A 72089-nucleotide genomic window follows, 5' to 3' on the forward strand; every position below is an offset into this window, starting at 1 on the left:
CCTTGTTGTAACAAACCCTTCTCTAGCCCCAGCATTCTCTATATCAACAGAGTTTGCATCACAATGAAAACTGGTCAGACTGAGTACGTTGTGTACAGACCAGAAACCAGACGTCACATATGTGGACATCGGAGGCATGGATATCCAGAAGCAGGAAGTGCGGGAAGCGGTGGAGCTGCCACTCACTCACTTCGATCTCTACAAACAGGTGCCACTTCCAAGCATTGGATTGTTGCACCAAAGCCATTTTTGGCATCACAAGATGACACCAGAACGACATTCGGTAGACAGCATACCTCCGCCAGGCTGAACAGTTTATGTTTTGTATCCCACTGATAGGCCGGATCTGCATCCAGACCTGAACCAAAATATAATCGGGTTGTTCTTGTCACCTCGCTAAATCATCCACCAGGTTTCGCCTGAATCCATCCACAACTTTTTGAAATATCTGGCTACATATCGTTTTTGGCCCCAGCTCTCAAAGGTGAAGAATTACGGTCCTTTAAAAATTATTGTATCTCGATCCAGATCTTCACCAAAATCAAATCAATTCGTCCTTGTCACACACCCAACCTGTCCACCAAATTTCGGCCCAATCCTTCGACAACTTTTTGAGATCCCATGTTCACAGATAAACAGGCAGGGGTGAAAACATAACCTACTTCCACCTTCGGTGGCGGAGGTAATAAAGCAGGTCGCCCCCAACAACCAGAATGTACAAATGAAGGGATGGAGCAGGATTTCTAAAGTAAAAGGCTGATTTCAGAAATGTAAGTGTTTTCAAAAAAAAAAAAACTTTCGTTTTTCAACTTTCTTTCTTGAAATGGAAAGCGAATTCCACAATTACGCAGTAAAGGCAACTTCAATTAATTTTCCAGTGACTATTTTCTTTCTCATGATATAATCAAGAGATCTCTGCAATGTTTAGTTTAATTGGTTTACTTGATAACCACCAGTGCTGAAACTGGTTTGCTTCTGTTACTTGGTTCTTCATTTATACACAATTCCTGTCTGTATTTGCTGTATCTGCAACACTTTTTACAACATTGCATTGCTCAACATGAACTAGGTATATCAGCCGCAACCAGCGTGAGCATCCGTCAACGGAAGGTGATTTTTGCCTCAACAATGATGTAGTGTACGTAACACTTGTGTGAACACCACTTTAGAGTGGCAATACCCTGGACTTTAGTTCCTGGTATTGTTCCCACTCCCCTTCCCATCATGGATTTTCTTTCTGAACCCGAATGGAAATCGCACTAAGGAATTGCTCCTTGCTTGCCAGATTGGAATTGATCCACCCCGTGGGGTGCTCATGTATGGCCCACCAGGGTGTGGTAAGACGATGCTGGCAAAGGCTGTTGCTCACCATACTACAGGTAATATCTGCACGCTGTGCTCCACCAATGGAGTACCTGTTTGGTCTCGTTTTGTCTGTGTTAAACCAATGAAAGTAACTTTATTTGAATTTGAAACATTTGTTCAAAATTTGTTCTTGTCTTTTTCTTTCCTAAAGTGTCAAGTCATTTTCATGTGATTATGATGTTATCATGTTGGGGTTTTTTTTTCCTTTATTTTGGAGTTAGGTCAATGCTTGTGGAAGAGCAAGAACGTTGAATGGGTCAGGACGTAACACGGAAAAAAGGAACAGTAAGAAGGAGTGGGGAAACACTAACGGCAGGGTTGAAAGATAAAATAGCGATAGACTTGGACAGATAAGAGGGTCGGGGAGGATGCACTGGGAAGACAAGAAGGATACAGAAGCAAACTCTTCGGAAGAAATAACTGGAAATTTGGAAGGAAGTGGGTTTGGGGAGTGGGGGGAGGGTAATGAAGTCGAAAGGATAATGGTTTTGGATTGCTGGTGATCTGAGATGGTGGTGACCAGCTGTCTTGAAGACGTGGAAGGAAGGATGGGATTGAAGAGAATGTGGATGTGTGATTGTAATAATTGAAAGGGGAAACATTTTGTAAAAACGCTTCGCTTTAGAAAGAAAAGCAAATGTTAAAACGTGTCTGCATTTCGATCATTGTCTGACATTTTTATTTGTCCATTGGATCATAATGAATATAGACCATAATGTGTGTTTACTTTTCTGGTTTGTATCTTGCGCACCCAGCGGCTTTCATTCGAGTCGTCGGCTCGGAGTTTGTGCAGAAGTACTTGGGCGAAGGTCCGCGCATGGTACGCGATGTTTTCCGCCTCGCCAAAGAGAATGCACCGGCCATCATCTTCATTGATGAGATAGACGCCATTGCCACCAAGCGCTTCGATGCACAGACCGGAGGCAAGCGCCGCGAGTCAATACTTTCATCGCTTGTGCTGAGTGGCTGTTGGTCCGTGCGTGCGTTGTCGATGATTGTGCAAACCCATTGTGGTGAGGGTTTTGTGTTGTCTTTTTTTTTTCTTTTTTTTTCAGCGGATCGAGAGGTTCAGCGCATTCTGCTTGAGCTCCTCAACCAGATGGATGGATTTGATCAGACGGTGAATGTAAAGGTATGATAAACAGTACGGGACACTTCATATAAGCTTGGGCTTTTAATATTTTTATGATTATCAAACATTTCATCTTTTTCATCGTCTCGCTGCCTTTTTATAAAGTTTTCAACATCTTATATGCACCTTCTTTTCTTCCACATATCTCGCTCTCAAATAGGTGGTTCATTGAACCTTTGTGATGACAAACCCGTTCGGTCCGAATGAAACTTGTAGCTGTCATAGGCAATGTGTATTGCCACAGTGCAGTGCATATTCAAGCTCGTTTTGGAGTCCTGACCTTGTAAGGAAAAATTGAAAAGTCACTCGCACGTCCTGTCTGTCTGTCCCAAGGTGATAATGGCTACAAACAGAGCTGACACATTGGATCCAGCTCTGCTACGACCAGGACGCTTGGACCGCAAGATAGAGTTTCCTCTGCCAGACCGACGGCAGAAACGCCTCATCTTTTCTACAATCACGTCCATAATGAACCTTTCCGACGAAGTTGATCTTGAGGATTGTATCCTGCCTGCGTGTTCACGCTTAAGGTCAATTGTGTGCAACTCATTTTTTGGAGTGGGCGGGGAGTGAAGCAAACGAGGATTGGCTGGGGAGTGAAGCAAACGAGGAGTGGGTGGGGAGTGAAGCAAACGAGGAGTGGGTGGGGAGTGAAGCAAACGAGGATTGGGTGGGGAGTGAAGCAAACGAGGAGTGCGTGGGGAGTGAAGCGAACGAGGAGTGGGTGGGGAGTGAAGCGAACGAGGAGTGGGTGGGGAGTGAAGCGAACGAGGAGTGGGTCGGGAGTGAAGCGAACGAGGAGTGGGTGGGGAGTGAAGCGAACGAGGAGTGGGTGGGGAGTGAAGCGAACGAGGAGTGGGTGGGGAGTGAAGCAAACGAGGAGTCGGTGGGGAGTGATTGTGAAGGAAACGAGGAATGAAGCAAACGAGGAGTGGGCGGGGAGTGAAGGAAACGGGGAGTGGGCAGGGAGTCAAGTAAAGCAAAGAGGATGTGATTTTTAAATGTTCAAGTGTAATTGGGCATAAAAGCTGTCCATGTTTTTATTTTCCGCTACTTGACCTACCCGCGAATCATATGTGTTCACATGTTGCTATGCTGTTGGTGTCATGATCATTCATGTTTTCACATTATTGCCCAGGATTTTCTCCGGTGTGGCCAATGTAATCTGTGCATTCATGATATTGGATCTGCTTGCCTACCTTGGCGTGCCATGATGATGTCACATTGCTGACAAACGCATTATATAGATCGTGGCTTTGACATTTGCACACACCTACGATGGGGTTCAATTCAAAGGAAACCATTCACCATGAATTGTTTACTGTGTAGTTCAACCTTGACCAGCTCTTGTAGATGTGGCCCGACCTGATCGCATATCTGGAGCTGACATCAACTCAATCTGTCAAGAGGTGAGTGGGGTTCAGGAGGTGTGATGGGGTGGGTACGTGTTGTTGTTTTTTTGTTGTTGTTGTTCACTTCCACTTTGGTGTTTCATGATATGTATATTGACGTTCCAGAGTTAAAAAAAAATAAAATATATATATATATATAGTAATGCAAATCAGCTGATATTTCTTATTTAAATACAATGCTACTCGATGAACAATGCTGTGGTTGATAAATTAAGTGAAACTCTGACAATTTAATTGTGGATGTTTTGAGGCTCGAGAAGCATCTTGCGTTGTTCTTCCTCTTCCTTCTCTCTTTGAAAGGCCGGTATGCTGGCAGTGCGGGAAAACCGCTACATCGTGCTGGGCAAGGACTTTGAAAAGGCTTATAAGAACAACATCAAAAAGGATGAACAAGAGCACGAGTTCTACAAGTAGTGAAAGGGTGACCTGGTTGTTCGTTGGTAGGGTGACAGGATTAAGATGATTGACAATTTGTGATTGCAGAACTTCGTTTGTGGAGGTGTAAGTCCTTTAAGAGGGCCAGGGTTGACTCGGTTTGAATAGCAACACGAGTCGTTACTCGCACCATGTTCACCTTGTGTTTTTATTTTGAGGTTTATGACACAGCTGTCACACGTTTCTATGCGAAATGCATCCTTGTGTTGGGGCTTTGGGTGCTCTGTGGCCAAAACCTTTTTCCAGACTAGTCCGAGGGTACAATCACAACAATGGATGACTGTGGCGGCAGTAACAGCACACTTTGACCACGTACTTAAAGAGGCAGCGCTCTTGTCCCTCATGCAATAAAGTTTGTTTGAAATCTGTGCAAGAGGTTCTTAACTTTTAATGTGTGGGGTTTCATGTTCAAAAATCTCGGTGCTTGGAAGGATAACATAGTGACAATGGGGTGGTGGGGAAATACCAGACACGGACCAGCAAGTGGGTCAGTGAGTGGAAGGATAGTTGGTGTGCACATGTGGGGTGAGTTAACATACATGGGTAGAAAATCTAATGGGTCAGGATGGAAGATGACATGAGATGGTAGTGAACCGTCTTTGTATCATCATTTTGTATGCAACCTGTGTGGCTACTGGTTGCATCATTACTGCGAGTGCAGCTGTGCCGCTGATGCAGGTGCCCCCTGTTACAAGTAAGCTGGTACTCATTTTGCTGACCTTGGAAGAATGACAGGCTGTGTCATTCCACCTGGTGTTATTTAACAGAGGACAGGTGGTCGAACTTAACATCCCAAGATCTTAAGCCAGTCAACTTAACCGTAAAGCAACACCAGGCTTAACTGCCTTGTTGAAGCTGTATTATTATAATAATAATCATTATCATCTCCTTGTAGAACACATTTTGATCTTTTTAATATATATTTTTTCTACAGCATTTCAGGCTTGTGGAGGAACTTTGATGTATGATTTGGGTTGGTGCAACATTGTAGTCATAATCTGTCAATGTTGAGACAATCAAGTTCAACAGTTTCAAATCTTCCTCAATTCATATGAATGGTTCATGATTTGTTGCTTTGTCAACCCCTTCATATATCACATGAAGGCGAAAGATTTTGGGAGACATCTGTGTACTTGAAACGTGAAGCAATCACAAGGACACTGAACACTACTACCACAAATGAGCATGCCCAGTTAAGGGATGGAGTGACCCTCACTTGCGGTGTTGACACTTTTGCACGTCGTTCTCTTGGGGACAGGGGCAACGTGAGCAAGGACAGTGGATTATGGATAAATGGACATGGTGAATGTATTTTCCACTAGAGATCCCAGTGACATGAGCTATGGCTTCAGATGGGAACGCCACGCCATCCATGAAAGATGATTATTCTTGAGGAAAGGTTTGTCTCCGGGAGGTATTTATATTATAAATGTTTGTCTCCCAGACACGTGTTTGGAATGAGTTTGGATTATTAATCCTTGAAGTTACTTTCTCATCTCGTCTCGCATTGAGAGGACGGTGAAATATAACTTTGTTACGACACTTGTAAACTGTACATTGCTTCACATCAGTAGGTAGCTGCTGGGCTTGCATCCTCTAGGCTGGAGGGCACACTTTGTTGAGAATGACATTTGATAAGCACGAGGTAAACCTTTATTGTTTATCATAAACCAATGAACCACAAGGAACTTTTTATAAGTGTATTTTATTACATTTGTCTCACTCCAGTTGATAGTTTTCACAAATCTGGTCCCAAACTAGTAAGATGATGTGAAATAATAATTTGGAGGCATAATTGAGCCAACAACCAGGTCATGGCTGCAACAACGACCCTTTTCCTCCACCACCACTTCTCCCACCGACACAGGACCCAGAAGAGAATTAATTTATTGGTTATAGATTGGGATATCTTCCACGGCAGACTGTGCGAAAGCTGCTCACAGTCATTAGACGGGGTTACAAGAACCCTAAGTTGCTGCAATAGATGGAGGATGAAATCCCATCTCGCAGTCGTACAATCCAGGGCTGCAAGCCGTGTGGTCATCTTTACTTGGGCAAACTCCCTGGACTTTACCTTTTTGTGAGTGGTTAATCAGATCGATCAAAAGCAAAGTTGCTGGGAAGACCTTTCCCATAGGAAGTGTCGAAAGTTCCAGAGGGCCATGCCGTTTGGAAGAACAAGGAGAGCCGGTAAGCTACATGAGCAGGATCTGCAGACCACGGATACTGTGGATGTCTTCGCAAGGTTGGTGGTGTACGACGACCTTGATATCGCAGATGATGCAGTCATCTTTGCGGACACTTTAGATATCCTTTTGGGGGCCCTCGAGCTGCTGAATGAGGAGTCGGAGCCACTGGGATTACGGGTTTCCTGGGTCAAAACTAAGATCCAGGCTTTCAATGACATCTTGGATGCTGCTGTCCTGCCTGTGCCTGTTTGTCTTGAGGATGTTGAGGCCATGGAGCGATTCACTTACCTTGGCAGTGATATGTCTCTGCTGGCTGTGAGCCAGAGAACAACAGACGTTTGGGTCAGGCCTGGGGAGTCATGGATTCACTGGATAATGGAGTGTGGCACTGCTGCTGCCTATGCGGGAGGACGAAAGTCCAAGTCTTCAGGTCCTTGGTGCTTCCAGTCTTGCTCTATGGATGTGAGACTTGGACTCTGACAAGGGATCTGAAACGGAGACTTAATTCCTTTGGTACCAGGTCTCTTCGGAAAATGCTTGGCTATCGCTGGTCGGACTTTGTATCCAACAAGCGGTTGCTGAGAGAGACTCGGATGAGATTTGTTTCCTGCATAGTCCATGAGCGTCAGTTGCGGCTGTATGGACATGTGGCTCGTTTTCCTGATACTGATCCTGCTCACCAGATTCTCTCAGTGAGGGAGTCTCGTTAGTGGAGGAGGCCAATGGGCCGACCACGTGCCCCGTGGTTGCAGCAGGTTGATCGGTATCTCAAGGAGATGGGGATGGGTCTGGCATCTGCCTGGGGGATGGCCAGACGTGGGCCCCTGGAGTACCGGTGGAAAGTGGACGCAGTGACTCACTGCTCTTGCGCCTGCTCCCATACCTGACCTGACCTGACCTGACCTGACACCACCATGTCCATTTGTCTGTTCCACCCTGAAACACAGAAAACGCTCCTTGGAGAGAAAGTAAAGTGAAAGTTGCTTCAAATGTTTCCACCTCTGGGAAAAATTATAATTGTTTCAGACAAGAACAAAAATTTCATTCGGGCGGTGTATAGGCATCATATCTCTGCCTTAATCGCTTCCGAATATATATATATATATATATTTTCTTTGCTATTAAGAAATATATAACCTCCAATTTTTGAGCACCTCCAAGCAACGCAAGAATAAACAGCTTCTTTTTTTATATTGTGGTGCGTCCTGTATTTTTCCTGCGGACTTCAAATTTTTATTGTTCCCCCAAACAAAGCAAGCATGAAGATGACGTCGTTCACGTGACTTGGCCAGTAGTGATTGGCTGCTGGCAAGTGACGTCGACGTCGATCACGCGGCTTGGCAAGTGACGTCAGACAATGACGCGCATACAGGAAATTATCTTCTTTCGTTTCCCGTTCTTAGAATTGCAAAATTAACGAATTATAGCTCCAAACAACGCAAACAGTCTGGTTAGTAATTGTTGGAATAATAGTTTTCATAAAAAAACACTGCAACCTTGTACGGATGGGAAAAAGTCAGCTATACAGGCGTAGCTATAAACTCGGAGGCGGAGTTATACAGTCGGAGGCGGAGTTATACAGTCGGAGGCGGAGCTATACAGTCGGAGGCGGAGTTATACAGTCGGAGGCGGAGCTCTACAGTCGGAGGCGGAGCTATACAGTCGGAGGCGGAGCGACATAGTCGGAGGCGGAGCTAATTCAGTCGGAGGCGGAGCTAATTCAGTCGGAGGCGGAGCTAATTCAGTCGGAGGCGGAGCTAATTCAGTCGGAGGCGGAGCTAATTCAGTCGGAGGCGGAGCTATGAAATTAGAGGCGGAACAGATGCTGATATGCAGAATAGGCTGAGGCCTCGGCCCGGTCCCTGAAGCACGTGTGTTCTTTTCTCCCCGGAAGTCCTTGGCAACCGTTTGCGAGTTCACTCCCGCCTTGACCTCTCTGTGAGGGGAAACCGACCGGGTTGGAGGAGCGCCGTGGTTGGGAGATTGTCCGCATTACGGACATGAAGCCGTGAGTGAAATCCGAGCGAGGCCTGATATATTTCCCGCTCTTTTATGAAGCGACACGGCGGTTACCGGAGGCGTACAGTCGTCAGTGTGTTGTTTTTTTAATCCCCCTAATGGATACTGTATCGTTTTTTTTTACTATCTGAACGATTCCAACGGCAGGTCCTCGCGAATATCGCTGACGTATCGACGCGTTCAGTTCTATTCTCCTCTGCTTTTGAAGGCCCAACGTTGTTCAGGGCATTGAATTGGTCAAAAAACAAGACCAAAGTCGAGGCCACGATGGACTGAAAATTGGGATTTTGAGCTGAATATTAAATTATTTTTAAAAACTGGTTAATGGGGTTTAAATTTATATCAACGGTAATTTAGGCCAAGTTGAAGTGGAAACACGTGATGATTATTATCATTATTATTATTATTATTATTATTTTTCCCCCTTTCCAAACGATGAGAGACAAGGGGGATTGGAGGGAGAGGTCGTGAGAATGACCTTTGACAGTTTATAGGGGTGGGAGAGGTGGTTAAAGTGGACCTTGACTGGCGGGGGGTGGGGGGCGGTTAGAGTGAACCTGGACAGGCCAAGGGGTGGTTTGAGTGAACCTTGACGGAACCAGGGGGCGGTTTGTGTGCACCTTGATGGAACCAGGGGGCGGTTTGTGTGCACCTTGACGGAACCAGAGGGCGGTTTGTGTGCACCTTTACGGAACCAGGGGGCGGTTTGAGTGGACCTTGACAGGCCAGGGGGCGGTTAGAGCGGACCTTGACGGAACCAGGGGGCGGTTTGAGTGCACCTTGACAAGCCAGGGGCGGTTAGAGTGGACCTTGACAGGCCAGGGGGCGGTTAGAGTGGACCTTGACAGGCCAGGGGGCGGTTAGAGTGGACCTTGACAGGCCAGGGGGCGGTTAGAGTGGACCTTGACAGGCCAGGGGGCGGTTAGAGTGGACCTTGACAGGCCAGGGGGCGGTTAGAGTGGACCTTGACAGGCCAGGGGCGGTTAGAGTGGACCTTGACAGGCCAGGGGCGGTTAGAGTGGACCTTGACAGGCCAGGGGCGGTTAGAGTGGACCTTGACAGGCCAGGGGCGGTTAGAGTGGACCTTGACAGGCCAGGGGCGGTTAGAGTGGACCTTGACAGGCCAGGGGCGGTTAGAGTGGACCTTGACAGGCCAGGGGGCGGTTAGAGTGGACCTTGACAGGCCAGGGGCGGTTAGAGTGGACCTTGACAGGCCAGGGGCGGTTAGAGTGGACCTTGACAGGCCAGGGGCGGTTAGAGTGGACCTTGACAGGCCAGGGGCGGTTAGAGTGGACCTTGACAGGCCAGGGGCGGTTAGAGTGGACCTTGACAGGCCAGGGGCGGTTAGAGTGGACCTTGACAGGCCAGGGGCGGTTAGAGTGGACCTTGACAGGCCAGGGGGCGGTTAGAGTGGACCTTGACAGGCCAGGGGCGGTTAGAGTGGACCTTGACAGGCCAGGGGCGGTTAGAGTGGACCTTGACAGGCCAGGGGGCGGTTAGAGTGGACCTTGACAGGCCAGGGGCGGTTAGAGTGGACCTTGACAGGCCAGGGGCGGTTAGAGTGGACCTTGACAGGCCAGGGGCGGTTAGAGTGGACCTTGACAGGCCAGGGGCGGTTAGAGTGGACCTTGACAGGCCAGGGGCGGTTAGAGTGGACCTTGACAGGCCAGGGGCGGTTAGAGTGGACCTTGACAGGCCAGGGGCGGTTAGAGTGGACCTTGACAGGCCAGGGGGCGGTTAGAGTGGACCTTGACAGGCCAGGGGGCGGTTAGAGTGGACCTTGACAGGCCAGGGGGCGGTTAGAGTGGACCTTGACAGGCCAGGGGGCGGTTAGAGTGGACCTTGACAGGCCAGGGGGCGGTTAGAGTGGACCTTGACAGGCCAGGGGGCGGTTAGAGTGGACCTTGACAGGCCAGGGGGCGGTTAGAGTGGACCATGACAGGCCAGGGGCGGTTAGAGTGGACCTTGACAGGCCAGGGGCGGTTAGAGTGGACCTTGACAGGCCAGGGGGCGGTTAGAGTGGACCTTGACAGGCCAGGGGGCGGTTAGAGTGGACCTTGACAGGCCAGGGGGCGGTTAGAGTGGACCTTGACAGGCCAGGGGGCGGTTAGAGTGGACCTTGACAGGCCAGGGGGCGGTTAGAGTGGACCTTGACAGGCCAGGGGCGGTTAGAGTGGACCTTGACAGGCCAGGGGCGGTTAGAGTGGACCTTGACAGGCCAGGGGCGGTTAGAGTGGACCTTGACAGGCCAGGGGCGGTTAGAGTGGACCTTGACAGGCCAGGGGCGGTTAGAGTGGACCTTGACAGGCCAGGGGCGGTTAGAGTGGACCTTGACAGGCCAGGGGGCGGTTAGAGTGGACCTTGACAGGCCAGGGGGCGGTTAGAGTGGACCTTGACAGGCCAGGGGGCGGTTAGAGTGGACCTTGACAGGCCAGGGGGCGGTTAGAGTGGACCTTGACAGGCCAGGGGGCGGTTAGAGTGGACCTTTACAGGCCAGGGGGCGGTTAGAATTAACTTTGACAGAGTAAGGGGCGGTTAGGGTGGTATGTAAGAGATGAGGTTTGGTGGGGGTGGTGGTTAAAATGACTGTTGATTGACTCGGGGGTGGTTGGAGTAACACAGCAGAGGGCAGAGCAAACTGCATAACTCGTGGCAGAGTCGTGCAGCTGCAGTCTGTGTTGTTGTTTTGTATCCATCCTGTAGCAGCTGGTTGTGTCATTTTTTTTGGAAGCGTGGCTGTGCCGCTGTTGCATTGCCACCTGTTACCAATAAGCTGGTCCTCATTTTGCCAAACTCGGAAGGATGACCTGCTGAGTCAACCCACCTATTATTATGTGAACCTGCGACCGGGGTTGTGGATCAGTCGTTTGGAGAGGTTCTCGGTTGAAAGGATCAAAAACTTGATGGAAAACGGTGTCCAGCTGATGATCCAGGCAGTTGGGACATCAGTCGATTGCTTTTAAGTTCAGGTGATAACTTCAAGTAAAATAACGTGTGTGTGTGTGTGTGTGTGTGTGTGTGTGTGTGTGTGTGTGTGTGTGTGTGTGTGTGTGTGTGTGTGTGTGTGTGTGTGTGTGTCTTTATTTGTTGTTATGTCTGGCTTTCTTCTTCGGACTACGTTGTAGTAATTTGTCCGTTTTGATTATGTCAATGGCACGACGGGCTCAAACTGAAGACCCTAACATCTTAAGGCAGCCATGTTAACTGTTAAGTGAACACTTTATTTGCTGCAGTCTCCCTGTAAGCAGGATGGTCTAGTGGATGACATGATGTGGAGCCTTGTGTAAAATACAAGGAGCATTAAACGTCATTGAGATGAGGAATGAGATTGGGTCCGAAACACAGTCTTGGGGCTCTCTACCCTCTACTGGGAGAGGAGAGAAGGTTTCCATTGATAGCAATGAATTCACTGCATGAGTGAAGGGAGTCGGCCGAGTATGAAGGTGACCCTGTTTGTATGCCACAGGTAGCAAGCAGAGCAGGATGGTAGACTGCCAAATGCCTGATGAAATCTTCCATTCCAGAGAGATGGTTTTGATCCTTTATTTATTTTGATGCATGTGGTTGCTACTGAGAAAGCATGCCGAGTGTTGTGATTGGCCATAATCTAAACATGTCGTCAATATGTGAGCAAAGACTTTAAATCTGTAGCAATGGTGCATTCCATGATTTTGCTCAAACATTGAAGTGATGTTGTGGGTTTGTAGCTAAGAGGATCTTTTTGAGCCTGACTTGTTGGCTTCTCGGCAGACGGGAGGCGGCCAAAGGACGTGCTGAACAGTGCAGATTGGGTGGGGGGGGGGGCAATTGCAGCCGAGTCTGCAGAGATGCCATTTGAGATGAGTGACAGGATGCTTGGGGAGCACACATCAGATACGATGTTGACGAGGGGCCACCACAACTTTGAGGAAGTACACTGGTTGGAGAGTTCAGCCTTGATATTTGCAAGATGATGTTTCCTGTCTTGGCTCAGGCCCGACGCACACTCGTTGTGTGAGCCTTACGGAATGAGCTGAAGTTGCACTCAGTCGGGTTAGATTTCCACGTTGAGAATTTCCATGTAGCAGCAACTGCCTCAGTAGGATTCGATGTTCTCGGCCGAGAGGATGGATCGAAATAGCTGCAGACTGGATGGGATAAATCGTTGCATGAGAGAAAGTAGGCTGTTGTGACAGTATTCGCACACACAACCAACACCAGGTGCTATGGAGATGTACATTGCAATCCTTGCCACTTGGCCTGCGTGATCAGCCATATTCTGTGCGGTTGAGGTTACTCCACTGCAATAGCCATATAGACGTGGGCTTTGAAAACTACATAGTCAGAGGGGTGGAGAATGAAGAGAATAGGTTGGAATACGGAATGGAAAGTTGGTCATTTGTCGTTGCAGGAGGAAGTACGTACCAGTTTGAAAGTTGCACATTGGGTCAGACCCACAGAGTCACAGAAAGCCTTGGCTGCAGTGCCATGGTGGTGGTTGTGGAGCTGATATCCAGCCTGCTAGCATTGGAGATGGTGTGGAGGGGAGTTGGGGGTTGGTGGGGGTGGGGGGGGGGTACTTGAAACCACCACAGATGAGGATTGATCCATGTTTGGAAATAGAGCTATATAAAGTCCTATTCATTCAGTGGAGAGGTCCTCACATCAACTAACATTTGTGGTTGTGGAGAGATGAATGGAACCAGAGAGGTTATGAGGGGTTAATGCCAACATCGAGGAAGATGGATGTGTTGACATTGACAGCAACAAAACCAAAACCGACAGAGGTGTACGAAGAGGGAGAGAGAGTTATCGAAGATCGTGTGAGGGAATGTTTCCATGCAGTGATAATGTCTGCAGAGGGCTTGGAGAGGGGTGGTAGAAAAGATCATGGGTGTGGATGGAGGATGATGTGAGACGGTGGTGAACAGCTGTCTTGAAACCCTGGAGGGAAGATTGAGATTGAACAGACGATGGAAGTTGGTTCCACAGGTGAGAGGAAAGAGTAATTGATGAGTGGAGGTGAGCAGTGAGCCTGGATTTTTGTGGGTTTCACCAGAAGAGGGTTATTGGCAGACCGTGCAGAGCCAGGAATTTTCCGGAATTGTGGAAGACGGATGGATTTCGTCACTTGAAATGAGGGGGCATGGGAGGGGTGTGCAAACAGAATGTCACAAATTGCAGCAAAAAAGGTTCAACATTCTTATGGTTTGCACGCAAACCTGTGACATTTCAATTAAAAGTCTGAAAAATAACGAACACCTGTACTTTTTTTTTTGTATACCTTGTCGAGGCTCGTATGAGAGCTAACACAACACACAGCAAGGTGGGCATGAGACGAGGGGTGGGAGTGTGAAGGGCAAAACTGTGGGGAACAGAGACATTCGGAGATCTGTGGAATGGAGAGGGATGGGGTGGGTAACATGGGGAATACAAGATGGACATTACAGGGACGTTCAGGAAGGAAAGCAGGGAATTTGAAGGTGGGCCTGGGTGGATTATGGGGGATGATAAGTAGGGGTGGTGAACAGCTCTTTTGAAGGCCTGGACGGAAGAATGGGATTGAATAGAGTGAGGGAGTTTATTCCAAAGGTGGGGAAAAAAGAGGAATGAAAGAGGGAAGGTGAGCAGCGATTTTGTGATTTTGGTAGTTTTACCAGAAGGGGGTTGTTGGTGGACCTTGAGCCCCCTGTGGAAATGTGGTGGGGACAAATCGTAGAGAGAGAGTGGGGGTGGGAGGACGTGCTGAACTGGAGAGGAGACTGTTGAAGACAGAAAGAACACCGACGAGCCTACAGTGAGAGAGTGAGAGGCCCAAAGACTCGGCCTCATCGTGGGAGATACCAATGATCCGAAATGCCTTGGTTTCCACAATGTGAAGCCGAGAATGGTGGGAGGCAGGAGCACCAGCCCAGAGGGGAGTGCAGTACTCCATCAGGCTGTGGACGAAAGCTTTGTAAGTAGTCAGGAGCTCAGGTGGCCCGAGGAAGGACTTTGCATTACTGAGGATTCCCAGTCGGCGACTAGCTTTGGAGGCGAGGTTTGAAATGTGGCTTTCCCAGGAAAGGTCATGGCAGATGGTGAGACCCAGAAGCTTGACTGAAAGGACTTCTTCCAGAGGATTGTTGAGAAAGTGGATGGAGGGGGTTTTCTAAACGGTCCTTTCGGAGAGACATAGTGAGAGTGTGAGATTTGTCCGGATTGAAAACTGCCAGTTCTTTTGAGAAAATAGTTATTTTTGGAGTTGGTCGGCACACGGGTGAGCGGCTGGACTCCGCGGGAAGGGTAAACGGTCATGTTGCTACGCACTGAAGGTGCGAGCCTCGAATCTCGACGTCGTGTGTGTCTGCCTCATTGAGTGATGCACTTGTTTGTTTGTTTTTAATTGGCTTTGCAAATAAAACAAACTAAATTAGAGAGTTCATTGAACACCGTGCAGTCTCGAGAAACAAGGATTTTGGGTGTGGTCTGCGAGCAGCAAAGCTTCATCTTTATTTATTTTATTTTATTTTAAATGGTGAAAAAACATTGCATGTGGGGGAGGGGGAGGGGGAGGGTGCAAGACCGGTAGAAGATGGAGAGATTACCGATCTGTCTGTGATGTGAAAGTGACAAGCCCATAGACTTGGCTTCATTGCGGGAGATTCCAATGATCTTGAAGGTGTTATTTTCCACGGCGTCGAGCTGAGCAAGATGTGAGGCAGGGGAGCCAGCCCAGACGGGAGAGCGGCACCCCATCAAGCTGCGGATGAAAGCCTTGCAGGTGGATAGGAGTTCAGGTCTGCCATGGAAGGATTTTGTACGACGCAGGGTGCCCAGTCGTCGGCTGGCTGTGGAGGTCAAGTTTGAAATGCCCAAGAAAGATCATAGCTGATGGTGAGACCCAGAAGTTTGAGTGACTGAACTTATTTAAGTATGTTAAGGAAGTAGATGGAAGTGTTTGCCGGACAGTGACTTGGTATTTAATTCTTTATGAATAACAGCGTTTGGCTCTGTGTTAATTTTTTGCTAATTTTTACCAATTTGATTAATCTCCAATTGAGTTGATTTAATCACTCGATGTTTGCTTCGTAATTCAAACTATAAGCGTTAAAAAATGTAAGGACTTTATCATCAAGTTTTTTGATCTGCTGCATCTGCTCAGGCAGCTGTGTGTACTCCAACCGAAATGCTCCTTCCTTTTGGCTTTCACACATGATACAATGCGGTTTACAGCTGAACCCTGACTTGTTTTGATGCATCTCATTCTCGTGTGTGTGTGTGTGTGTGTGTGTGTGTGTGTGTGTGTGTGTGTGTGTGTGTGTGTGTGTGTGTGTGTGTGTGTGTGTGTGTGTGTGTGTGTGTGTGTGTGTGTCGGACACACTTTATCTCCGTAGGTTCCACGTGGAGCTCGGGGAGGTGACTCCGCACAACATCAAGCAGCTTAAAAGGCTCAACCAGGTTATCTTCCCAGTGTCTTACAACGACAAGTTCTACAACGATGTCCTGGAGGTCGGAGAACTAGCAAGGCTCGGTGCGTCTTTGTAACGGAATGACTGAAGGGAGGGACGGATTGAAAAGAGAATGAAATTTGCCTTCACAAAATGGGTTGTTTTATTGTTTTGCTCGTTTGTACGAAAAGTCAATCGCAGCTGCTTTGGATAAGCATGGCTGTGATTCTCTTGCTGGCACCAAATGGTGAATAAAATTCCATCCAACAATCTGTGGAGAGCCCATTCCACGTGAAATGAGATTTAGGAATACCCCACTTTCTCAAAAAGAAAAATGCGGTGAAAATACAATCGCCGGTGAAAAACCATGTGCATTCGCGCAACTTTAGAGGAATGCGAAATACGGATGAGATTTCCTCAAATCTATCCTGTAAAATTAGCCGACCGTCCGTTCATGCATCCGGTTTCCACCGATTGGATGGACAGTTCGCCTGACTTCACCCACAATTTCTATACTACGGCCGCCATTTTGGTGCTTACTCTGATGTGAAGTCCAAGACCTCTTCGAAGCTCTCGCATTCACCAGTGCCATGCCCTCCCTATAAGTTTTCCCTTCAGTGTAAAATGAGCAAATCGACAGTTAACAGGATTTTGAGCCTCGAGGCGTCATGGGCCTTGTGACTGCCTCAGTGATCGAGGCAGCGTTCTATTGTTTATACACCGCCAAATAGCTGTGCGACCGTCTCAAGTAGCAATTTTGCTGCAGAGGTAATGCAGGTCTTTGCGATTATTTCCAACTGGTTTCTCTTAAAATTGTGAGTTGGACAGGCGACCGCGATGGGTTTCTGTGAAGTCTGTAATGGTATGATCGAAGAGTGGAAAGTGTTAAATATTCTGCTGTTTCGATGTGGGAATGTCTTTGCTTTTATGAGCAGGAGGATGATGAAGAGGAGGAGGAAGACCTTATGTATAGAAATACATTATTTTATTTTTTATCTTGCTACTTTCATAATTGCACTGTTTGAAGGCCTGGTGTTGGCTTAACGGTTCAGGTGCTTGGCTTCAGATACTATGGTCTTGAGTTCAAGCCCCTGTCTATCCGTTGAATTAACACCAGGTAGGGTTCACTCAGCCTGTCATCCTTCTGAGGCTGGCAAAATGAGTACCAGCGTACTGGTAACAGGAGCACTGCATCAGCAGCACAGCTGCACCCCCAGAAAATGATGCAGCCAAGCAGCCACAGGCTACATTCGAATGAATTAAAAAAAACTGTGGGAATTCAGTCTGGAGAATCGCGCGCACACAAACATTGTATTATTTCCATTGCAAATGCACAAACTAGAAAGCATCCCAAAATGTCCGCGTCTGCTTTTGTACTCGAAATATACTTGACCGAAACAACAGCTAAAAAATATTGTCTGCTCTGGATAACTCCGAGAGGACGGCATGTCTTCGAGAGACCACGGACGCTGTTTGCAACTCTCAACTCTGGCTGGATTTTCATGTCCAAGGTTGGTTTACCATGTCTGTGAGTTGAGTTAAGCAAAAGGGGAACTGTGCTGGTAGTTGCGTAACAGACCTTCGTCGGTCAGCTGAGCGGAACCAATGTTGCATTGAACCGCATCTGAGATGGAACTTTGATAACAAATCCGTGCTGGCCAAATGCCTCAGCAATCTTATGCTGCCATCAGAACAGACAGAATCAGTCAGGACACCGTTTCTTGAGGAAATGGCTTTTAGAGATAGTCGTGAAAATGCAAGTATTTACAGTGGCAGGCAAGCAAGTATTTACAAAGAGAGAAAACTATGAAATGGCATATATGTACACAATTGATCACAGCACGTACGTATGCTTTCCCAAGTTGACTCCTACGTGACAGACCCGCCTTTGGAACATTATCAGTTACTCAACATGCCACAGTACAGTATGCCGGCATCATGCATCCGATGTGGAAGGGAGAGTTGAGTGGTGGGGAAAGGATCCCTCCATGAGATGGGGAAAGGCTCCACACCCCTCCTGCTCCTCATACAGCTACAGCACTGGTGTTTCCCAGTGAACCGGTGGCATCGTTTGCCCCACGTATTTAACGCGTTTCTTGGCAGGACGCCCGGGTGCTGTAGATTAGGCAGAGGGTCCAGCGGTGCAGCTAGCGGATGTGGACACGTGAAGATGAAGGTGTATAAGGGTGGAAGGTGAAGAAAATGAGGAAGAGAGCGAAAGGACAGAGACAGGAGATGCAGGAAAGGATGAACAATGAATTCGATAAAGTGTGAGGGAGAGTGAAAGAAGGAAACTTGAGCAAGCAAAGCGAAAGGAATGACAGAGGTGAGGAGAGGAGGACCCTTACGTTCATGCAAATCCTTAACTACAATTCATGGACCAGTGTTTGTTTGTCACGCTACTTCTCCTACCGTGCTGGGTTGATTACATCCAGACTTGCAATATAGGATCAGCATGACCCCAATTAATGTATCGGGGTGTTTTTATCTTTGCTGGTGATCTGGTTGGGTGGGGGAAGAGGGGGTCAAGGGGGACGCAAATAAATGTGTGTTGTGTAGTTCCACCTCGAGGTGGGAGAGGATATTACAAGTCTCCACCATTTCCAGTACAGTATTCCTGTCCCCACTTTTTCCAGTGCTGCGAGGTGTTTTGAATCGGAAGCAGTCTGTATGTTTCTGCTTCATGCGCATAACTGGGTAATAATTTTTGCCGACACAGAGCTCTCAGTTGCCTGTACATTACACAATTGAAAGAATGCATCAGAAGAACGTGTTGCATGCTTGGCACAAGATTGTCCTTGGGGTGGGTACTCTGCCAGAAATAATAATCGAGCCTCCAACACAGTCCGAAAAACTTTCTCGAGGTTCGAATCTCCGAGTCTCATCTTCCCAGTCTTTCTGCTCCCTTTCTTGTAATAGCCTCTCCGCACAGTCTTTTATAGAGCATCAAAACCCTTCTTCGCTGGACCTTGCCCCCCCCCTTGTTTTTTGGAGGAGCCACGTTTGTTTAGGTTGAGTATCGAAACTACATCAACATTATGTCATGAAAGATGTTTATAAAGATTTTTTTCCCCGCAATTTTTGTTGTTTCACCTTTTTTATCCCCCGCCGCGTGGCGGAAGGGGGATATTGTTGTCACCCGGGTCGTCCGTCCGTCCGTCCAGCTGGCTGGGTGTCAACATTTATTTCAGTGTTGGGGGATTCCCCATCTCTGATGGATATATTTGTAGTTGTTGTGTGGTCAGATGAGTGATAAACCACATGATCTTTTTCACTGCTGTCACTTTTAGCTTCTAGGGTGTAACTCTGGATTGCCTGGGACCCATTTATTTATTTATTTTCATCAACCTTCCAGCATTTCCACAAGTGTTTTACCAACTATAAGCTGCCTCTTAACTTGAAGAGGAAGACCTGGAAGTATGCAGAGCAGCCGATGACTGATGAGGTTGTGGTTGACAAGTTGTGTCGGGTTGTGGGTGAAGCCATTGTGGGTTTGTGTTGTGTAGTAGGTTTTTCTGCTGAACATTTATGACCATAACATTGCAGTGGTGACCAATAATTACTGTAGCCGTTGACATTGCAGCATACTTCAACGACATCGTGGTTGGGGCTGTGTGTTGCCGGGTCGACATGGCAGACGGACAGAAGCGCCTCTACATCATGACGTTGGGCTGTCTGGCACGATATCGACGCCTCGGTATTGGTACGTCCTCTTTCGTTATTTGGCCAAAAGTGTGGAATTTTTAAGCTTTTTATTCTTATTTTTTTTAGTTTAAACTGCAATTATCTTTGAGATGTTATGCCATGCACTATATTGTTGTGGTTGAGGAAATTCGCAAACCACCATTCAGGTCCCGTAGGTGAGATATCTCTGTAAGTACATGTGTAGTTAGCCCCAAACCCGTTGTTTAGAGGGAATTAATGTGATTCATTCGGGCTGCGACCCTTTAAGATAGCCGTTTTTCTTTATTTTGAACCAACCACGTCTCAACCGCCATCACACAACAACCACCAACCGCAACTCCGCTTCACAACAACAACGCCAACAGCCACGACCTTTACCTTCACAACTCGCTCCCGCAAACATCGCATCACTGCCATTCCAAACGTCGCCATGGCCATGGACCAGCACTTTAAACCCTCCACCACCTTCGCCTCTCCTTCTGCGGCCATTCCCGCACCGCTTGTGGGCACCGAGCGTCAGGCTGTCTTGGACTCGTACAGGGCGCGCGCCGAGCCGCGGGTACAAAGTGCGGCCTTTCCGAGGAGAAGTTGGATCAGGAATGATACACGCCCACTTCTGATCCGTCCAATCAGCAAGCGCGGGGCGATTTGGCCCCGCCTCCAGGCATGTCGGAGTAGAATCGATATATGCAAATTCGAGGATCAGGGGAGATTCACGCCCCTTTTTCTCCGTCCAATGGGCGAGCATGGCTCCACCCCCGAGCTCGTTCTGATCCAGAAATTTGCATATGGGTTCTCCTGCCGTACTATAAAGCGCCAAGCGCGGGGCGAATTCAGTCAGTTTTGGGCTCGGGCGAGTTGGAGAAGTGTGGCAGCGGCAGAGTTTTTCGGTCAAGGGAGTTGGAGAAGAGTCAAGGCGAGTTGGAGAAGAGTGGCAGCGGCAGAGTGTGGCAGCAGCGGTCAAGTCGGGTCTGGAGGAGAGTCAATCTGTCGGGGTTCGGAGTCTGTCGGGGAGCTGCAGAGAGGGGAAGCCGGGAGCGCGGTCGAGGTCGCAGTGGAGTCGCTCGTCGTGGGACCCAAGTAAGCCAGCTATCCTCTTTCCCCAGAGCATCAACAATTCCCCCCTTTTCCCCCCCGCGCTGAGATAGTGCGAAAAGGGGGCCCCGTTCCCACCCCACTCCAAGCAGTGCCAACGAAACCCGCGAAGGAGCGCGGAGTCGGGGCACCGCCGCCACATTTGCGGCTCATCACAAGACGGGTAGGCTCCACCCGGTCTCGCGGCCCACAGGCCCGTCTGTCCCCTTGTATTTGAGGGTTGCCCTTTTCTTTTGCTTTTGAGTATATGTGTTGTCGGCGCCGTCTTTAAAGTAAAACTGTGTAAGTGTTGCCGTGTGCTCGCGTTGTCGGTAGTATCTCTGCATTGTTGTGTTTCTTTCGGTGCATAATTGTTGTAATTGTATATGTGTGCTTTCCGTGTGCCGCGGAATAAATGTGACTTATGTTGAACTGTTTTCCCGTTTCGCTTTGTCTTTTCTTTAATTGAATCTCCATCTTGCTTCACGTAAAGGGTTGGTAGTGGGCTTAATACGCCCAATAATTAATCGGAACCGTCGAGGTCGACGATAACACCGCTCGGTTATCCCGATAGTACGGAACGGGTTGCTTAAGTGGCCCGTGTCCGGAGTCTACCTGCGGCGAGGTGCGATCGCCCGGTCTACCCTCCGTGTGGGTACTTAGGTAGGTCGAATTATTTGGCGAACAACCCTATCCCACACGGGGGGCCGATTGGCACGATCGTGGTCAGGCCGAAAGGCCCACCCGTGACTCGTTCCCGGCGTTAGTCCGAGAGGGTCACGACAGAATTGTCCGTCCGGTGGGCGACGTGCCGCGATTCGAGTTACGTGGCCGCTCGCACGCCGGCGGGCGCGAATTCGCAACACTGGTGTCAGGTCGTGGGACACAAACCCATCCCCCTCCTCACGGCACTGGTGTTGGAGAGCGGGAAAATGGGCTCTCCTGTCTCCAGCTAAATTCACGGGAATCGGTCCAGGGGTGAGAGGAGCGACCCCCGATTCCCTCCAAATTACGAGTGATTCAAATTAACCCCTTACGAGAAATAAGATGGCGTCTCAAGCCGAGCAGGAGCCGGGGGTATTAGAAATGGATTTATAATGTGTAGAATCCATGGCACAGGATGAAATCCCCGCGCAGGAAATGTTGGTTGTACAGGACGAACTCGCCCAACTGAACCCAGAGCCCGAAATAGGTGTGGCGGCGGCCGCGGTGTATGACACCTCCCCTCCCCCTCTCCACCAAAACCCTTCCCCGATCCCTGCCGAAACGGCTCACCGAAGCGCACCCGACATGGCCCAGCTATTCGCCATGCTGGCAAAGATGAATGTGGATGCGCAACAAATGAATGCGAACATAAACAGCAAAACAAATGACATGAAAAATGAAATAAAAGGCATGAACGAAAAGATGGATACAAACACAAATGAGATGAAAAACGAAATAAAAGGCATGAACAAGCAAATGGATACAAACACGAACGAAATGAAAACGAATATGGAAACAAATGCACTCAAAATGAAGGAAGAAATGAGAAATGCGGGGTGAGACGCAGAACATGGGCCGAAGCCTGCAGGCGGGCATGAAGGCAGTAACCGGGGAGCTTAAAATGGCGACGCCACGTGTGGGGGCGAACGAGCTGGGAGGGGGTGCAACGGCTCTCCGGCCTGCGATGAAGACGGGCGAGGTCATGACGAGCGACGTCGTAATTAATGGGGAGACTGAAACATGCAAAACAGAGACGACAAAGGAAATGGAGGTATTGCCAGAGACGCGAGAGATGGACCAGGTCAAGAGTGAATTAAAAACGGAGGAAACAGAGACGAAGGTCCAGGGAGAAACAAATGAACGCGAGAGAACGGCAGGAATAAAATATGTAGAAACGCAGGAGGTCGTCGTGGAGGAAATGATAATAGAGACAACGGCAGAATTAATCATGGAGATGAAAAAGACAAAAGAGGAAACAGAAGAGACGAAAAGCGAGGAAGAAACGGAGGTAATGGACGACGTGACGGGATTGACGGAGACGCAGGTATTGAAAGAAATAACAGAGACGCGGGAGATGGGAATGATAGAGGAGAGACTACACGATGAAGACGGGGTTAGAGACGCACACACACACACGGAGGTAGTGGAGGACCATGAGGGGGAGCTGGCGGACTGGGTAGAGACCCGGTGCGAGCAGCTGGATGGCCTCCTTCGGGCACAAGGGGAGGGAGTATGCCCCCTTGAAGTGAGTCACGACCAGGTGGGTTCGGTCGTGCTTTGCGAGGTTGAGGGGACGGGTGCTGTGGACGGGTGCACGGAGAGCTTGGGTATAGAGGCCCCAGAGACCCTTGTGTGGATGAGACCCCAGGTGTGAGTGCGCCCCCGTGTGTGGAAGCGACCCCGTGTGTGAGTGGTGTGGTGGTAAGTGGCAGAAGGGCATGCTTCCCAGCACGCCGTGTGTGGATGAGACACCGCGGGCGAGTTCCCCCGCGTGTGTGAGTGGAGCCGCGTGTGCGCCAGAAACGGCACGCGTGTGCGAGGCACGGTGTGTGAGGGAAATGGCACGAGTGAGTGGAGCACCACGTGTGAGTGAAACCACGGGTGCGAGGGAGGTGGCATGCGTCAGTGAGCGGCCGAGTGCAAGGGAGACCGTGTGTGTGAGAGCGGTATGTGAGGGAGATGTCGGTCGGCATGCGTGAGCATGCAGCTGCGTCTCCCGGTGTGAATGTGTTGGAGTGGAGTGTGAGCGTTGTAACATGCAGGTGTGCGTGGTTGGAATGGAGACGACGATGGCGACAGAGGAAAGAAAGCCGGGTGGCAGACGTAGATGTTTTGAGCACCGTGCCGGGTTCACCCAGCAGCGAGCGCGAGGTCCATGCTGTTCAACGCACGAGGCCGCCACGTGCTCGCTTGCGGGAGTGATGTCCCGGTCCGGAAACGCACGCGGTGGATTTGCCGATCCCGCGGACGGACAAAGTTTAGGCAGGATTACGAATTTGGACCGGACGGGTTCTCCACGCGATTGTGTGTGTTAAGCTCCAACGGGCAGAGCACATGTGTTCGCGTGGGGAACCCCTCGAGACGTGGGGCTTGTTTTTTTTATGCGCACGGTGACGTCATGGCTGCACGTGGGGTTGGAACCCGGCAGGAGGGGGGAATCCCTGCCGGATGGTACCGTCCAAGAGGGACGAGGGACACGTGCAGCTGCATGACGTCACGGGCAGGTGCAAAGTGCGCGAGCTGTGAGTTGCCGCGCTGGTGCTGCGCATGTGGGGAAAAAAAAAGCAAGCCTCGCTTTCGGGTGAACAGGATTCCCGGGCTAGGGGTGGAAGACCCCCTTACCTGGGCACAGGATGGAACAAGCTAGGGGGGAGGGTTAGCATAGTTTGACTGGCTCCATGGGGCAGGGGTAAGTCCTCATGGGGCCCGTGGAATGGATAGGTCGAGGTATTTAGATGAGATTTAGGTTGGGAAATAAAATGATTTTTTTTTTTCGAAGACAGTGACAGACTTTGGACGTGTAGAGGGGACGTAGTTTAGCTACGTAGTGTTAAATGGAACGTGCTATAGTTTAAGGGACGACGTGGGAGCACAAGTTAGTTAGGGGAGGTTGTTAGAAGGATGGCAGAGTTCAGTGGTGTGTGTGTGTTGAAGAGTTGGTGAGTGAAGTGGAAGCATGTGCTTGGTGAGTGAGTGAGGCCAGCGGGGCTGTGTGAGTGGAGCGAATGGGGAATGCATGGTGCGATGAGTGATTGGGGGGAGGAGTGACTCCCGCCCAAGGGACCCCGGGGTCAGTGTAGAGTGAGTTAGGGGTTAGTTAAATTGACAAAATGGAAGTCGTTCTGCTGTTGGTGGGAATGTCGGCTCGATACCCATTTGGAGGGGTGCAGCAGCCCTGTTGACGGGCTGGGAGCGTGGCTGCGAAAGGTGAGTATCGCTGAGTGGGTACCCCGGGCACCAGGCTAGTCGGCCGTAGTAGGCCAAGGGCCCATGGGGGGGGGCCGGGATAGCGTAGTGGGCACGGGTGCGCCCGCTTGGTGCGGGGGCCCGGGGCGCCGTTAGCCGCGTGGGCAGTGTTGTGGGCATGGGTGACCCTCGGAAAGGGGCCCGGGAAGCCAGCCTGCCACGTGTATGTTTCAGGGGAGGTGCCATGGGGGGCACTCCCCAGTGTTTAGGGAGCTGGTAGGCTCGGAGGCAGTGTAGTGCCCGGGGGTGCCATCGTCGGAGAATCGGCAGAGGGTCGTGCCTGCCAAGGGGAGCCACGCGTCCCAGCCATGAGACCGTGTGAGGGCACGGGAACAAAATTGGGGGGCGAGGCCCGAAATTGAGAGGACACCAACACAGGTGATGGGAATCTGGGTTTTTAGAACCAATAGCTTAAGCGAGAGGCGCTTGTTGAAAGCCCCGGGGTAGTTTAACAGTTAAATGGTAAGAGTAGATAGGAAGTGTACCCCTCCGCACCATCCATCCCCTCGCTCTCATTGTGGGCCGCTGGACCCACTTTGTGTTAGAGATCGCTGAAGTCTGGGGAGGCCATCCTGAGGCTTCGTTGGGCCTCGACACAGGACGCTTGCTCTCCCTTGTTCCCCTCCGGGAAGGGAAGGTAGGGGTTGGGAGTAGGCTAGGTGACAGGATAGGTTAGCCGAACAAGGACAGTAAAGGGGGTTAGGGGACGATTTATAGTGGGGAAGTAAAAATAAATAAAACAAAAAAAAGAAGTTGGGGCTAAATTGGGTTTGACAAATTAAGGGGGTGGGTATGGACAGTGACAGGCAAAGGCGATAGGTGGGAGGGAGACCGTAGGGTAGGTCCGAGCCCACCTTCCGAGTGGCCAGCACCACCGCACTCCCTCCACCAACCTCCACTGCAAGGCAAAGGCCGGCCCACTTCATCGGCAGCTGTTGTTTTGCTGCAATGCCTGTGCCGGCTGGATCGTCTGCAGCTGCTGTGCTTCAAGGCCTGTGCCAGCCACTTCATCTGCTGGCTGTTACTTCAAGGCCTGTGCCGGCCAGATCGTCTGCCGGCTGTGTTTGCCTGCAGCGGCCTTGTTCTGCAGGCTGTGTTTGCCTGCTGCCTTTGCCCTGCCATGCCCACTGCCCGTGTTCGCCAGCCCCCGTTCAAGTTTGCTTTGCCCCCCCTGTTCATTTCCATGTGCGCCAGGATCAAAGCAACAGTTTGCAAGCTGCAAGAACTGCCCTGTTGGCAGCTACAACACGGGCCTGCAGTGGCGGCACGTGCACCGTGTTTGCGTCCATCCATTCATCCATCCATCCATCCATCCGTTGTGTTCATTGCGTGTGCCACTTGAGCTGGCACGGAGACTGCGTTTGTGCAGCCCATGCACCGTTGTGGTTCACTGGGTTCATTTTAAAAAGGGAAGGCCAAGGACTGCGTGTGAGCAGCCGGCCACGTTCCCTGTCACCTGCATTTCTTGAGCCAGAGACTGCATGCAAGCAGCCTGGCTCCCTGCTAACTGCCTTTCTTTTTGCAGAGTCCATTGATCCTGGGCCATGGTTTCGTGTAAAATTTGTAAGTTAAGGTTAAGATGTACTGTAAATATGAGTGCGCCCCCGGCATGTCTGTTTTAGCGCCGGCAATTTTATTTAAGTCGTCTGTGTGAGTGGGTTTGTTTAGTTAGTTACTCAGCCCTCAGGTTATTTATTTTGGGGACACGAATACCATGAATGTCGCACTCAGGGATCCGTAGGTAAAACGTACTAGGGGAGAACTACACATGATGGCACACGGAAATTTGACGACTCGGGACGAGTCTGTAAAAAGGGGAGGGGGTAGTGTTGTGGTTGAGGAAATTCGCAAACCACCATTCAGGTCCCGTAGGTGAGATATCTCTGTAAGTACATGTGTAGTAAGCCCCAAACCCGTTGTTTAGAGGGAATTAATGTGATTCATTCGGGCTGCGACCCTTTAAGATAGCCGTTTTTCTGTTCTATCTTTATTTTGAACCAACCACGTCTCAACCGCCATCACGCAACGCCGCTTCACAACAACAACAACGCCAACAGCCACGACCTTTACCTTCACAACTCGCTCCCGCAAACATCGCATTACCGCCATTCCAAACGTCGCCATGGCCATGGACCAGCACTTTAAACCCTCCACCACCTTCGCCTCTCCTTCTGCGGCCATTCCCGCACCGCTTGTGGGCACCGAGCGTCAGGCTGTCCTGGACTCGTACAGGGCGCGCGCCGAGCCGCGGGTACAAAGTGCGGCCTTTCCGAGGAGAAGTCGGATCAGGAATGATACACGCCGACTTCTGATCCGTCCAATCAGCAAGCGCGGGGCGATTTGGCCCCGCCTCCAGGCGTGTCGGAGTAGATTCAATATATGCAAATTCGAGGATCAGGGGAGATTCACGCCCCTTTTTCTCCGTCCAATGGGCGAGCGTGGCTCCACCTCCGAGCTCGTTCTGATCCAGAAATTTGCATATGGGTTCTCCTGCCGTACTATAAAGCGCGGGGCGAATTCAGTCAGTTTTGGGCACGGGCGAGTTGGAGAAGTGTGGCAGCGGCAGAGAGTTTTTCGGTCAAGGGAGTTGGAGAAGAGTCAAGGCGAGTTGGAGAAGTGTGGCAGCGGCAGAGTGTGGCAGCAGCGGTCAAGTCGGGTCTGGAGGAGAGTCAGTCTGTCGGGTTTCGGAGTCTGTCGGGGAGCTGCAGAGAGGGGAAGCCGGGAGCGCGGTCGAGGTCGCAGTGGAGTCGCTCGTCGCGGGACCCAAGCAAGCCAGCTTTCCTCTTTCACCAGAGCATCAACAATTCCCCCCTTCTCCCCCCCCCACGCTGAGATAGTGTGAAAAGGGGGCCCCGTTCCCACCCCACTCCAAGCAGTGCCAACGAAACCCGCGAAGGAGCGCAGAGTCGGGGCACCGCCGCCACATTTGCGGCTCATCACAAGATGGGTAGGCTCCACCCGGTCTCGCGGCCCACAGGCCCGTCTGTCCCCTTGTATTTGAGGGTGGCCCTTTTCTTTTGCTTTGGAGTATATGTGTTGTCGGCGCCGTCTGTAAAGTAAAACTGTGTAAGTGTTGCCGTGTGCTCGCGTAGTCGGTAGTATATCTGCATTGTTGTGTTTCTTTCGTTGCAATTGCTTTTGGTGCATAATTGTTGTAATTGTATATGTGTGCTTTCCGTGTGCCGCGGAATAAATGTGCCTTATGTTGAACTGTTTTCCCGTTTCGCTTCGTCTTTTCTTTAATTGAATCTCCATCTTGCTTCACGTAAAGGGTTGGTAGTGGGCTTAATACGCCCGATAATTAATCGGAACCGTCGAGGTCGACTATAACACTGCTCGGTTATCCCGATAGTACGGAACGGGTCGCTTAAGTGGCCCGTGTCCGGAGTCGACCTGTGGCGAGGTGCGATCGCCCGGTCTACCCTCCGTGTGGGTAGTTAGGTAGGTCGAATTTGGCGAACAACCCTATCCCACGCGGGGGGCCGATTGGCACGATCGGGGTGAGGCCGAAGGGCCCACCCGTGACTAGTTCCCGGCGTTAGTCCGAGAGGGTCACGACAGAATTGTCCGTCCGGTGGGCGACGTGCCACGATTCGAGTTTCGTGGCCGCTCGCACGCCGGCGGGCGCGAATTCGCAACAATATATAATGTGTTTGTTCACATATCAAACTTCTGGAAGACCTTTCACAAAAATCTTTTAAAAAGAGGGGGGAAAAAATCAAACATATTGTTGCGAATTCGCGCCCGCCGGCGTGCGAACGGCCGCGTCACTCGAATCGCGACAGCGTCGCCCACCGGACGGACAATTCAGTCGTGACCCTCCGGGAACTATCGCCCGGAGCCAGTCACGGGTGGGCCTTTCGACCTCACCACAATCGTGCCAATCGGCCACCCGCGTAGGATAGGGTTGTTCGCCAAACTCGACCTACCTAAGTACCCACGGGGATGGTAAACCGGGCGATTGTACCTCGCCGCAGGTGGACTCTGGACACGAACCGCTTAAGCGGTCCGTTCCGTGTTATCGTCGGCCTCGACGGTTCCGATTAATTACCTGGCGTATTAAGCCCACTACGAACCCTTTACGTGAAGCAGGATGGAGGGTCAATAAAGAAAAGACGAAGCGAAACGGGAAAACAGTTCACACAAAGCACATTTATTTCCTGGCACACGGAAAGCACACATATGCAGCCAAACAGTCAAAATGCACATATAGCAACCAAAACAAAAGCAACAATGACGCAGAGTTACGACTGACTACGCGCACACACGGCAACACTTATACAGTTCCACTTCGCAGGCGGCGCCAACACACATTTACTCAAAAGCAAAGGAAAGAAGCCACCCTCAGAGACAATGGGGCAGATAGGCCTGTAGGCCAATTGTCCACGAGACCGGGGGACGGGGGGGGGGGTCCTACCTGCGTCCTCGTGACGCGTTGGCGGGCGAGCCGCAGATGTGGCCGTGTGGCTGTGCCCCGACTCTGTGCTCCTTGGCGGGTTTCGTTGGCACGACGTTTGGAGTGGGGTGGGAACGGGGCCCCCTTTTTGCACTATCTCAGCGCGGGGGAAAGGGGGAATTGTTAATTCCCTGGGGGAGGAGAATGGCTGGCTGGCTTGGGTCCCGCGACGAGCGATCCCACACCGCGACCTCATCGCCGACCGCCGTCCTTCTCGCCTCGGACCCGAGCTCCTTTGCCTCTTCCCGCAACTCTTCTCAGCCGACTCCAGAACCCAACTCGAAGACACACCGATCACTTCGCCACTCGACTCGCTCGCCACTCGACTCGCTCGCCACTCGACTCGCTCGCCACTCGACTCGCTCGCCACTCGACTCGCTCGCCACTCGACTCGCTCGCCACTCGACTCGCTCTCCACCCGACTCGACTCACTCTCCACCCGACTCGACTCGCTCTCCACCCGACTCGACTCGCTCTCCACCCGACTCGACTCGCTCTCCACCCGACTCGACTCGCTCTCCACCCGACTCGACTCGCTCTCCACCCGACTCGACTCGCTCTCCACCCGACTCGACTCGCTCTCCACCCGACTCGCTCTCCACCCGGCTCGCTCTCCACCCGGCTCGCTCTCCACCCGGCTCGCTCTCCACCCGGCTCGCTCTCCACCCGGCTCGCTCTCCACCCGGCTCGCTCTCCACCCGGCTCGCTCTCCACCCGGCTCGCTCTCCACCCGGCTCGCTCTCCACCCGGCTCGCTCTCCTCCCGGCTCGCTCTCCTCCCGGCTCGCTCTCCACCCGGCTCGCTCTCCACCCGACTCGCTCCCCACCCGACCCGGCTCGCTCCCCACCCGACCCGGCTCGCTCCCCACCCGACCCGGCTCGCTCCCCACCCGACCCGGCTCGCTCCCCACGCGACCCGGCTCGCTCTCCACCCGACCCGGCTCGCTCCCCACCCGACCCGGCTCGCTCCCCACCCGACCCGGCTCGCTCCCCACCCGACCCGGCTCGCTCTCCTCCCGGCTCGCTCTCCTCCCGGCTCGCTCTCCTCCCGGCTCGCTCTCCTCCCGGCTCGGCTCGCTCTCCTCCCGGCTCGGCTCGCTCTCCTCCCGGCTCGGCTCGCTCTCCTCCCGGCCCGACCCGCTCCCCACCCGACCCGACCCGCTCCCCACCCGACCCGGCCCGCTCCCCACCCGACCCGACCCGCTCCCCACCCGACCCGACCCGCTCCCCACCCGACCCGACCCGCTCCCCACCCGACCCGACCCGCTCCCCACCCGACCCGACCCGCTCCCCACCCGACCCGACTCGCTCCCCACCCGACCCGACCCGCTCCCCACCCGACCCGACTCGCTCCCCACCCGACCCGACTCGCTCCCCACCCGACCCGACTCGCTCCCCACCCGACCCGACTCGCTCCCCACCCGACCCGACTCGTCTCACTCTGCCCTGATTCGCCTTGCGCTCTCCGTTTTATTGGCCGGCAGGAGAAAACCATATGCAAATATCCGGATCAGGATGACCTCGGGGGCGGAGCCACGCTCGCCAATTGGACGGAGGAAAGGGGGCATGAATCTCCCCTGATCCTAGAATTTGCATATATCGATTTCACACAGACGCGCCTGGAGGCGGGGCCAAGCCACTCCGCGCTTGCTAATTGGATGGAGCAAAAGTGGGCGTGTAGCATTCTTGATCCGAATTCTCCCTCGGAAAGGCCGCTATTTGCGCTCGCGGCTCGGTGCGTTCGGCACCAATCGCCGAACGGGCCCGAGAGCCCGACGCTGAGTGTTCACAGGTGGTGCGGGAATGGCCGTAGAAGGAGAGAGGCGAAGGTGGTGGAGGGTTTTCGGTGATGGTTTGATGGTTATGGTGCCGTTTGGGAATGGTGGTGATGCGATGATGTGGGATTTAGTTGTGAAGGTAATAGTCGTGGCTGTTGGCGTTGTTGTCTGAGGGTTGGAGCATGGTTGCAGTTGGTGACGATGGCTGGCGTGGTGGTTGTTGTGTGATGGCGGTTGAGACGTGGTTGGTTCAAAATAAAGATGGAACAGAAAAACGGCTATCTCAAAGCGTCGCAGCCCGAATGAATCGCATAAATTCCCTCTATACAATGGGTTTGGGCTAACTTCACATGTACTTAGAGATATCTCACCTACGGGCCCTTCATTGTGTAATGCGAATTTCCACAGCCGTAACAATATTATGGTATTAATTTTTATGTTTGGTTTGGTCATGCCTCAAACTCGCCTTGTAAGTGGGCCATCTTGGGGTCAAGAGGTCAAAACGATTCTGTGTGTGGGTTTTGATGAAATAAAATGCCCTTTTAGGTAATGTAACATGCATGTCAACAGAGTTTCATTTGGAAGTCATCTTGGGGTCAAAAATGTCAAAATTGTACTTTTATTTTTGGATTTTGTCGAGGGTGCTGCAGTGCCTTCTCGGGTGAGAGGAACACTTCGTAAGGTTTAAAAGTGATGCACTGCAGCTTCCCTTGCAGCTATGCAAGCCATAATTATAAGCACCTCGGCCTGTGCACTGTGCAGCATTTTTATACATGACCCTAAGCATGCCGGGATGTTATTTACAAGGAAATATAACACAGGTGGAGGCCGTTCAGCCCATCATGCCTGCATGAACACCGTACTAATTTATCTACACAAGCTCCAAGGAAGAAAATGCAATGTTTTTTATTTTTATTTTTTGTATTTTTTTTCTTTCTTCTCCTCGGGGGAGGGGGCATGGACTTAGTTAAAAACATACAACACCCCTTGAGACAGTTGAAGTAACACATGGGCCACTGTTGTAGTGAAGCTGATGCCTGGTGTGTCTCATTTACCCAGGTGTTTTCGTTTTTTTTTTTTTTTGTGTGTCTACCTATATTTTGTGGAAACGCACAAAAAAGCTTGTAATCATGGAAGTGAGGGAGAATACAGTAGGGGAGTGTACAGTATAAACTAGATATCTGCGATAGCCAAAGGTCAGCCTCCCATGGCATCCCTGATCCAATGATGGCCATGTTCTTTTTGGACCACCGGATATGACTGACCTTCAACATTTAGGGATGGAGCCTAAATGAAGAAAATATGTCTCCATCTGCAATCTTGTCCATAATACTCAATAACATGAAAATCGCAGGAAAATTATTCAAGCAACTCGCGAATACAACCCGTTGCTTTGCTGATGGGGATATTAAGGTGGGGGAGGGGGAGAGAAAGAGGGGGTGGAGGAAGGAAAGGGAAGAGGAGGGAGAGAGAGAGGACTGAGGGGTGAGCTAGGAAAAGGGAGGGGGACAATGACCCCTCACAAAACGTTGCTATACACTCTGGTAGGGCAGGAGTGAGGAGGATGGAGGAGAGAGGGGTGGGGGCTTGGGAGGAGCAAGCATGAGGGGAGGGGTTCTCAACTTGTGGGGGGGGGGCGGATAGTCCAGGATTGAACGAAATGGCATATGTTAATACAGCATGCGGCGACTGCCGGGAGATGTAAATGGGGGTGGGGGGTGGAGAGGGGAGGGGTTAAGCGTGAGGGGATGTGGAAGGAAGGCAGGGTAAGGGAGTTAAGGCAGCGTTCGGGGAAGAGAATGTGGTTTGAGCAGAGGGGAAGGGAAGGCAGCATGGGGGCATGGAAGGGAAGGTGGCGTGAGGGGAAGGGATGCGAAGGGCGATAAAACGTGCCAAAACGGCAACATTTTCTTTTTAACCGCCGTGTTGTTATAAAATTTGTTGGGAGCATTTAAAACCCACGCTTTCTACTTGGCAAAGGCCTGCTTGCTTGCATGCATCTATGCATGCATGCTCGCACATGCAGCAAACTTTGCACTCCTCCCATCGGCTCACTCTGTATATGATTAGTACAGTGGTGACCAATAATGTGTATGGGGATTGGGGAAGCTGTTTTAATTTAAAAACTGAACTGGCAGTCCTTAACAGTCCCCTTAACAGAGGGGTGGGGGAGATGTGTGGGAGAGAGGCGGATAGGGATAGAGGCTGGAGGAAAAAGAAACGTGGGAGAGAGGAAATAAGACCAAAGCTAATCTTGCTGTGATATTTAACCCCCCCCCCCCCCAGGGATCTTTGTCTGGTCGAGGGTTAAACATGATCACCGCCGCCACGCCTCAACGCAGAGTGTTGTTTCCTGTGTGTTTTGTATTTCACAGCAATGGCCCCGCTTCACGCAGGGGTGACAAACGTTTCATAGGCTTGTATTGTCCTCCTGAACCAGATACAGTACTATGGACAACTGACAAGTAATACAATGACTTTGATCACAAGTATGACAGGGCAGAATGCAATCATTGCTTCTCGTCTTGCTTCTTGATGTTGCAGTGTTTCTGCTGCTGTGGATTTTTTTTTTGGTATCTTTGTCTACTTTTATATTCCTGTCCTTCTGCCTTTCTTCTTCTTCTTCTATCTGCCTCTCCTTCCTTTTTCATTGTTCTTCTATCTTCTCTTTTCCTCCTTTTGTTCTTTTTATTGCACTTTCTTCTTTCTGCCTTCTTCGGCACTGTTTATTCTTCTTCAGCACTGAAGATTTCATAGTGTTTGACATTTTATATTATCCTTGCAGAGCTTCAGGATGGACAATGGTGCATGTTTTTCCATGTGTTGCCAAGATGAAAAGGTTTTTGCCTTTTCAATTTGTTGTTCCAAATGTATGAGGAACAATTTGTTGTTCCAAACGTACGATGCTTTCAGGTAGGCCTGCAGTTCATCAGCTTTGGTTCCATGTGGAATGATCGGCAGTGTCTGTCAAATCCCCAGTCAACACCAGTGTCACTCCACCCATTCTTCCGTCATCATGTCAAAGATCTCGCATGGTGCGACCAAGAACCTCAAAGGCAGCTTTGTGAGACATTATGCACTCATCCCAGACAATGAGCTGGCACTCCTGCAGGAGCTTTTCTTTGCCAGTACCCCTGCTAATGTTGCAGGTTGGTGCCTCCATACTTACTAGATTTATGGGTAACTTGAAGACTGAGTGAGCTGTTCTTCCTCCTGTCAACAGTGTGGCAGCAATGCCTGATGATGCCACTGTAACGGCAATCGTGTTTCTCTTCCAGATTTTTTTGTCAAAAGAAGATTGAGAAAAGTTTTGCCAGTTCCACCGGGAGCATCAAGAAAGAAATTGCAACCACTCCCATTGAAAACTGCTTGTGTAATCTTATTGAAGGCTTCTCTTTGGTCTGGAGCCAGACATGGCTTATTCTCCTGTATGTATTCAGCAAGCTGTTCCATTTTTGTAGTTTGTCTCTCTCAAAATTTCATTTGTGAGCTCATTGTCATTGTGTCGTCGTGGGCCAGGAAAGCCAAAAGTTTTGAGGTCTGAGCCACCCAAAGCCTTGATCTTGTCTTCAGTGATAATGAGAGCCTGATTGAAGATGGTATCACTGTAGTCGAGTTCCAGGTTAGGATTTTGCTCTTTGTGCATCATGCAAAAATGTCCTCTGCCAAATTCTCTTTGTGGATGTCCCATAGGTGTTGAGGATTTGACATGGCACATGTCTGCAACATGATGGCAAATAGGTTTTGCAGCATCTATGGTGATGGAGTTGCAGCTGCCTCCTCCAATGTGCTATTCCAGTGTGTGTCATCCTCCAGGAGCCCTCTGAGCTGGCAAGCCTGTTTGTAAGCTTCACAGATTGTGGCATCCACTGTTTGCAAGTCCTCAAATTATGTTGGACATTTGACCTCATGCAGAAGCAGTCTCAGGTAAAAGCATTCAAAATTGTTAGGATGGACATTGTGCACATGGACACACTGGCTTTGTCTCAGCCAGTGGACACATCTCAGATTGAGATGCCAGTGGACACATCTCAGCCAGTCTCAGATTACACACATGGACATAACAGTGCGTCACTGGCTTTGATGTCTGACTAGTCTGGTACAGTTTGTCCTGCTTTGCGTTGAGCCCACTTCTTGCTGCCAACATTCCATGTGTAGTACTTGGGCATCTGGTGATACAATAGTGTCATCGCAAATTCAACATCCGGGCAGAGATTGAAGAAAGCGGTGAGTTGTGACTTGTGGGACTTGGGCGCACTCACAACCATTCTCTTTGGTGAAGTACACTCTCTGGCCATTCTCAAGGTGCACACTGAGATGAACCACAGTGGGATGTCACTCACGAATTGGGAAGTTCAGGATCCTCCAGATGGCTTCATTGCTGCTGATGTGTCTTCCCATTTCATATTGCCAAACCTCATGCACAGTCTTATCCATTGTCAGGCCAAACACAGCCATGTGAAATCCTTCATTGACAAACTTGGGAGGTGAGGGAGGTAGGGAGGTGGGGACAGAGAGCGCGTGGGAGGTGGTTAGGTGGGGAGGGAGAGTGCGTGGGGAGGTGAGGATGGAGAGCGTGTGGGAGGTGGTTAGGTGGGGAGGGAGAGTGCGTGGGGAGGTGGGGACGAAGAGCGTGTGGGAGAGTGCGTGGGGAGGTGAGGAGGGGAGAGCGCGTGGGAGGTGAGGAGGGGAGAGCGCGTGGGAGGTGGGGAGGGAGAGCGCGTGGGAGGTGGGGAGGGGAGAGCGCGTGGGAGGTGAGGAGGGGAGAGCGCGTGGGAGGTGGGGAGGGGAGAGCGCGTGGGAGGTGGGGAGGGGAGAGCGCGTGGGAGGTGGGGAGGGGAGAGCGCGTGGGAGGTGGGGAGGGGAGAGCGCGTGGGAGGTGGGGAGGGAGAGCGCGTGGGAGGTGGGGAGGGAGAGCGCGTGGGAGGTGGGGAGGGAGAGCGCGTGGGAGGTGGGGAGGGGAGAGCGCGTGGGAGGTGGGGAGGGGAGAGCGCGTGGGAGGTGGGGAGGGAGAGCGCGTGGGAGGTGGGGAGGGGAGAGCGCGTGGGAGGTGGGGAGGGAGAGCGCGTGGGAGGTGGGGAGGGGAGAGCGCGTGGGAGGTGGGGAGGGGAGAGCGCGTGGGAGGTGGGGAGGGGAGAGCGCGTGGGAGGTGGGGAGGAGGAGAGCGCGTGGGAGGTGGGGAGGGGAGAGCGCGTGGGAGGTGGGGAGGGGAGAGCGAGGACTCACCACATGTCAAAATACTCTCAGATATATATATATATATATATATATATATATATATATATATATATATATATATATATATATATATATATATATATATATATATATATATATATATATATATATATATATATATATATATATATATATATATATACACACACACACATGTTAGGCTTTATGACACACACGTGTTTGGCCGATATCGGCATCAGTTGATTGGAATCGGTGTGATTACCGACTACAGTATGTCCAGAAAACAACCCAAAAATCTTGAGTTTCTTTCACCCTATGTTTTGGGGAGAATTGAAACAAACTCGTATGTGCCCGTAAAAAAAAAAAAATAAATAAATAAATATTCAAACCGCGAGCAAGAAACAACAACCACACAGGCCGTTTCTTCGCTCTCACGTGCCCGTACTTGGGTGGCCCGGAAGTTCGCATATCGCAGTTACGATTATTCGCAATTTAGTTTTAATGGCCAATTATTAAATTAGCACCAACGTATTTTGCCTTTTCGCAATGTCCTCGCAAGGGAAAACAAAAAGAGAAGAGAAAAAAAAATTACTTCCTGGTTCGGTGCATACCAGCTCACTCTGATGTTACAGAAATGTATGCACCGTCTAATATGAAAACGATCATAACTTGGGGCATTGTGTTTATCTTTAAATGCGCATAAGAAATCGAGAAATTATTAGAATACACAGTCATCACTATCCGGAAGTCCGTACGTTGTAACCCATAATGGGGAACGCGGTTGAGGTTCCCTTCCCCCATCGGCCACGCTCACGCAACAACGTGTCTTGTCATTGGTTGGTAAATAAATGGCCATAACTTGGGAGGCACATGTCCGATTAATATCAAACCTTGAAAAGGCACATCCTCAGGTCCCCAGCAATATATCTGACAAGTTTAAATTATATCGGATCAGTGGTTGTCGAGAAACAGCGGACACGTACGCACGCGCACGCACGCACGCGCACGCGCACACGCACACGCACATAGACATAGACATACACACTGCTGGAATTGTAGATAGATGAAAGAAAACAACATTGCATTACAGTCGTTTCAAGGTGATGTACATAAACATCATTATTTATAAACAGCTGCCAATCGTTGTGTGACGGGTAAAAAGAAAATTTGGCTTGGTCATTTAGAAAACAGGTTAAGACTGCAAACAGCTCGGAAATCGGATGTTATCAGCTTTGAAACCCACAAAGAGAAACTCCATAACGTTTCTGAATCAAACCCGCTTCATATTAAGACAACCAAGTGTTTTGAAACAGCCGCGAGGACAAAGGAAAACATGATCGCTCGTACGCTGCTCAGGTTAAAAGTTAAAACCTAATGTACCTGTACCTGTATGTCTATCTTCATCCTCACCGTACTAAGGTAATGTGTTACCCGAGCATTAATTATTGACGTCGTACTTATTAAGGCGTCTCGATTCCTTTAAAATATTAGTTAAATTTGTTTTTTCACATTTAAAAGGTAATGGTTGGTTTCCCGCTGAGCTTGTTAAAACCACCGGGTGAGTATCCTCCTCTACTGCGTGGCAAACACGGCCTGTTCCAAGTTCCGCACAAAGGAGAGCCACGAAGGCCTACCTTTAAATATAATTCTTGAAATGTGGAATTCAAGTGAAAATTTCAATTCAAAAATATATCCATCCAGAGAGAACACAAAATGTCGATCGATGCTTTTCACAGCTCGAACCAACATCGAGGAACTCCAAAAAGAGGTCAATGGAGGTTTTAAGGAAATTATTATTTCGAGACAGGGAAGTTTTGTTCTGATCGGACAAGCCTTAGTCAAGTTATGGTTAAAAATGTCTATAATTGGGTCATGCCCTTAAAATTAGGTCAAGGTAAAAATTGCGTCAACCGCACATACTTTGTATTCCCATTATTGAACCAAAATTTAATTTTGCAAGTCCCGGCCGGCTCGGAGATACAGCCTGGAAATTGGCAAAAAAAAAAAAAATGGAGAAAAACTTAAAAGGGGGTGCAAGAAACTCTGGGGTACCGTTAAAAATAGTGGCCTCCAATTGTAGAAAGAAACCCTACAACAGGTATAGGGGGAAGCTTAATTCAACGAGTATTCCATTTATCTCTTCTCAATAACTCGGCTGTGACCAGATCCATTTAGCTCTCTTTGTCCATTCCACATAGATTGTTAAAATTTCGATGCTGTATTGTCATGTATTAATACTTTCCTGATATCATCAGCAGATTCGCTGTGATTCTGCTCCCTAACTCTTCCAACCTTTTTTTTTACTTGTTTTTAAACGACCGAAGTCAAGGGTCATGGTGGAAAATTGCAAAAACTGAATGGGAAGGAAGCTCTGAAATATATGTTTTGGTGCAGTTAAGGGTTAGATTGATCATGTACCAAACACAACCATGCAGATTGGGGGCCATGTTTCTGACATGCAGTGCAGGTGGAATATTTAACACACACACACACACACACACACACACACACACACACACACACACACACACACACACACACACACACACACACACACACACACACACACACACACACACACACACACACACACACACACACACACACACACACACACACACACACACACACACACACACACTGACCCCTCCAACGTATACACGCACACGCTCAACACATTGCCCCACCCCTCCCCCCACAACTGCAGTCCTTCCCTCCAAACCACCACCAACCCCACTGCTGCATGGAATTATTTAAATTTCAAGATTGAGTTGTTGAGCTGCTGGATATAAAAGTAAGTCCCAATTTGTCTTGATCAAACAAAAAGATGTTCCACTATGTCAATCTTGCCAGTGTCTTGAACATTCTTGCTCGACTCACCCTCATGTGAATGAGTGGTCACAATTCTGCCGAGTGGGCTGTTTCTTTCAGCTGTCACTCCACCCCTCACGTTGTAGCATTTGGTTTCACTCCGCTCTGTGTGGATTGTAATTCTGTCTCTGTCTGTCTGTCTGTCTGTCTCGCTCTCTCACTCTCATTTTTGGGCTTTGCTTACGTACTCGTACCCCAGTGTGTGATGACCCCCATAATACATAGATGGCCTCAAAATGGGGAAATGCCTGGATGTCAACATGAAAAACAATGCTTCGTTATTGTGCAAGTTTGGTTGCCGTTCAACTCGAGAACTTCTTTTAACCACGGCACTCGATTGTGATTCAAGAAAAACAGGATCGCCTCATTTAGAGACATTAGTGTGTGCGTGCGCATGTACATTGTCCATGTGTATGGATGTGTATTTATTTATTTTTCTGTTTTTTTTCACAGGTACGAAGATGTTGAACCATGTACTCAATATCTGTCACAAAGATGGCACTTTTGATAACATATTCCTGTGAGTCTTGCTTTACTCAAAGTACTCATGAATTAATTATTTTAATTCTTTCTTTCTTTCTTTTTCTAAACATTATTGAATTCGCTGTTTTATTATCTCTCCTTGAACATGGAGGGTAGATGTATTATCTTTCTTGTTTCTTTCTATCTTGATTTCCAACAATTGCAATCGTACACCATTTCTGAGCCAATCCTATTAAAATTCAGCATGCATGTACCTTGGTTTAACACTCCCAGACTATTCTGTTTTCTGTTTTCCCCCCTTTAGACCCCGGTTCCAATTTTAAGGGTACAAAGGTGGGGGCGGGGGAGATAAAAAAAAAACTCATTTTTACTTTGCCTTTACCTTGTATTTGAGTCGAGAGAGATGAGATTTGACACAACCGTGCTTTCCAACAGCCAGCCCTTGAAGGACGAAATGCATGGAAACGCTTTACTTTCATCATTTTGGGAATTTAGAGTTCAAAGGCCAAAATTAGGGTTTTTGGTTTGCCACATCTCTGTTTCAACCATTCCTGCCAATAATTCAGTAAAATACTCCGAATTGGCAAAAAAGACAACAACAAAGGAAACGTGCGTGTGTCCCCGACAAATCCATGCTGAGCTCTCCATCCTTTAATTTAAAGAAATATTTGATTCAACATATCGTTGGCAACACACAACCTATCCTTTCTTAAAAGTGATAAGCTCTACACTACATCAAATCCTCATATCAACACAAAGGTGGTGGTTGGCCAAGCTGGACAACTAATCAACACCAACTGTTGGCACATTAAGAAATCCAAAGAAACCATCAATTTACCCCAATCGTACGGCGATAACTCGTGATGCTTCGATATTAGATCATATCCAAGTGTGAAATTGATGTGACAACTCTGCGTGACCAGCATTTTCTGTCTTGCACCCCACTCAGCTGGTGGGGCTTGGCCCTCCTCCGCATTCGAAGATCTATTCTGTCAGGATTCAAACTGATTGAATGTTATTTTCCATTCCACACACGGAACATAAATATTTCAATGCAAATGGTCCACTGTCTCCATGGGACGGCACTGCATATTGACATGATGATGGTGATGACGACAATTGCAGTAAAGCTTGGAACACGCACCTTTGCCCTCTTGGGTTTCATTTCATTCTAAAAAGTGCAGTGTTTGCTTGTTCTTTGTATATGGATGCTTGGTGATCATCGTGTTCGACTTCAAATGAGGCAATTTGGCCCATCATTTCAGTGTTGCACTCCTGAGTTACTTTTTTGTTCCAGCTGGAATCGACAATCTTCTTCGTGTTTACCAAAAGTCTAAGTAACCCAATCTTGATCGGGTGACCAAACTTAAATTTTTTTTTTTTTATTAAATCAAACTTATTTTCAGTTTCTCAATAGCCTCTTTAAACTAAAGCAATTAGATGTTGATGCAGTGTCTTCCATCTGATTTATTTTTCAGGGGTAAGACCTATTGCATTCACTTGCGAATATGTGTGATTCGACACTTTTTTTTTTCCCCCTAATACAAACTTGTTTCACCCCAGGCACGTTCAAGTGAGCAATGAGTCTGCAATGCGCTTCTACCACAAGTTTGGCTTTGAGGTGATTGAGACGAAAGCACAATACTACAAACGCATTGAGCCCGCCGACGCGCACGTGCTTCAGAAGACGCTGAGGGGAAAGCCGGCCCTGAGCGGAGGCCCACCCATAGTTCAGGAAGAAGAAAGTCCTACGGATAGGGAGCAGTGATTTGGAGTTTGTGGATCTGTGTGCAAGGAAGGAAAAACACCTAGGGATTGAAGAATTCTGAGTGGAAGAGAGTGAGGAAGAAGCAGCTCATGCATTGTTGCTGTGTTGTGGTTTGTGGTTGGTTGAACGGTCACGATCTTCGGTAATTTTGGGGTCCAGTTGGAAAGGGATTAAAATGGAGGCCTTGAAGTGCGACATATAAACAAACTGACGGCAGGGCTCAATGATGAGCTCGGCAAACACATATCTCTCTTGGAAACGCTCCGATTGTGGTTTGCTTGGCCATGCCATTACCTGGTTTGGGGACTCACCTGGTTTGGTAGACGAATACATTTTCAGCGACCAATAAAGCAATTTTACAAATCTTCCCGGTGCATATTGTGCATTTTTGTCACTTTTATTTGAACGCTTCCACGTTCGCTTTGTTTCCCTTTCTGTTTAAAAGTGTGAATATTTATTTATTTTTTAAACACCTTGTTTATGGAATGCAAGTATTCCTGGTAATGATATTCCCTTTGCTTCATTTTGCCATCTCTCTGCCTCCACTTTGACCCTTTATCTCGCCGATGTTTAAACTACTCTGACGTCTCGTTTGGAATTGATCTGTTTGTTCCTCATTTGTTGCACCGACGATGTGCCGTGTGCTCTGGTTTGAGTACAACACGTCGTCGGATCCCATGGATGATGGGTGTTTCCTCGATGTTTAAACATGACGATCCCACACATTAAAACTTTTATCCTGTTGATTTGGCAAATCTGATTCCAAGGTGAGTCTGTGAGTGTAAGGGGACGATTAAAATCGATAAGTATCCCAATACCTAACATGGACCAAAAAATATTGGTGTTTATCCAAATTATCAACTGCCTGTTTAGTTTATGAATGGAATTGAAGATCCATTGCTCTGTTTATGGGGAAAGTGATGAATCCACCATTAATCTATCAATTTATTTCTTGTTTTGCACTGTTTTATGACGGTGACTGTTTGTGATGACGGTGATTTAAACTCGAGGTTGGCCTGTTAAGTTTTCCGTTCTGAACCAACATATGTTGGGAACCCAGATTCAAATCCCATATACACGACTGTTATATTCTACACGAATTTTCTTGTACTTCTAAGTAAACTGTCTTGCATGTGATATCTATATATATATATATATATATATATATATATATATATATATATATATATATATATATATATATATATATATATATATATATATATATGTATTTTTTTGCTCCTCCATCAGCCTTTTTTGATCAATGTGATATATATATATATATATACACATCTTCTTCTTCTTCTTTCGGCTGCTCCCGTGAGGGGTCGCCACAGCGAATCATCCGTATGATCCGCATAGTGATTTGGCACATGTTTTACGCCGGATGCCCTTCCTGACGCAACCCTGGTCGCCTCTTACAACACAGGGATATGATACACCGGCCGAGTACACTGGTACTCATTTCGCCGACCTCGGAAGGATGACAGGCTGAGTCAACCCCCTGGTGTATTAATTCAGTGGCCCAACGGGGCTTGAACTCAGGATGTTTTGGATCCTAAGCCGCTGCCCTAACAACTGCGCCAACACCAGGATATATATATATATATATATATATATATATATATATATATATATATATATATATATATATATATATATATATATATATATATATATATATATATATATATATATATATATATATATATATATATTCTCGGGGTTCTGAGTCAGTGCTGTAAGTTGTAAATCTGCATTACAAATAATCTCTTTTTCTTATCATTATTATAATTTGTGTGTTAGTGTCGGCTTTTAATGCGCCATTTTGTCCAAGTAATCTGGGTTTGAGCAATTGAGATGGGTCAATGTGATGATGAGGTTCTCCACACTAAAACAGGAACAGTGATGGAAGGGACATGTGGGGAGACGCGCACACACACACACACACACACACACACACACACACACACACACACACACACACACACACACACACACACACACACACACGGTGAGTTGTTTGCGCATTACTTGCTGAAAAAAAAAGTAGTCTTTGTTTTGCAAGAAGGCTATAGATGTTTGCATGGTGTGCGCTTAAAGGATACGTTCCAATCGTAGTGCTGAAGAGGTCGAAAGGGTCTCATCACTCAAGCATGTAATAAGGTCCAAATGGTCTTGAGTTCTAAATGGTCAAGGGTACAAGCTGTCTAATCTGTCTGAAGGGTGGAAGGGGTCTAAACGGTGAAGGGATCTAATGGTGTCAAAAGGATCTTAAAGCGAAAGGGGGTCTTCAAGGTCTTTGGGGTCTAGCGAGCTATTGTGTACAGCCTATGGCTGCTGGTTGAATCATTTTCTGGGGGTGCAGCTGTGCCGCTGATGCAGTGCCCTGTATTAGCAGCACACTGGTACTCATTTTGCCAACTTCAGAAGGATGATAGGCTGAGTCAACCCCAACTGGCGTTAATTCAATGGGTAACGGGCTAAAGCTCAAGACCCTGGGATCTTAAGGCAGCCACCTTAATTGATGGGCCAACACCATGCTTGTCTTTGGGGTCTGATGGGGTCTTAAGGTTCTGTAAGCGACTTTGGCATCTTAGGGGTCTTGAACCCTCATGCTCCCAACATATTTACAACTGAATCTTACCAACTGGGGTCTTTTTGGTCCCCAACTCAATTTCACCAAATCTACCCAAGTTCACCATAATGACTAAATATGGTGTTTTATTGATAGTCAACTAACACAAGAAAAATAAATATAAAACCTAAAATTAACCTACAAGTGGGGACGTTTATGACTCCCAACTCAGAAGCACTAAATTTAATTTGATCTGCTGAATTTGGCACATGAATGAGGAAACAATTATTTTGATTGGATGATGGTTTTAGTGTTAAAGTAAATGAACATAAGCATAACAAAAAAATTAATGGGGAGGAATTGCTTGATGCAAATACCATGTGAAGTGATCATATGTGAAAAAAAATGAATGAAAACTGTAACTGTGCAGCAAGGTGGGATCTTTAAACATCGTATACATTTACTTCTGGAACATGTAGGTAAAGGAATTGATAAAACATGAACTATATTGTATGACTAATTTATAAACAAGCCAGTAGGCGGCGATGGGTCGCCGAGCATGGAAACTATAAGAGAGAGAGCAAAATGGATGTCATATAGCAGATAGGGAATCACCTTAACATTATGCATATCAAATCTCGTCCAGTTCCATCTACTGATAACTACTCGGTATCCATTTGAATGAAAAGTACCGAAAATGCGGTTTGAAATCGGAAATCCCCAAAGTTCGAGGGGGTGCTGTGGGTGAACAAAGATCTAAATCGAAAATCCGGCTCGTTCGTTTGTGCACAATGTATTCCAGACGATTAGTGTGAACTTTCACGACCATCCGACTATAACCCTAAGAGGAGTAGCATTTGGTGCGAAGGCACCTCCAGCTCTTGCATATTATCGATTTTTGCACTAATTGACCTTTGACCCCTCACCTAAACGAAATCGGTCAATATGTCCTGAGGCAAAGTTGTAGTACTCATTGAATACCATGAACCTGCAAAGTTTCATTCGTATCGATGCACTCACCTGGTCGCTCGTGGGCCTTCAATTTTCGAGCATAACCTAATTGTAGGGGGCGCTGCGGGTAAAGTATTCCATATATCACAAAAACCGGAATATATTTGATAGAGCATCACCTGTAGATCATTCATGCCAAATTTCATAACCCGACGTGGGATAATGGCTTTCGGAATTGATTTTGCGTGAAAGGTACCGATTTTGAAGGTATTTCGGTTGTTAGGGAACCAAAGCGTCCCTAGCAACCATCACAATTTCCAAAGCACGAGGTCATAAGATTTATCTACCACCCAAGTTTGGTCAAAATCCGCCCACGTTTACTACCAATTATGCTGATGACAAACGAACAAACATCCAAACAAACAGACAATTACTGACAATAAGGGTCACCTATTTCAGCGACCCAATAACACATCAAAATGTAGGCCTCGGGTCCAAAAAGACCCCTGTTGGTAGGATGAGGGTGAAAGAGTATTTGGGTTATTTTGAGGGTCTGAAAGGGTCTGGTGTTTTAAGGGTTCTGGGGGTATTTATGGTCTGAAAGGGTCTTTGGGGTCTTAAAGAGCAGGTTGTGGGTCACCAAACATGTTCTGAAAATTTATCAATATGATTATATTTGCATTAAATAGTTCGATGCAAACTATTGTGGTTGCCTAACTATTGGGAATATTTATGAAATTTAACTCTGAAGTTGTTATTTCTCGAGGCTGTTAAAAAACATCCGCGTGCCATATATGGATGGTGACGTCACATTCTCCAAAACAAAGCGGATGCTCACTCGCTCATTGAAGAATTGTCCAGTTCAGCGGGCTGTTATTTCGCTTTTGTGAGCTTGCAACTGTCTATATTATCCTTTTTTATTTTGAATTATTGTAGAACAAAGTTATTTGGATATTTGTACATCATGCCTCATACGTGTGTCGTGTTTTGCGAAAATGTCTGGGGAAAAAGGGTAATCACTCCCACCGATTCCCGAAGGAATCAAACATCCGCCGGCAGTGGATAAGATTTGTACAAACAAAACGGGCGAATTTTCCCCCAAAGAAAACTGGTGAAGAGGACCCTTTGGATAGACTTGTCATTTGTGGTGACAATTTCACAGCCAAGGATTACGAAGGCATAAACACATCTGATCACCACTCTGTGTATATGAGGAGTTGGTTGATAAGTTCTCCAGATACTGCTCTGTCACAGAATCAATTGTTGAGTTTAAGTGAGAAAAACCTTGAAATGTATTCTTAAAGAGTACATGGTAAAACGCATAAATAAACTTTCTGAAAAACACAAACCTGAAAAAATTTCTCAACAAATCAACTTATTGTTGATTAAATTACTTTTTGTAACAGCATCAGCAAATTAGGCTATTTCATTTTAATTGTAAAAAAATTGATCAATTTTTCACTTTTTTTTTTCTAAATTTTGTAGAATATTTCCCAATGAGGCTAAACATGTTTTGGTATTTATATCCCACAACAGTCTCTTGAAAGTTGGGGTTTGTTCTAACTGTTCACTTTCGCGGGGGTCAAGCTCAACTGTCAGAAAGACTTCAATGCCTAGGCTACGGTGTATAATATATTTGGGTCCATTATTGATTCATTCTATTTCTGACTCTTGAGTGACTCGAGGGTTAAAATTATTATATCAAGTCACAGACGAATCAAACTTTACATTATTTTATGCATCGAACAAGAAAATGAAAATCAACAAACCAATCTGTCTGGTGGAGTCTGTCAGTGTGAACTGCCAGGCAGTCAGTCTTTAAAGGGGTTTTTTTGTATACATTGTCGTGGCTTGTAAGAGAGCTAACACACAACGCACAGCAAGTGGGGCAGGAGATGGGTGGGAGAGGGAAGGACAAAACAGTGGGGAACAGAGACATTGGGAGATCTGTGGAAGGGAGAAGGATGCGGCAGGGAACACGGGGTACACAAGATGGACATTACAGGGACTTTCAGGAAGGGAAGGAGGTGGGTTTGGGGTGGATTAACGGGGGTTGAAAAGATCGAGGATTTGGATGGGGGAAGAAAGGAAATGGTGGTGAACAGCTGTTTTGAAGATCTGGAGGGGAAATGGGATTGAAAAGAGTGTGGGAGTTTGTTCCAAAGGTGTGAAAAAAAGAGGAATGAGAGAGTGAAGGTGAGCAGTGATGCATGATTTTCGCAGTTTCACCAGAAGGGGATTGATGGCTGACCTTGAGCGCCCTGTGGAAATATGGCGGGGGTTGGGGGGCGGTATATCGCAAACAGAGCAAGCACTGCAGCAAATAATCATAACAATTGTTCAAATTATGACCTAAAGCATGAAATTTTTACCAGTGTTAGTACATACCATAAGCTTCATTTTCAGATCGGGAGGCAAGTCAGATTTGACCTCTGAGGATAGTGAGAGGTCAATGACCTCAATTACATTTAAATTGTCATTTTTTTCACGATTCTGGTGCAGTTTGTCTGTATTGGGAATCATTAAAAAGGTATTGTTGTGGATTCTCACCACCCCGGCATGCGGGCGACCGTCTGTAGCTAATTGCGGCCGTGCGCGCCCACCGAACGTAGCAATCCAGTCGCAGCTTTTCAGATCAACGCCGAAACCCAGCTTCGGGTGTTAACCTCACCATAAATCAGCCAACTCTTCTGTCCATGCGCGACAGGGTTGATCGCCGAATTGTCGATTTACCTCATTATTCGCGCAGACAGAAATGCCAGGGATTTACACCTCAACGGGACCCGTACGGACACGAGCCACTTTAAGCAGCTCGCTCCGTTTGCGATTGCCGAGCTGTTTATTATCGCCAAGCCCCGTCGGACCCGATTATCTTATCGGCTATTAAAAACCAGCTATTATTCCGAACGCAATTACAGCAGTTCAATAGAGGAAGGGACGCAACGAGCAGGTGAATATTCAAATAATGCAGACATTTATTTATCATTTAGGCACGTATGCAATGAATGGGGGGTAAGGGACAAGACACGAGCAAAAAGACCTCCAGCCGTTGTCTATTTACTATGTACATGCACTTAACAACAATTCTACTTATCGGACAAGGCGCCACAGACTTCCATGCAAAAACCCAGAAAGAAAAGAGAGAACTGGGCCCATAGGCCTTTAATGTTCCTCGGAGCTTTGAAGACCGAAGGAGCTCCACGAGACCATGCAGGTTAGCTGCCCCCCTCGTGGTGACTCGCTGGGCCCTGGTTCGGCGACCCTCTGTGTGTCTCGTCAACACGGCAGCTGGTGTCGCGGCGACTTGGTTGGTCCAGGCCGAGCCGTGTGGCGTGGTCGATCGGGCCTGGCCGACGACGCCTCAGAGGAGCGAACGGGCCTTGCTCTTTTGGAGCTGATGCTCTCTTAAGAGCCCGCTCACTCCTCAGCGTCGCTCAGACCGTCCCGGGGCCCGATCACCTCGGACCGTTGTGTCGCTGGCTGGCGACTTCTCTCCGGCTGGCGACTTCGCTGCCGCCTACACCGACCCACAACCCTGTGCTGCACTGCAGGCTTGACTGGAGTCCAGGCTCTACACTCCACCGGACTCCAACAACCGAGCTCCATTCCGAACTGCAGACTCAACTCAACTCCGAACCCAGACTCCAGACTCCACACTGAACTCAACTCCGAGCTCCCCGCAACCACTGATGTCGGCGTTTCAGCCTGGCCTTTCATCGGGTTCCGGGGTGGTGTTTGGTCTTTCACCTTCGACCCTTCACCCCCGGCTGGCTCCGCCCCTTTTGTCATTCTGATCCGATCTTGCCATCAAACGCGGATGTGGTAGGAATCACCGGCTTTCGCTCCAACGAGGGAGTCGTCGTGTTTGGCGGCGGAGATATTGTTCATTTGTGGATGCCGTTGTTGGCGAAAAGATGGCGGCGTTTGTGGAGATGAAGGTGAGGAGACGTTGTTCGTTGGTTGATGTTGTTTGTTGGGGAAAAGATGGCGGCGCCGTGGATATGCTGGTGAGGAGATGTTGGCAGTTGTGGCGAAGGTGGCGAGGAGATGTTGGCGGTTGTGGCGAAGGTGGTGAGGAGATGGTTGTGGCGAAGGTGGTGAGGAGATGTTGGCAGTTGTGGCGAAGGTGGTGAGGAGATGTTTAAAATAAAGATAGGAAAGAATAACACCACCTCAAAGATGCACAGCCCGGCACACGAATAAATCCCTTTTGACATTGGTGGGGAAATCTAATCTGGACACACACTTATCGACATAACTGATCTTCGGGGAACCTGAATTGTGATGTGCTTAATTTCCACAACCGTAACAGTATGTTGCCATATGTTGGTCCCTTTATCTTCTGGAGAGCGTTTATACATAATCACAGGATGCAACCATGACTGAACAAGTGCTTTACATGAGGTCAGTGACCTCAGAAAACAAATTTATTGAAATACACATTTCGGTTATTGTGGTGTCCAGAACAGCTTGCATGAAATCGTGTTGTAAGATCATCTGTGCAACCTTAATTTTCAATGTGCACTGAACATAGTCTATAAGCTTAAAGTACAGTGAGGTCAGTTACCTCAGACACATGTATAGTACATACCGGTACATGTAATACACACACATTATCCATATAGACGCATAAATATAAAGGTGTCTGATTGCACCTAACAGTCTCCCGAACACGCACATAATGCAGTGCACTTGAGTACAGCCTTGGTGCACTTGCAGTGGCCGGTACATCCCTTCTCGCAGCCGCAGTGCATCAGTTCGTGGCAAGATTTTGATGCCTCTGGCAGTGTCGTCCAAAGAGGCTGCCACCCAGAGGCCTCCTTTGTCCAGCCCCAGTCAGATGGGATTGGTATCTCTGGATTCAGGACCAGAGTTTGGTTCCAGCAGTTGCCCTGGAGAGATGCACGCTTGATGTGCTGCTGGAGTGCTGCCTGCGTTGGGGGAATGTTTTCTAGAGCCCTCGACTTGTGTGTGAAGATCTGTTTCCTTGCATCGTTCGCTTCCATAGTGTCACTGGTGCGGTCATACATCAGCACAACGAAGCGCTCCAGCAGTGACATTGACTCCTCACTGACATCACTTGGCATGTGTAAGAGTTCTTCAAAGGCATCAGTCACCTGTGGGAACACTTTCCAAATCTCCCAGGCAGTCTTCTTCCCTCTGCCAGCGAAAGAAGACAGTGTCGCACCCTGTGAGGGCATGGAAGATGGGGAGAGTAGCACATTGTCTTGGGTTCATGGTGACAGCCAGTTGGTGAACATCTATGTACCAGAAACTGGATCCAGTACCAAGAGCTATCCACAGCTCGTCAGGATTGATATTGTTGAATGAAGCCACAGCCAGTACCACAACATCAGTATCCACAGTGCGTATGGCCACCTTCCTGATCCCCTTCTGCACAGCATCTGCCACATGTTGAAGCAGGCGAGTGTCCGCCTCCTCGTGTGAACATGGGGCGAGGCTGGTCAAGTCGGACTTGGCAGGACAGCACAGGACCTGAGTTCCACATGTTGCATACATTTCCTTGCCATCTGCTATTGGAAGACCAATGGCCTCTCGTGACAGGAAACCAAAGAGCTCAGTCTTGTTTTGATCCACACGAAGGAAGTCCTTCCAGTTCTTAGGCATGACGGTAGAGGGAGCCACTCTCTTCCTGACGCCCTTGCCTCTCTTCTGTCTGGTCGAGCCTTTCAGGCTGTCAGGTAGATATACATCCCAGATGAGGTCGAGTCTGTTGACCTTTTTGAGTTGAGTGGAGATGTAAGGTGCAAAGACTGTGTTCACATACTCTTCAAAGGTCTTTGCCGTTACAGGATTGAGGTCTTTGAAGGTCTTACAGGATTGAGCATTTGAACAATAGCTGCTCCGTCAAGGATTGTGGCATCAACCCCAAGTGCGCTTGTGGTTTCGGGTTGGTCTGATTTCAGGCAGTATAGTAGATCTGCCTTGACTCCAAGGCGCAGTTTTCCTCCTGTTGATGATGCTGGTGGGGCTGCCTGGTTCTCGAGGCAGAAGAACTGGTCCAGATCCCCATCACGTGATTGGCAGGCAATATACAGCCTCGAGAAGAGACTACAGTCACTCTTCACTGCGGCGAGTTGGATCTGCTGCTTTGACTGCGTCTTGGTCTGTGGCCGACTGAAGAGTGGCAACTTGTTCTTGGGCAGTGTTTCTGTAACTGGCTTCGTGCATAGTTCCAGTCTTTCTTCAACAAACTTTGTGTACTGCTCCTTACCAAGGGACTCAATCTTCCTCACAGTTTCTGCCACTGGGGTGTCCATGTCCCGTGATTCATGACGTCAACAACTCCCTCCCACCCGTGGTTGAGCGGGGGATGGAGCACGAGGGCATGAGTCACGCCAGGAGTGGGGGAGGGGCCGATAAGAATAAAGAAGAGATCCTCTGCTTTGTTCGGGCTGGCTTTTCAGTAGTAGGCCTTCGGGTTCTGCTTGGCTTGGGTTCGGGAGGAGGCGTTTTAGTAAGCTTTTTGCTTCTGCTTGGTTTTTAGCAGGCCTTTGGGTTCTGCTTGGCGAGGGTTGAGACTTTTGTTCAGTGAGCTTCGGTTCTGCTTGGTGAGGTGGAGGCTTTTTGGAGAGCTTTTTGCTTCGGCTTGGCTTTTCAGCAGACCTTCGGGTTCTGCTTGGCTCGGTTCGCTTTTTGGGTTCGGAGTTCTTGGTTCGTGTTGTGAGAGGCTTTGTTCATCGGAAGAGAGTTGAGCTAGTTGCTCGGCTGGATCTTCTTGGTTCGTGGAATTCTTTGTTCTCCGCTTGGTTCCCGGCTTGGTGCGACTCATCGGCCTCATCTTGGAGACGGTTCTTCGAGATGGGGACGCTTCGACGGGAAGGATTGGCACCTCGTCTCACCAGCACATGTTCGGAAGCGCGAGAGGATTCGCTGTAGCTCGGGAAGGATCGCGGCTCACGGCGATTGGATCCAGCTCGCTCTCGCTGGAGCCTGGGTCCGAACAGCTTGGAGACCACACGAGGTGGAGAAGTTCGAGATAGGTTCTGGGTTTCAGCTCATCTGTCCTCCAAGCTGGAGTCAGTTGTTGAAGGCATCAGCAACTATTTCGTGTGTGTGTGTGTGTGTGTGTGTGTGTGTGTGTGTGTGTGTGTGTGTGTGTGTGTGTGTGTGTGTGTGTGTGTGTGTGTCCGTCCGTCCGTCCGTCCGTCCGTCCGTCCGTCCGTCCGTCCGTGGGCCCCTCTAATAAGTAGGAAACTGTTAAGTGCCTTGTGTGCTGTAAATGATTGTATTGCATTTCGTATAGTCGGTATAGTTCTGCTCTTACGTGCTCCCCTAGTTCCCCATTATTATTAATAAATACCCCAATTGTTAAATGTTTTCAGCTCGTCACGTCGATTCTTTCATTAACTGAACATTTCGTGTGTTGATAGTTAGAAAGCCGTTGGTTTGCCGTAAAAGGGGGACATTCGGACCGACGGTTCTCGGCGATTAAGCCGCTCGGAATCTCGCACGGGACAGGCTCGCTTAAGCGGCTTGTTCCGTACGAGTTCCGTCGAGGGTGGAATACCCCGGAAGTTGGATCACGTGGGTATATAGGTAAATTGAAGATTGGCAATCGACCCTACCCCACGTGGTCTGCCCATTGGCGTATTTCAGTTCTTGCACAAGGACCCGTCGGCCTCGGAGTTATCCGGGCGGCAATCTATATTCCGGGCGATTGGTCGGGCCGACTCGACTTGCAGCTCTGTCAGAGCGGTCGGTTCGCGGCCGACGCACCGGCACCGTAACAAATATATATGAGCCTGGTGTTGGCGCAGTGGTTAGGGCAGTGGCTTGGGATCCAAAAGGTCCTGAGTTCAAGCCCCGTTGCGCCACTGAATTAATACACCAGGGGGTTGACTCAGCCTGTCATCCTTCTGAGGTCGGCGAAATGAGTACCAGTATACTGGGCCAGTGTATGCCCCGGTTAAAATAGGTGTACCATATCCGTGTGTTGTAAGAGGCGACCAGGGTTGCGTCAGGAAGGGCATCCGGCGTAAAACATGTGCCAAATCACGATGCGGATCATACGGATGATCCGCTGTGGCGACCCCTAACGGGAGCAGCCAAAAGAAGAAGAAGAAGATATATATATATATATATATATATATATATATATATATATATATATATATATATATATATATATATATATACATACCTATATCTATACTGGGTGGCCCAGAAGTCATCGGGCAGTTTTTGGAACAATAATCACGACTATTTCATTATTATTTTACAATTTATTATTATTATTTTGATTATAAATTGAGTTTTGTTTGTTATTAATTGATAATTATCTTGATTGCAGAATCCCCAAAAGTGGAAGATTTGAACCATGGAGGAAGGAAACTTTTTTTCTGCTTAAATGTGGATTCTCTGACTGCCCAATGACTTCTGGACCATCTGGTAGATGAAAGGGTCTGTTTTGGAGGTTGCTTCTTAGCTCCAGGAAAGGGTGTAAAGGGGGGGGGGGAGATATTGTGAGATCAGATGGTCATCAGATTGATAAGTTCTTTGCAAGGTTGTTTGAAGTGTCTGGTTTTTAGCCCTTCAGAGGAATGTATGTATTCTGCCCTTTCCTAGTTTTCCCAGCATATATTTATTAAATTCTTTTCAAAGCACTAAACTAATTTAATTTTGCATTTTACATTTGATTAATACTTCAGCTTCCACACTGGCCATGGAAACCCATTTCATGAAGCTCTCGACGAACAGTACTTGTGCTGACATTCCTTCCAGAGGTGGTTTGGAACTTGGTAGTGAGTGTTGCAACTGACGACGGACGATTTATCCGCGCTACGTGCTTCAGCACTCGGCGGTTCCATTCTGCGAGATTGTGTGGCCTACCACTTCGTGGCTGAGCTGTTGTTGCTCCTAGACGTTTCCACTTCACAATAACAACACTTACAGTTGACCGGGGCAGGTCTAACATAGCAGATATTTGATGAACTGACTTGTTGGAAAGGTGGCATCCTATGACGGTGTCACGTTGAAAGTCACTGAGCTCTTCAGTATGGTCCATTCTACTGCCAATGTTTGTCTGTGGAGATTGCATGGCTGTGTGCTTGAGTAGTTTACACACCTGTCAGCAACGAGTGTGGCTGAAATAGCTGAATCCACTAATTGGAAGGGGTGTCCACATACTTTTGGCCATGTGCAGTATAACGTAGCTGCCCCCCCTCTCCTGTCCCTCAAATCCCACTCAATCTATATATTATTTCTGTTAACGTCTGCGTGTAATTTGACGTATCTCCTCCAAAGCTGCTGGACGGATTGTCGCCACCTTCGGCATGCGGGTGCTCTGTGGTCTAATGAACAGCATGGGCTATGTGAGATCACGCCAGACGGACAGGTTTGGGAATTTTGGGCGATTTTCTAATTTTTACATTCGTTTGCATGGCGACGTGTGACGTCACCGCTGAGAGGTGTAATTCCGTCATAACATCACCGGTCATTCGCTGACGTCATTACGTCTGTCGTCGACAGACCGTCACCGCCGAGAGGCGTAATGCCATTCCTCGAAAACAGCGTCTGCAATGTAAAACCCTCTTCTGCACATGCTGACTACCTCAGAAGGTGAATTTGACACAAAAAATGTAACAAGAAACATTGTTTTTAAAGTAAGGATTTATTTTAAAAATATATTATTTCTGTTAACGTCTGTGCGTAATTTGACGTTTCTTCTCCGAAACCGCTTGCAGGAATGTGCTCATTTCCCATATACTGGGTTTCTTAATGTGACGAAGACGATGCACTAAATTTCTAAGCTGGAATTGGATGACAACGTGGCTTCAACAAGATTTTCAACCCATCGACGGCCGCATTTATTCCCGTTCGGTCGCCATCGCTGAACTGCTGTCCGGTAAGTGCTGCCATCTATCCAAAAATTATGAACTCGAGTAAGGGAGTACTCATTGCATCAAACACTGAACATAAACACAACTGATAATAAATAGTAAAGCTCAGAACATCAGCAATGGTTGTCATGTTTTAAAAATCAGCGTGGAAGGAGGGGAACGATGAGCGCCAGAGCTCTGCCAACATGATGTACCCTGATTGGCTCTTTCCCAGACTGAACACGCCCTCTTAGACTGTCAATTTGTGTCTGAAATCCAACGTACATATTAAAAACACCTGAAAATAAGTTGCAATAGGCCTATGTCCAGATAACATCAAAGGCTATAATCTGAAGGTAGGGGGAACCAGGGAACGGGTATGAGGTTATCCCTTCATTGCCCGGATTCTCTTATTTTCTTCTTCGAAAGCGCGGTGTCCGACAATAGATTCTGTTTCTTGAATGTGTGCGTGTTAACTGTTCAAATTAAAGAGGTGTTCGATTGTCGGATGCACCCAAACAACTGCCGTTCATTACATTAATTGTCAATATCAACCGCCATCGTTACCTGTGTTGTGTCTTGCGTGTGCGGTCTTCAAATTAAAGCGTCCAAGCGGTGTTCGATCGTCGGATGTGTGCCAAAAAGTGCCATTCATTGAAATTTGCATTCTGATTCTCGGTCACCCTCCATTGCTCCTGTTCAGTCTAGGGCTAGGCCTTTAGGGTCATTCTGTGCCAACTCACCTAAATTTCAAAAACCTCCCCAGGTCACCTCAGATTTTGCTAGAAATTTTTTTAAATGTAGATCTATATGGCTCTTCCCACCATGCAAAAGATTAGCTTTCAATTCCTCATAGTTTAAAAAATATCTATCTCTCGAGACCTTTGAAATTTGGCCCTAAAAATGCCAAATGTGAAAAACGCAATTTTTTTTTTCAACTTCAGGGGCTTATAATTTTATAATGGACTCCTCTAGAAAGTTAATATTGCAAATATTTACTAATTGGCATACAAATTTTTCAATTATGGCATCAGATAGCCTCTGGGATCCATATTTCTCACTCTATAGGAAGCTAAAAATGGCTTTTGGGCCAAAACGAGCTAAAACAAGGTGAAACTATAGGTTTCCTGAAAATATGGAACAACTTAGAATTTTTTCGTCATAACACAGTGATTATAGGGTCATTATCTATCAATAGATACATTTTTGTTGGGATAATACAGTTAGGTGATGAATTATAAAAGTTTTACCACAAGCCCTTGCCTCAGAGGGCTCTAAAATGGACCAATTTTGTCCCCTGGTTGGACCATGTGGCTAGGGGTTTAGGATCTTAATTTTTTTTTTCCTAAAGATTGCCTCGTATAAGATGTGTCTACTGACCGAATAATTTTATCTAATGCCCATGGCTTCATATTAAAAAAAAAAAATTTATTTACATGCACATTTTTTTTTATAATTATTCACTTTTTTCATATTCATGAGCTTATAAATCTGAAACTGAACACTCTAGCAAAGTGATACTGCAGATATTTATAAACTGGCATATGCAATTTAAGGATCTGTTATCAGAATTCCTGATAAATGCATGTGTTTCTATCTGTAGGAAGTTGAAAATGCCACTGTGACCAAAAATGGTGAATATGCAGGGGGCATTAACTGAGGTTATGTAACAACTTCGATTATTTTTCTCATAAATTAATAATTATAAGTACATCTTTTATTCAAAAATAAATTCTTGTAATGATAATCCAAAGATATGCTTGGGTTTTAATTTAAAAAAAAAACGTCCTATAGTTCTCTATTTGAAGTCATTAGTTATGACATACACCACATTAGTTATGCCTCTGAGTGCTAGATAATCATGATAATGAATGTCATAAAAGATTAAAGGTCATTAAAGAGTTTTCTAAGGTCTAAAAATTACTCATATTCATTGTCTCTTTATATCTGTAAATAAAAAAGCTGCTCCTCAACAAATCAAATTTGTTCTAATTTATAATTTGCAATCACTTACGAAAGTAATCATTAGCATGTATTTATGAATAAATAACATCCTTATCACTAATGTCTAATAAGAAGCATAATTTAGCCTCATGCGCACCCCTGCAAGTTCACCTTGTTTTGTACCAAGTGGGCCAAATTGCCATATTTGGCTTCCTAAAACTAGGAGTATGTGCTTTCTAGAGACATTCTGATACCACAATCTGAAATTTTGTATCCCAGTTTATAAAATTCTACAGTAACTCTTTCCTGGATAGTTCCATTTAAGATTTATAAACTCCTGAATATGAAAAAAGTGAATAATTATAAAAAAAAAAACGTGCATGTAAATAAAAATTAATTTTACTATGAAGCCACGGGCGTTAGATAAAATTATTCGGTCAGTAGACACATCTTATATGAGGCAATCTTTAGAAAAAAAATGATTCCAAACCCCTCGCCACAAGGTCAAACCAGGGGACAAAATTGGTCCATTTTAGAGCCCTCGGAGGCAAGGGCTCATGTTAAAACTTTTATAATTCATCACCTAACTGCATTATCCCAGCAAGAATGTATCTATGGATAGATAATGACCCTATAATCACTGTGTTATGAGGAAAAAAAAAATCTAAGTTCCATATTTTCAGGAGGGCTCCTATAGTTTCACCTTATTTTAGCTCGTTTTGGCCAAAAAGCCATTTTTAGCTTCCTATAGAGTGAGAAATATGCATCCCAGAAATTATCTGATGCCATAATTGAAAAATTTGGATGCCAATTAGTAAATATTTGCAATATTAACTTTCTAGATGAGTCCATTACAAAATTATAAGCCACTGAAGTTGGAAAAAAATGCGTTTTTCACATTTGGCATTTTTAGGGCCAAATTTCAAAGGTCTCTAGAGATAGATATTTTTTAAACTATGAGGAATTGAAAGCGAATATTTTGCATGGTGGGTAGAGCCATATAGATCGACATTTAAGAAATTTTCCAGCAAAATCTGAGGAGGTGACCTGGGGACCCTAAGGTGAGTTGGCACGGAATGACCCTATATCATGTTAAACTTGCCCCATCAGACGCCAACCTTTCAGTCACACTGCAGAGGATGCAATTTCCAGTCCGACTCACATACTCTGACCATAAACAAATCCCAGGGCCAAACATTTGACAAACTCGGAATATACCTCCCAGCCCCTGTGTTCTCCCATGGCCAACTATATTTTTCATTTTCACGTGCAAGAGGTTACTCCTATATATCTATCAAAGTGGACAATAATTCCTCACAAGAACTATTCAGCAACAAGACACTCACCCAAAATGTCATCTACAGGGAGGTCCTTTAGAAAACTAAGGACAGGTAACCATAGTGCATCACATCCCTAATGACACCCTCCCCAGCTTCCCATAACATCAACTATTATGCCTCATCCACCTTTTCCCACCCATTCAACTCATTGCGGAGCACGAGTATATGCTAGTGCTATTTTAACAGTAAAGCAAAAACCTCGTCCTCACTTCCACATCGTTACACAAGACACTCCTTGCAATACAGACACTACTGAGATTTATTGTATTTAAGGGAGGCCCCTTAGGGAAGGAAAGCATGTTTCGACTCTGATATTGAACCAATGATAACGACGATTGCAGTGAAGCTCGGAACACACACCTTTTGCCCTCTTGGCTTTCATTTAATCAGAAGTGCAGTGTTTGTTTGTTCTTGGTATATGGATGTTTGTTGCTAAATTAAGAATGATTAAAATAATTAATATATTATAGATTTAATAGTTCCTTGTTGATACTTTATTTACATTTGTACTGTTTGCTAAAACCTGCTGCTGCTGTGATTCTGCTTTGTTTTTGAGCTCGTTGCTGCACTAACTTACAATATTCTTTTATCTACAGTACTATATAGGAATTGATAAAGAGGAAGGGGAGGGGGCAAGTTGTTTGCAAGGTGGCCCGTGCTGTCTGGCTCTCGATACGTTTGGGTGGTGAGATGGAGGCTAAGGGACATCTCTACAGGGATACTTTACACAAGGGTTCCTTCAGATGATCTCCACCATTGTAATTCACTGTACTTTCAGTAATGCCTTGAATGCTGGACCTCTTGTATCAGGTAAAGCTGAACGCGCACAAAATCTGTCGCCATTGTCGTAAACACTCCATGTCTCTGTTTGCCTGTGTGTCCGTACCTTGTATCTAATCTTGTATATCTTTACAGCGAAACATTGTATGGTCACAAAAATGTGCGAAAATTGGCACATGTCATGTGCTGGGGGATGTGGTGGTGGTGGGGGAGGGGGGGAGATCTTTGGAACAGCTAATGATCACAAACAAAATGGGAAGTAAAATTTTGAAAGGAGGAGGGTGGGGTGTCAATTTTTTAAGGGGGGGGGTGGGGGAATAGCACATGATTAAATTATCAGTCTGGCTATTCACATTATCCCTATGGGCCGCAATGCTACCAGACATGGTCCATAATGTGGGTTCATGCTGAAATTATCAATATATGAGGTTTTATAGATTGCGGAATAGTTGGAGGGGGGTGGGGGTTCTGGGTCCGGGTCCGTCAAGGATAACCACGAAACTTGATCGGTCATAATATAGTCCACATACGGGGTGATCTTTGCCCTCTCAGGATGTTGAGGTCATGGAGAGATTCACTTACCTTGGCAGTGATATTCATGTCTCTGTTGGCTGTTAGCCAGAGGTCAATGGAGGTATTCAATGGACTGTTTCTATTTTATCGTGTCCCGTGATTTCCATCAATCGCTCAGATGATCTGCCAAGATGATTGTGAACTCAAACCACAACGAATTTCCACAGTTTACCCATCCCTCACTTCCACAGCTCACAAATTTAATTAATTTTTCTTTTAAAGGTCGATTATTGAGTTCTTGGGAAATGATAATACAGGTACAAAAATAATCATAGCTTAATGGTAACAGGTGACGCATATCCTCGTGCGATTACAAAGTTGATGGGCTTTTTGGGGGTTTTTTTCCCAGTTACTTAAACATGCAAAACGTCAGGATGACCAATTTTAGGACGGTGCCGAGATTCTAACCCAGGCTCTTCGACGTATTTAAGGTGAGTGTGCCGACTACCTCATAGCAAGCTCACGGGTGGAGTGTCATTTCAGATGTCGAGCAGGTTACGACTCGGAAGTAATCTCATCTGAGTTATAGTCAGACACACCTGGGGTGTAGTCCTGAGGATTAAGTCCCCAAATAGACATGGTAAGGTCTGCCCAAACAGCTCACCCCTGTCTTTTCATCCGCCCATCTAAAACCACTTTTACCTTGTGTCATGTTTGTCATCATTCAAAGCTTCTAAGGCTTAACAGAAAAGATTCCGTTTCGGCACGTCTGACTAAGCTTTGCGATGTGTGGATAGGGAAAAGAACTGAACTCCTTAATCGAAGGCATGAAACTGGAAAGCATCTCAAAATGCACGGCCTTACCACATCTGCTTTGTATTCAAACTAAACTTGATGAAAACAGCAAGTTTAAAAAAAAAAATCATCAGTCTTCTCCATATTCTCATAATAAGGGTTTGCTGAACATTTGATGACAAAAACTCAAATTCTAAAACAAGTTGTGGCCTGGACAGCCAGAAGCGATTGCAAACCCCCATCTCCTGCTTCGTGAGCAGATGGGTTAATAAAGAGGGTCTGGGGTGTGTTGCGTTCCCAAGTTGCTTACAGTGCTTGCTCAGTGGTTGGCTTGATTTGTCGGACTTGAGCAAGCATTCCAACTGAACAGAGCACCCGACACTGCTGAACAAAATGACAGCCACCAATGACAGTGATGCTGTTGTGACGCTATTTGAGCAAATGCTGTTCAAGCTGTCGCTTTCAGTTCTTCTCGACCCTCTTGTGACAACAACTTCCCTATACAAGATTCTTGTTGTCGTAGCAACGACAGCGAGAGGGTACAAGGAAGAGGAGGGGCTCCCCACCGGTCAGGATTGAAGATTACTTTTAGAGTGTCGTGCCTCGTCACTCAGAACCAACTTTTAAGTCTCATTTCCGAATGTTCAAATTGACCTTTGAGGGTTCAACAAGTAATGTAGATATGGTATTTCATAATAATAATAATAATAATAATAAGAGCTAGAACTGCCACTTTATAACTGCTGGCAGTGATGAACGCGTACCAAGATGTCCATCTTTGATACAAATACCACCCTGCTTTAGTACAACGTGGGACTGATGAGTTACAGACCGAGTAACACGGTGTTCAATCTATTTTTTTTACGTATGTAGTTGGCCCTTTTTCCTGGGGCTATTGTCGGCGAGAATTGAATTGACATTGGCATTTAAATTATCTGACCGCAAAGTGATAAATGTGTGGGAAGTGTCTACAGGGTAAAACGGAACTTCACCGAGCAATACGAAGCCTTGCCCCCCCCCCCCATACGCCTCTCTACTATATGGGATTGATGAGTTATGGACCCAGTAACATGCCACATTCATTCTATTTATTATGTCAGCAGTTAGCCCTTTTTCCTGAACACATAGTCTGTATCAATTGCATTAGTGTTTAAATAACCTGAACACAAAGTAATAAATGTGGACACCACTGGTGCAGAGCGTAAAGCGGGATTCCCCTGATTCTGATGACGCCCCACACGTTTCTCTACGACGCAGGATTTACAAGTTATGGACCGAGGATCCGAGTTATGTGCAAACCGAGTTATGGATCCATTTATTATGTACACAGTTGACCATTTTTCCTTGGGCCATCATCAGTATCAATTGAATTGCTACTCCTGTACCCTCAAATGCATGTAGGTGCGGACGAGTGAGCCTTAAGGAATTTTTTTTTTTAAAATGCTCAAAGTTCTCGGATTCAAGAAATCCAGCTGCCAGACCTTGTGGCCGATCGGGTTGAAATTTGAAACGTACATTCCCCATGTTTGCTAGATCATAATTTTGAAGATTGACATTGAATGATGCAGCAATTCCAGAGTAAACATTATTTAATATTTTTCCTTCCATCTAATATGGCTGCCAAACCATGTGATCTACATCAAAAGGAGGTGCAAACTTTTTGTTTGCAAATACCTGTAAAGTTTCGCCTCGATCTGTTGAACTGACTTTAATTTTTTTAATTCTCAATCCAATATGGCTGACAAGCCACGTGACCTATTACATCATAAACTTATATTCTGCCTCTAATGGGGTCAGGGATCAGGCTTGTTAAGTTTCGTGTTAATCGGATAAGGTACGTTTTTTCTATCCAAGATGGCTGCCAAACCATGTGACTTGTGATGCTATCATTTTTATTGTATATGCAGCCATGGTGTTAGATGATAGTTGCAAAGTTTCGCTTCAATAGGATAAGTGGCTCCAAAGAAAACGGTATTTAACATTTTTCTTAAATCCAATATGGCTGCCAAACGATGTGACCTATCAATTTATTCATTAACATACTTATATCCCCTTGCCTTGGAGAATATGTGTGTGAAGTTTCCCCTTGATCTGACTAGCTGTTCTGAAGATGTTGAAGGTTTTAGAGTAAATTCAATATGGCTGCCAAACCATGTGACCTATCAATTACAAATTAACAAACTTGTAAAAGGATGTCATGGGGAATGTATGTGTAAAGTTTGGCCTCAATCTGTCCAGCCGTTCTGGAGAAGAATTTTTTCATTTTTAAATTTTTTCAAAACAATATGGCTGCCGAACCACGTTACCTATGACGTCATAATTTTTTCCTACGGCGATTCATTGCGTCTGATGCTCAAATTTCTAATTTTTCTGATGCAGTGTTCTCCCTGTCGAATTTTCTCCAGAATGCCACTTCACCGGTGACGTCATGGAAAAAAAAAATCGGACGCGTTCCCCATGGGGGAGCTCTTGCCATGTGCTAAGTTTCAATTTTTCCCATTCAGAGATACAGAGGTCCAAAGTTTTTCGGTTTTTCAAAGATGGCACCGTACCACGTGACCTCTGACGTCATAATTATCAACTAAGTATGCTACCAAAAAAAAGATGCATACTCCGGTGAAAATTTTGTGTCGATCGGTCTTCGGGTTGCTGAGAAAATGAATTTTACAGCGAAAAACACCCTGAAAATTGCCGACAGAAGAACAATTTAAAAAAAACAATAGGTTTCCCAGTATTGTAGGTGTGGTACCTTAAACAGAACAAAAACATGTTCCCCAGCCTTGTCTGCTTGGAAACCTAATAATATGAATTCCTTTACAAGTAACTTTGACACAGGAGGAGATTATTTGGTCCAGCAACACCTGCATTATTATTGCCAACCTATGGTTGTTTGTCTGTGCTCTGTCCTTTGTGTCGAGCAAGGAAACAGCACGGACCATTTGTACAATCTTTGGTATGATTCAGACTTGGTTTGAACCACCGACTATCCGTTCAAACCAAGAATTTCGACTCTGCGCAAGCACTAAATATTACACCACTGAGGGTGGCACGGTGCATGTTATTACTTGAAAAAATCCAAGATTTTTCAAGTATATTGGTCACAGTCGATTTTCTTATTCTGTCTGCTTGTCTGTCTGTCTGTCTGTCTGTCTTGGCAAAAAAAAAAAATTCGCCAAGCATGTTGGTCTGTAGTATGTCTGTCTGTTTGTTTGTCACACGATTTTTGGCCACAGTTTTCAAGCAATAGTACTGAATTTTTGTGTGTGTGTTTGGAGGTGACCGGCCAAGGACAGCGAGTCTTTATTTTGCTGAAGATCCGGATCTGAGGATTATTTGATTTAAAAAAAATGATTCTTCACCATTGAGAGATAGGGCAAAAAACGACATTGCATGATATCTCAAAAAGTTGTGGACGGATTCAGATGAAACTTGGTGGACATGTTGGGTTTTTTGACAAGGGAGAATTGATTAGATGTTTGGTGAAGATCCGAATCCAGATCAGAATACGAGAATTTTTCAAGTGATTCTTCACGATTGATTGATGAGGCCAAAAACCATACATCGTATGATGTCTCAAAAAGTTGTGGACGAGTTGTGACAAAACTCGATGAATGAGTTGGTTAGGTGACGAGAACAAGCCAATTCAATTTTGGTTCAGGTCTGGATTCAGATCCCACCTATCGGTGGTATACAAAATGTAAACGATTCAGCCTGGCGAAGGTACACTACATGACGAAAAGTATGCGAACACCCCTTCTAATTAGTGTATTCGGCTATTCAGCCACACCCATTGCTGACAGGTGTATAAAATCAAGCACACAGCCATGCAATCTCCATACACAAACATTGGCAGTAGAATGTGCTGGACCGAAGAGCTCAGTGACTTTCAACGTGGCACCGTCATCAAATGCCACCTTTCCAACAAGTCAGTTCGTCAAATTTCTGCCCTGCTCGAGCTGCCCCGGTCAACTGTAAGTGCTGTTATTGTGAAGTGGAAACGTCTCGGAGCAACAACAGCTCAGCCACGAAGTGGTAGGCCACATAATCTCACAGAACTGGACCACCGAGTGCTGAAGCACGTAGCACGGAAAAATCATCTGTCGTCGATTGCAACACTCACTACCGAGTTCCAAACTAATTCTGGAAGCAACATCAGCACAAGCATGTTTGGCGAAAGCTTCATGAGCATGGCCGAGCCGAGCAGGCTCTAAAATTGTTAGGCCAAATTGAGCAGGCCAAATTTATAAAATTGTTGTTCCATGGCCGAGCAGCCGCACACAAGCCTAAGATCACCATGCGCAATGCCAAGCCTTGGCTGGAGTGGTGTAAAGCTCACGGACATTAGACTGGAGCACTGGAAACACGTTCTCTGGAGTGATGAATCGCACTTCACCATCTGGCAGTCCGACGGACGAATCTGGGTTTGGCAGATGCCAGGAGAACGTTGCCTGCCCAAATGCATAGTGCCAACTGTAAAGTTTGGTGGAGGAGGAATAATGGTCTGGGGCTGTTTTTCATGGTTTGAGCTTGGCCCACCTTAGTTCCAGTGAAGGAAAATCTTCTAGATGATTCTGTGCTTCCAACTTTGTGGTGACAATTTGGGGAAGGCCCTTTCCTGTTTCAGCATGACAATGCCCCCATGCACAAAGCAAGGTCCATACAGAAATGTTTTTTTGAGATCAGTGTGGAAGAACTTGACTGTCCTACACAGAGACCTGACCTCAATCCCATCGAACTCCTTTGGGATTAATTGGAACGCCGACTGTGAGCCAGACCTAATCGCCCAACCTCACGAATGCTCTTGTGGCTGAACGGAAGCAAATCCCTGCAGCAATGTCCCATCATCGAGTGGAAAGCCTTCCCAGAAGAGTGGAGGCTGTAATAGCAGCAAATGGGGGGTGGGGACCAACTCCATATTAATACCCATGATTTTGGAATGAGATGTTGGATGAGCAGGTGTCCACATACTTTTGGCCATGGTGTGTGTGTGCTCTACCGAGTGCCGTTCCGTTTCAACAAGTTGTCACTCCATGAGCAATTTTTCATGACTTGCAAAATCGAAGATGTCTCAAGTGTATTGGTTAGTCGATTTTGTTATTGTCTGTTTGTCGCCTACAGGTGACAATTTTAAGCCGATCTTCACCACATGGTAGAGTTTGTAAAAAGGAAGAAGCCTATTGTTTTTGAGGTCAACACGGACCAAATGGTCAAAATAGGCCCAAGGTGAACAACTAAGGTGGTATTTCAAAATTCCTCAATTTTCATCCGATTGACTTGAAATTTGAAGAAAATTTATATTTCAGGTCAGTGAATACAAGCAACATTTATTTTGGAGGTCAACAGAGGCCAAAAGGTCAACAGAGGCCAAATTTCTAAAATTGTCAATTTTCATCTGAGTCACTTGAAATTTGAAGAGGAGTTGCATATTTGGTCATTGAATTCAACCACCAATTATTTTTGAGGTCAAATTTGTTTTCTGGATTTTGCAAGAATCGTGCTCTGCACGACGTCTTCTTGTTTGTTTGTTTGTTTGTTTGTTTGCCTGCACAGCACTTCAGTGTTTTTCTCCACAACCGCTTGGCGGATTGCGACAAAATTTTCACCATCGGAGCGACTACTCTTGTAGAATGTTTCAATATAATTATGACATGTCCAGCCTTCAAACCTCGAAAGGAGTGTCTCTTGAGTGTTCGAAGGGGTAGCACGGCAGACAATAAAAACAATCACTTTGAACTTTTCAATCAACTGAAACCAATCAGGTGAGAACCTGCGACATACAACATCAATCCTTCAATTAGGACCATTCTCTGCGCAGAGTGTTGGTGCTGCCTCCGCAGTTTCCTGGGCTATTGGGCACAATCCTGGACAGGTCACCACTCTGACGCAGGATACTGCATGGCTGAATCATCCCAGCAAGCTGGTACTCATTTTGCCGACCTCTGAAGGATGACAGGCTGAGTCAACTCCACCTGGTATTAATTCAACAGCCGAGCAGGATTTAAACACAGGACCCGATGATCCCAAGCCCACCACCCCCCAACATTAAGTCAACACTAGGCATTACATTCAAGAGAAGGAACTTTAAAATGCAATTTATTTAAAACTCCCAATTGAAATGTGCTAATATCAATCAGTGACAATGCAATCACAATTTATTCAATAATTCATCAGTAACTGTAAACTTCCGCACAGGAAAAAGTCATGGTTACTGCTTAATCAAAGTTACACACATATAGTTCAATACGGTTTCAAATATTTCAACAACTCTTTATGAAGGCAATTTTCATTTGACAAAGGCAACTTTACACTCACGTTTTAATACACTCTTTACACTCTTTTAATACAACTTTACACTCTTTTACTTGGATTGGTGCTGCGAACCAAAGTTAAAACCTTGCAGCGTCTGAACGTGCAATTAAACCTTTTGCCGTGTCGTATCAAGCGTGCAGTTGAAGCGAGTATGAAAATAAATGGTCGTGCAGAGATGAACCTTGCAGATTAGCAATCAGCTTTGAGTGTAGAGAGTGAGTCCCACGGGATTTGTCACACAGAGTGGTATCTCACTACTTCTCCAACCGAACAATGAGAAGGCACGAGATGGAGGGAACGACCTTGGCGCTCTGCTGCCAAGAGGGTGCCGGCGTTCTTTGTTGGCTCCTCGTGAGCACAACTGATCTGCCTGCAGGAGTGAAGCCATACACCAGATTATGAAGTGGTAGAAGATTGTATCCTTGTGAGTGAAATGCAAATCCTATCCAAGTTCCTCCTGATAACTTCATCTTTGCTTTTTGCTTGTTCGGGTTCCTTCTGATGGTTCCAATGCAGGAATGTACTTACTTGATTTGAATTGAATTAATTTTAATCACATTCTAAATTCAATTGAATAATGAATAATAATTTTTTTTAATGTTATGGGTCCAATGAAAGCGGGGTTGCATCAAAGCGGGACATCTTTGTACTCAGTCATCACTGCCAGCAGTTATGAAGTGGTATTTCTAAATATCTCTTATTAATTACGTAATACACACACCAGGACACAAACACCACACCAAAGCAAGTCCTGACGACGGTCTGCAAACCCCGATTGATCTTTTCCTTGTTAATATTGGAAAAGGCTTATTGCATGTTTTTAATAAAATGGTAAATCATAAGTCATGTAGTCTCATATGGGAAGTCTGACTAAGAGGATTTTCATTGACCTTTTTTACATTATCAAATCCGGTTCTCACACATCGTGAGATTCCAAGGTCATGGGGGGGGTCATCCATTGTTTCTCCTTGCTGGGCATGTGAATGATAGCCCTGTCCCTGCCTGCAACTCCCCCATAAACTCCCTCTAAAGAGGGAGTCTACAGTGGGAGTTTGCATGGGTGGTGGGGGAGGGGTGGTTGCCCCCAAAAATAGGTATTTTCTTTCTTCTCAGAAACTACAGACAATTTTGTTGAAACTTGACCACAACCTTCATCACCCATGATGTACCAAAGTTTGTTCATGACATTTAAAAAAAAATCAGGTTCTAAGGGGGTGTAAAGGTGGATTCCCCCCCAAAATATTTATTTGCATTCTTCGCCAAAACCACACAGACACAATTTTGATGAAACTTGACCACAACCTTCATCACCTGTGATGATGCAAAGTTTGTTCCTGGCATTAAAAAAAAAAATCGTGGTCCAGAGAGGTCTGCAGGGGGTTTGAGTCCCCCAAAATAGGTATTTGCTCTCTTCTCAGAAACTACACACATGATTTTGATGAAACTTGACCACAACCTTCATCACACATGATGTACCAAAGTTTGCTCATTCCATTGAAAAAAATTAGGTCTAAGGTGATCTGCGGTGGGGGGAGGGGGGGTGGCTGCCCCCCCAAATATGTATTTGCTTTCTTCTCCGAAACCACACACCACAGATTGTACAACAAAGGGAGCAGGAGATAAGAGGGGCAGGAGAGGGAAGGACAAAACAGTGTGGAACAGAGACGTTAGGAGATCTGTGGAAGGGAGAGGGATGGGGTGGCGTACACAGGGTAAACAAGATGGACACCACAGGGACTTTCAGGTTCTTACACGGCAAGGACATTCAGGAAGGAAAGCAGGAAAATTGAAGGAAGTGGGTTTGGGGTGAATTAACGGGGGTAGAAAAGATCGTGGTTTTGGATGGGGGAAGATAAGAGATGGTGGTGAACAGCTGTTTTCAAGACCTGGAGGGAAGAGTGGGATTGAATAGAGTGTGGGAGTTTGTTCCAAAGGTGGGGAAAAAGAGGAATGAAAGGGTGAAGGTGAGCAGTGATTCTTGATTTTGGTAGTTTTACCAGAAGGGGGTTGCTGGCAAACCTTGAGCACCCTGAGGAAATACTTGTGTGGGGGTGGGGACATATCGCAGACAGAGTGGGGGGGGGAGGTGAGACCGGAGAGGAGACGGTAGAAGACAGAAAGACCACCGACCTGCCTGTGGTGAGAGAGTGAGAGACCCAAAGACTCAGCCTCATCGCGGGAGATACCAATAATCTTAAAAGCCTTGGTTTACACTGTGTGGAGCTGAGAAAGGTAAGAGGCAGGAGGACATGCCCAGAGGGGAGAACAGTACTCCTTCAGGCTATGGAAGAAAGCTTTGTACATGGTCAGGAGCTCAGGTGTGCTAAGGAACGACTTTGCATGATGGAGGATGCCCAGTCGTGGCCAGTTTGGAAATGTGGCTTTCCCAGGAAAGATCATGGGTACTGGAATAAAAAAAATTGAAATTTGACCGCAACCTTCATCACCCGTTACATACCAAAGTTTGTTCACTGCAATTAAAAAAAAAATCCACAGGTGTTTACTTTGTTCTCCGTTAAATATTTTTGGGTTATCCATGCCTACCAGTAGTTCCCTGGTTTTCTTATCCAGCCCCTACCAAGTGAGCACCCAGGGGTATTGCCCATATTTTTCTGTTGATATTCACAATTAAACCATTACTATTGTTTATTTAACAAAATTTTGAAGTGTCATCCTGGGTGACAAACTTAGCTGGACCAATATTTCATCAATTGCTTTGATTATTTATTGAAGCATGTGCATAGTGTCTAAACTTTGGACCTTCCTTCCTTCTTGTGTTTTATTTTCCCTCGACAATACCTCAATCCTCCCTTACTCGAACTATTGTAGTATTGGCTGGGCTCGCTCTACTCACAAGAAACTACACTTACCCTCAGTCATTCAAAAGCGTGCTATCAGGATTTGTACCCTCTCTAATCCATGCAATCATACTGCACTTCTATTCACTAAACTTAACACATTGACACTTTATGACATCAATAAATTACATACAGGAATATTTTTATGTACAAGCATTTCACAAACTTCTTCCACCGGTCTTTATACCTTATTTTACAGCAGTTTGTGATATCCACACTTTTTTTATTAGATCGCAACAAAACTTGTTTTCACCTTTTACTCGCACATCATACTCTCTTACTACATTACGTCACGATGTGCCTGTCTTTGGAATAGCGTTGATGGAGCAATGAAGGCACAGTCGTTTGTGGCTCGGTACAAGTCTTCTTATAAACAAAATTTGATCTCGTGTTATTGAAATAGTTTCTTTCTCACACATTGATTTGTTATTCATTCTTTAAAGCCTTCACCTTACTGTCATTTTCATTCTCTTTTTTATGTATTTGTTGTTGTTATTCACAATATTCTTGAATATTTTTCCCCTAATTCTGTACTATTTAGTATATTTGGTCCAATTTATCATTTCATTTGTATTGTGAGTCCATTGGCATAATGCCTGGTGTTTGCTTAATGGTTAGGGTGGTGGGCTTGGGATCTGAGGGTCCTGAGTTCAAATCCCACTCAGCTGTTGAATTAATATCAGGTGGGGTTGACTCTGCCTGGCATCCTTATGTGGTCGACAAAATGAGTGCCAGCATGCCCTGGTATCCTGTGTCGTAGTGACGACCCGTTCAATAGCCAAGGAAACTGTTTTGGCAGCTCCAACGCTCTGCACAGAGTATGTTTCCGATGGATGGATGGATAGACATAATCATTACAAGCCTTGGCTTCTAAATATGCCACCATATTTGCTTCTCTATATTGTTATTTTGATTGTATCCTTGTGAGTTCATCAAGTTACGGAAGTATTACTTCGTACATTTTTGGTCTCATGTATTTATATTGGCAAATATGGAAATAAATGTTTCTTGAAATTGAAAATTGAATGATGTCATATCTTCTGTTTATCTTTAATCAAAGACATTTCCCAAAGTCGCTGAGGTCAGAAACTTATTTTAAAAGTGGGGAGAAAAAGAGAACCATATCAGTTCTTCCAATCTTTTCCAAAATACTGAAAATAATTTCTTATACACTGTTATTCAAATTCCTTGACAAACATAATATTCCTTCCCAGTCACAGTATGGAATCTGTAAAGGTTACTCAACATCTTTATCATTAATTGATCTTACCAATTGATGGAATAATCAATGCATTTGAAAATAATTATCATGCCATAGGTGTTTCTGTTGACTTACATAAAGCTTATGACACTATTCATAATAAAATATTGTTGTTTATGATGACTCCATCTCTTTTCTTTACTTCTTCGGGTTCCTTCTTGGTCTTCCATGTCATTATCTGAGTTCAACTATTATGGAATCAGCGGTGTTGCATCCGACTGCCTTTGCTATCTTCGGAATCATTCTCAATGTACCATACTAGCGATAAATCCTCTCTGTCAGAGTTTAAGCAAGTTACCTGTGGTGTTCCCCAAGGTTATTTACTTGGTCCATTATTGTTTATTTTGTATGTTAACATTCATAAATCGACTGAATTGCTTTAGTTTCTTTTATGTGCTGATGACACGAATATTTTGTATTGTGATAAAAATTAACTATATTTAATGTTGTAAATGAGAATCTCTTAAAAGTATGTGATTGGTTGAAAGCTAATAGTTTGTCTGTTAACTCAAACAAATGTAATTATATTGTGTTTCGTAAAAAAAATTTATGTACTTATTTGATGATTGGATGAATTAAGTCCGAAAGTTGTGAGATGTGCATCGATTCTGATCAAATTTTGAGAGTTGATGGGACAATGTTTCTTGGGGTAGAGATTGATTCCAAACTTTCTTCTAAATATCATATTTAGGAAATCACAATCAAAGTCACAAAAAATATTGCTATAATGTATAGATTGAATCATTACTCTCAAATACAAAACTTAGATTGCTTTATTGGTAATTTGTACTTCCACATCTCAAATACTATAATTTAGTCTGGGGAAATATATTTCAATCATATCTAAATAAATTGGCGATATTGCAAAAAAAATTAAATCATTCATATCTTATCTCGAACATCCAAGAACGTGTACAAAATAATTATTTCATCATTTAAATCTGAAATTGTGCAATGTCACATCACATCAGCAAAGTATTGTTATGGTTGTGGGGGTACATTGAGGAATTTCTTAGGAAAGTTAGGATTGTAGAGAGTTGCTTGGTCTGTGAATGCATTCGAGACATCTCGATGCAAATTAAGTAGGGAAACTGTGAGCTTAAGTGTTACTTGTCACCACATGGGGGGGGTCCATCCATTGGGACCATACTCTGTGCAGAGCGTTGGTGCAGCCAAAGCAGTCTCCTTGGCTATTGGGCACAATCCTGGACGGGTTGCCACTCCGACATAGGATACCAGCAAGCTGGCACTTATTTTGCTGACCTCAGAAGGATGACAGGTAGAATCAACCCCACCTGGTATTAATTCAACAAACGAGTGGGATTTGAACTCAGGATCCTAGGATCCCAATCTAACCACCCAAACCATTAAGCCAACACCAGGCATACATGGGAGGTGGTGCAGTGTTAATTACATAGGGATTAAGGCCAAGTTCCTTCAGTATGTAATTGCAACCTTTCGGGGTTTCGTGCCAGCAAGCCACACCCCAGAGGTGGATGGTTGTTCAGTGTGACGTCAAAGAGAGATCGGGAGTGAACGCATGAGTTCAGTGTGAGTGACGCACGCGGTCGAGAGAGAGGAGCGCAGCTGGGATGGAGGATCTCGCCTTGCTTTCCTCTCAGTACGACAAAATGGCTTTCCTTGGATGCATGAAGAAGACGGCACGATTCTCGTGTTCATGCTGAGGCGAATTG

General features: G+C 46.6%; 2 protein-coding genes, 1 long non-coding RNA gene and 1 pseudogene across 4 annotated transcripts in view; 3 read left to right on the plus strand and 1 right to left on the minus strand.

Annotated features, from left to right (window-relative positions):
- Nucleotides 1-4712, plus strand: part of PSMC4 (proteasome 26S subunit, ATPase 4) — a 51445-nt gene extending 46733 nt beyond the window's left edge. For both annotated transcript variants that reach the window (XM_085872354.1, XM_085872356.1), the window contains 7 exons: nt 99-208; nt 1286-1379; nt 2121-2288; nt 2421-2497; nt 2831-2999; nt 3851-3906; nt 4210-4712. In XM_085872354.1, coding sequence (XP_085728480.1) covers nt 99-208; nt 1286-1379; nt 2121-2288; nt 2421-2497; nt 2831-2999; nt 3851-3906; nt 4210-4323 — 788 coding nt within the window. In that variant the 3' untranslated portion in view covers nt 4324-4712. The remainder of the gene's footprint in view (nt 1-98; nt 209-1285; nt 1380-2120; nt 2289-2420; nt 2498-2830; nt 3000-3850; nt 3907-4209) is intronic.
- A 3615-nt stretch (nt 4713-8327) lies between these two features.
- NAA50 (N-alpha-acetyltransferase 50, NatE catalytic subunit) lies at nt 8328-41592 on the plus strand. Its single transcript, XM_085872365.1, has 5 exons — nt 8328-8541; nt 15908-16044; nt 19545-19664; nt 39427-39493; nt 41020-41592. Exons 1-5 carry the CDS (start codon nt 8534-8536, stop codon nt 41222-41224), a joined length of 537 nt encoding a protein of 178 aa, XP_085728491.1. The 5' UTR covers nt 8328-8533; the 3' UTR covers nt 41225-41592.
- A 7614-nt stretch (nt 41593-49206) lies between these two features.
- On the minus strand, nt 49207-50396 carry LOC147029360 (uncharacterized; annotated as a pseudogene).
- A 3226-nt stretch (nt 50397-53622) lies between these two features.
- LOC147029361 (uncharacterized) lies at nt 53623-55269 on the plus strand. Its single transcript, XR_015055706.1, has 3 exons — nt 53623-54111; nt 54246-54335; nt 54461-55269. It is a non-coding gene; the product is annotated as an uncharacterized LOC147029361 (long non-coding RNA).
- The last annotated feature ends 16820 nt before the right edge of the window (nt 55270-72089 follow it).

The sequence above is a fragment of the Eptatretus burgeri genome, chromosome 3 (assembly GCF_056783735.1).
Source record: "Eptatretus burgeri isolate ZD-2024b chromosome 3, Ebu_testis_v1, whole genome shotgun sequence".
Taxonomy (NCBI): Eukaryota; Metazoa; Chordata; class Myxini; order Myxiniformes; family Myxinidae; genus Eptatretus; species Eptatretus burgeri.

Coding starts and splice junctions, on each gene's coding strand:
- NAA50 (XM_085872365.1), top strand. Junction 16,045..19,544: donor CGGAGAACTAGCAAGGCTCG/GTGCGTCTTTGT, acceptor TTGACATTGCAG/CATACTTCAACGACATCGTG. Junction 39,494..41,019: donor ACTTTTGATAACATATTCCT/GTGAGTCTTGCT, acceptor GTTTCACCCCAG/GCACGTTCAAGTGAGCAATG.